Source organism: Eschrichtius robustus, chromosome 5 (genome assembly GCF_028021215.1).
Source record: "Eschrichtius robustus isolate mEscRob2 chromosome 5, mEscRob2.pri, whole genome shotgun sequence".
In the NCBI taxonomy this organism is placed as follows: Eukaryota; Metazoa; Chordata; class Mammalia; order Artiodactyla; family Eschrichtiidae; genus Eschrichtius; species Eschrichtius robustus.
In genome coordinates, this window is record NC_090828.1 from 2,837,495 (window position 1) to 2,891,234 (window position 53,740).

The following is a 53,740-nucleotide window of genomic DNA, read 5'->3' on the forward strand; positions in this document are numbered from 1 at the left end:
TGAATGAAAGATATCTGCGGGGGGCGCGCCTCTGGCCGGTTGGTCGAGGTGACAGCCTCTGGGGGCCTGGGCTTCAGCGGGGGTTCGGCTGCCCGGCGGGCCGGCGCGGGTGCACAGGAGCCCCCGTCCCGCGCCCAACTCCCCCCGCCCCGCGGTGGTAGGCGCCACTCCGCACTCCCTGAGCCGGCGGACCCGAGCTGTCTTGAATGGAAGGCGCCGAGGCCGGAAGTGGAAGGGCCCACTCGTGAGGACAAGGAGGGGGGCACGAGCGCGCCGCGTCTTCATTGAGGAACCGAATCTGTGAACATGGAATTCCATGTGCGTCTTATGTAAAGAGAGCGACGGGCGTCGCAGCCAATGGACGCGCGGCACTTGCAGGCCCGGCCCCCCTGGTATGCAGATGAGGCGGCACCCCGGCCAATGGCGGGCGCCGGGGGCGGGCGCGGCGAGCGGTCACGTTTTCCACTATGTGACAGCGGCGAGTCCCCAGCGGCGGCGGAGGCGGGCGGCCCTGCGGGCTCAGTGCAGCTTTTGGCGGCGGCGGCGGGCGACTAGCAGACGGTCTTGCGGACAGGCGAGGACGCGGTTCCGGTGAGTGCGCGGCGCGGCGGGAAGGGCTAGCCAGCCTGGGCGCCGACCGGCGTCCGGCCGCCCGGCTCGCTGGTTACGTAACCGCCTCCAGGCCAGCCCCGGCCCCGGCCTCGGGCTGGCGGTCTGGGGTCTCGGCGGGCAGGCTGCGGGAGGCGGCAGAGGATCCTCTAGCCCACGGAGGCGCGAGCCGAGGGTTTCCTGGGCCCTTTTACTCCTCGTCTTGAAACCAGCCTCCTCGTTTTGAAACCAGCCTCCTCGTTTTGAAACCGGCCTGGGGTGGGGACTGTTATTCCCATTTTGCAGATCAAGAAACTGAGGTCCAGAATGGTTAGGCCCATGTCTGAGGTCACAGAGCTACTGAGTGGCTATATGTCGGACTGTCCTTCTCTAGACGATTTTCTTTTATGAACCCCTCCTCTTCTCCCTCCCTGACCCCCTCCCTCCCCCCCACCACCCCCGTGGGAGAAGGCTGAGAAAGGCCAAGGCAACTGAGGGTCAGTGCGACAGTCCCTGGGAACATGGAGGGACCCTTGGGGAGCCGGCTTCCTGCTCTGAGGCCACAGAGTCAAGTCTCTGGCTGGGGAAGGGCCACTGCTGGGCACTAGTCTAGGAGCCCTACCTGGACAGCCCATGGGTCCCCTAGAGTGGGTGAGCAGAGAGACAAGACAGTTCCTGGGCCAAGCCAGGCCTGAGCACCTGATGTTCATCCCCTTTGCCCACCCTGGACCTCTCTGTATTTATTCTCTCTCCCCAGGTTGGGTGGAAGAAGGGGGAGGGTTGTACTTTGTGATGCAGCAATCGCATTATCCTTCTGGGGGGTACTTTAGCTGCCAAGTCCTGGACAGGAACCAGGGGGTGGGTGGTGGCCTGCTTATCCCTCCAGGAAGGCCAGGATAAGGGATGACAACTCGGTTACCAGGGTTTCTGATATACAGAAGAAACCAATTTGGAAAGCTGATTCATACTCACAGAAAAACGGAGCCAGAAGGTACCCTGGAAATCACCCAGGGTAACCCCTTAGCTTGACAGATGAGGAAACTGAGGCCCAGATGCCTGCTGGGCACACATCACGGCAGGGCCAGGCCCAGGCTCAGGGTGCCAGCAGGGTCTTTCCATCATCCCGAAGGTCTTGATCTGGCTCAGGATGAGCTTCAGAAGTTCCATGAAGGCCTGAAATTGGCTGCTGCTGCATCTTGAACGAGCTGGAGTTTAGGGAGAGGGGCCTCAGGCCCCCCAAACGTTATGAACCCTAGCACCATGGCAGAAGCCCCTCCATGAATACCTCTCCCCTCCCACGTCCAGTGCAGCAAGGCCACTGGCCTTCTCTCTACCTGCCAAGGGGAGATGCCCATCCCCTGTCCCCAGCCGGGGTTTCTGGTCCTGGGCTGGTTTGGCTGAGGAGGGAACAACACTCTACCTGAAGGCTTTCACTGGAAATTGAGTTTTTAAATACAAGGCTAATCACTTTTTATAAGGCGTCTGAGTAAAATGAGGAAAGGGACTCCTTTTTCTTAAGTGGAAGCTACGTGATATGCCAACAGGGATGGTACCGTGGGTGTTCGCAGTTATCTGTCACTGTCATCTTGGTGTGATTCACTGGTACAGAACCAGCACAGCCCTGGCTTTCTGTGGAGGCTGGGGCGCTGGTGAGGAGGGGGTGGCCTGTCACCAGCCAGCGGGCTGCTGCTGGCTGACTCAGCTCCACCCTGGGGCTGGTCTGTACAGCGGGGCTCAGGGTAGGCGATCTTTGAGGTCTGTTTCCATCCCTAGCTTTTTGGATTCCTGTTACTCCACAGGTGATTTCCTTAGGCACCTACACAGGAGACACAAGTTTCTGACTCTGGGGCACATAATGTTACCCTGTGAGGCTTAGAAGGAAACGGGAAAAATTCCTGTCATTTGTACTATTTCTCAATCACATTTAACTTTCAGAAAAATGCTGGTGGGCACGCCTCTGTTTTTAAATGATGATGTAACCTGACGGGGCCTCAGCAAATCACAGGCTCTGGCGGGTCACTGAGTCTCTGGCGGGACCTCTCAGCATTCAGTCCAAAGAGAGAGTGGCGCAGAAAACTACCGTATTCGGCAAAACTAACTAGAAACACATAACCTGGCGTCTCTGCAGACGCTCTGCACCCCTGCCCAGTGACAAGCTGGCCCACCTGCCAACTCACAGAGAACCAGAAAGTCTGGACAGGGCCTCTGATGGGCCTGCCCCGAAGCTTTCCTGTGAAGCCCTCCTTTCAGCTCTGCGCTCTTTGTAGGCACCTCTGTAACAAGTTTGTTACTGTATTTCTGAGTCTAGAGCAAATCAGAAGCAGTAAGTGAGCATCCCAGCAGTGCGGGTCAGGGCGAGGCCAAGGCCACTGTGTCATCAGAGGCGAGCAGTTCTGAAGGTGGTGGGGCTCCGGGCTGAGTGCTGGACCCTCCCCAGGCCCCGAAGGCTTTGAGAATCCTAGCATTCTCCCTGGGGTGACAGAAGAATCAGAACAGCTGGGCTATTCCTAGGCACCCCGACGCTGAAGCCAGGAAGCTGACGCCTTTGCATTATTGTTGTTTTAAATTTTGTGCGTTTCTGTATGTGAGGTTTTAAAGGCCGAGCTGAGAGCGCTTGAAGGGGTCTTAGTGAGGCGGAGACAAGCCTCTCCCCAGCCATCTTCCCTTCCATATTTGGACAGCTGCAGTCACATTTTCCTCGGTTACCAACCGTTTCCATGGAGAGTGCGGGTGTTTATTCAGCAGGACAAACATTTTCTCCGGATTACAGCAGGCTGGCCTCAGGGAATTGGCTCCTACCAGGAAGGAGCAACCGTGTTATAATATTTGGGGTTGTAAAGTAGCGAGGGTTTGCAGAGACAAAGTGCAGGCTGTGAGATCCCTGTTACATAAAGTTCGGAAACAGGCAGAATGAACCAGGCTGCGAGAATTCAGGCTCACGGGGCCCTGGGGTGGGAGGGGCAGGGGTGGGGGGACCACCCGGGGCCCCTGGGGGCTGGCAGCATTCTGCCTCTGGGGCTGGGGGCTCAGTTTGTGGACATAGAGCAAGGCCTTACCATCTCAAGTATCTTATCTTCTATTTCAAATCATTGATCGTCTTAAGTGATTGCACCTACACCGCTTTCCGCTTTCCACAGAGAAATGCACTTTCCCCCTTAGACTCAGGGGTACTGAGTGCGGGGAGCCTTTACCAGTCCTGGCAGTGGCAGTGGAAGGTGGCCCTGGGGCCCAGGCTGTGTTTTTGTTCTCCATTTTTTTTTTTTTTTTTTTTACTATTTATTATGGAAACTATGAGTACATGTGCAAGTAGAGAGGACAGGGTAATGAACCCATAAGCCAGCTTCGCTCTTGGCCCTTCTCCTTCTGTATCCCTGCCCATTTCCTTCCCGTCCCGAATACTGTGAAGCCATCCCAGACGAAGATCTCATCATGGACGGCACTTTCTAAGTGTTCCTCTGTCCAGCGAGGGCAGCCCTCGCTGCTGAAGGTGTGGTCAGGGGCCCGGAGTCAGGGGTGCGAGCTCAGCTCCTTTCCTCCGGTCTGACTGTTTTCCAGGGCAGAACCCGTGTGTGGACGACTGAGAAGCGGCTGTGATGGGCCTCTAGCATTAGGCACTCGAGCTCATGCCCGGCGGCACACCCGGCTTCTCCGCAGCCCCTTTGCAGCAGGGCTGTCCTTTCCTTCGCGGGGCCCCAGGGCTCACGAGGACCCCCTACTGCCCTGGTGGAGACACAGGTTTCCCGGGGCTTCCTCGGGGCCCTGGCAGTGCTGGCGCAAGCGGACGCTCAGTGGACGTTGGTGGAAGGCAGGAGGCAAAGTCTGCTTTGACGGGCACGTTGGTTTTGCCGACGTGGCAAGATGAGGTCGGTCAGTTAGAGCTGTCGGTGCTGAGCGACGCGTTTTTCTGGAATAATGAAGCTCAGGTGGTTTGGTTTGTTGTTTCCCGTTTCTGCCACGCTTGCCCTACCCTCTTAGCAAAAAGATTTACCTTCCGCCGAAGGTCATCTTGTGACCCCTGCTCGATGAATCCTACTCAGACAGGCTCCCAGGGGTGGGACCGGTGAAAGCCAGGAGGCCCTCCGAGGAGCCGAGCGGCAAGCCTGGGCGAGCGTGGAAGCAAAGCGCGTGATGTGTCCGCCAAGGGTCATCCTCATTGCCTGGGGCGGCCAGAAACAGCGCTCGTGACAATGAAATTCAACTTTTTTTTTTTTTTTAATTTGCTTTTTGTTACCCTGTCTCTTTTCCTCTAGTGATTGGCAGTGATGGTAAAATCCAGCCTTTGCTGGACACTTACTGCATTCCAGACACTGCACTGCTGTCCTTTAACCCTCCGAGCAACCAGTAGGAGGCAGGTGCTGCTGTAGCCCCATCTCACAGATGAGGAAGCAAGGCACCAGGACGTGTAGGAACTTGCCCAAGGTAACGGTCAGGAAGAGGAGGAACCCGCCAAAGCCCCCGCCGTCCAGGGTCTGCTCACTTAGCCCTCTGCTGCTGCCCTGTCACCTTCATAACTTACTCAGCAGAAAGGACCGGCCCTGCTGCTTCTCTGGGGAGGGCTGTGGGATGGGACAGGTGGTGTCCAGGGAGTGGAGGGGACAGAGTGAATGTCCTCTGCACCTTGGGCGGCCCAGAGCCCCCTAAGAGGTGTCCTGGCTTCCACCTTGCCTCTACCCTGTGGCCCTGCTAACAACGTGAGTCATACCTTGTTGCACAGGATTCTACAGCAGTTCCCACCTCACTCAGAAAAATCCAGGGCCCTGGCTCTGCCTTGCGAGGTGCCACATGACCTGGCTCTGACCTCACGTCAACCCCTACCTTCTGCCTTGCCCTTTCTGCTCCAGACTCGTCCATTGTCCTCAGACCCATCTGCCTCAGGACCTTTGCATGTGCTGGCCTCCTGCCTAGAATACTCTCCTTCCAGCACCCTCCTGGCCCGTTCTGTCACTCTCTTCAGTCTGTCTTAGTTTGGGTTCTCTTAAAAGCAGAGTGCGGGCCGAGGCTTAAATGCTAGTGCTTCCGGCAATCAAAGAAGAAAAAGAAATAAAAGGAATACAAATTGGAAAAGAAGTAAAACTGTCACTGTTTGCAGATGACATGATACTATACATAGAGAATCCTAAAGATGCCACCAGAAAACTACTAGAGCTAATCAATGAATTTGGTAAAGTTGCAGGATACAAAATTAATGCACAGAAATCTCTTGCATTCCTATACACTAATGTTGAAAAATCTGAAAGAGAAATTAGGGAAACACTCCCATTTACCATTGCAACAAAAAGGATAAAATACCTAGGAATAAACCTACCTAGGGAGACAAAAGACCTGTATGCAGAAAACTATAAGACTGTTGAAAGAAATTAAAGATGATACCAACAGATGGAGAGATATACCATGTTCTTGGATTGGAAGAATCAATATTGTGAAAATGACCATACTACCCAAAGCAATCTACAGACTCAATGCAATCCCTATCAAATTACCAATGGCATTTTTTACAGAACTAGAACAAAAAATCTTAAAATTTGTATGGAGACACAAAAGACCCCGAATAGCCAAAGCAGTCTTGAGGGGAAAAAGCGGAGCTGGAGTAATCAGACTCCCTGACTTCAGACTACGAAGCTACAGTAATCAAGACAATATGGTACTGGCACAAAAACAGAAATATAGATCAATGGAACAGGATAGAAAGCCCAGAGATAAACCCACGCACCTATGGCCAACTAATCTATGACAAAGGACGCAAGGATATACAATGGAGAAAAGACAGTCTCTTCAATAAGTGGTGCTGGGAAAACTGGACAGCTACATGGAAAGAATGAAATTAGAACACTCCCTAACACCATACACAAAAATAAACTCAAAATGGATTCGAGACCTAAATGTAAGACCGGACACTATAAAACTCTTAGAGGAAAACGTAGGAAGAACACTCTGACATAAATCACAGCAAGATCTTTTTTGATCCACCTCCTAGAGTAATGGAAATAAAAACAAAAATAAACAAATGGGACTTATTGAAACTTAAAAGCTTTTGCAAAGCAAAGGAAACTACAAACAAGACGAAAAGACAACCCTCAGAATGGGAAAAAATATTTGCAAACCAATCAATGGACAAAGGATTAATCTCCAAAATATATAAACAGCTCATGCAGCTCAATATTAAAAAAACAAACAACCCAATCAAAAAATGGGCAGAAGACCTAAATAGACATTTCTCCAAAGAGGACATACAGATGGCCATAAAGCACATGAAAAGCTGCTCAACATCACTAATTATTAGAGAAATGCAAATCAAAACTACAATGAGGTACCACCTCACACCAGTTAGAATGGGCATCATCAGAAAATCTACAAACAACAAACGCTGGAGAGGGTCTGGAGAAAAGGGAACCCTCTTGCACTGTTGGTGGGAATGTAAATTGATACAGCCACTATGGAGAACAGTATGGAGGTTCCTTAAAAAACTAAAAATAGAATTACCATACGACCCAGCAATCCCACTACTGGGCATATACCCAGAGAAAACCATAATTCAAAAAGACACATGCGGGGCTTCCCTGGTGGCGCAGTGGTTGAGAATCTGCCTGCCAATGCAGGGGACACGGGTTCGAGCCCTGGTCTGGGAAGATCCCACATGCCGCGGAGCAACTAGGCCCATGAGCCACAACTACTGAGCCTGCGCGACTGGAGCCTGTGCTCCGCAACAAGAGAGGCCGCGATAGTGAGAGGCCCGCGCACCGCGATGAAGAGTGGCCCCCGCTTGCCACAACTAGAGAAAGCCCTCGCACAGAAACGAAGACCCAACACAGCCAAAAATAAATAAATTAAAAAAAAAAAAAAGACACATGCACCCCAATGTTCATTGCAGCACTGTTTACAATAGCCAGGTCATGGAAGCAACCTGAATGCCCATCGACAGAAGAATGGGTAAAGAAGATGTGGTACATATATACAATGGAATATTATTACTCAGCCATAAAAAGGAACAAAACTGGGTCATTTGTAGAGAAGTGGATGAATCTAGAGACTGTCATACAGAGTGAAGTAAGTCAGAAAGAGAAAAACAAATATCGCATATTAACGCATATATGTGGAACCTAGAAAAATGGTACAGATGAACCGGTTTGCAGGGCAGAAATTGAGACACAGATGTAGAGAACAAACGTATGGACACCAAGGGGGGAAAGCAGTGGCAGGTGGGGGTGGTGGGATGAATTGGGAGATTGGGATTGACATGTATACACTGATGGGTATAAAATGAATGACTAATAAGAACCTGCTGTATAAAAAAATAAAAAAATAAATAAAATTCAAAATTCAGGTGCAATCCCAGGACAGCTGGAGTGAGGGAGAGGGGAGTGCGGAAGAGAAGGCTGTGACACACACACACACACACACAATCACACACACAGGCACGCACACACACGCACACATGCGTTGATACCCTGCTTCACAGACACTCAGCTGGCCGCTCAGCCCCTTGGGGCCTCATCCAAAAAACTATCAAAAAAAAAAGGAAGGAAGGAAGGAAGGAAGGACACAAAGAAAAGCTCCAGGATAGTCTATTTGAGGGAGGGGTGGAGAGGGACCTCCACCTCCTCCCTCTGGGTGCTGTGGTCAGAGGTCGCCCAGGGAGTACACTCTCCCTTGGGTCCAGCTGCCTCACCAGGCCCTTCGGCAGCAGTGGGGGAAGCAGGGCGCACCCCGTGGTGTGGCGCTTCATCCAAGGTCACACGTGTCCGGCAGAGCCAGAGGCTCCTGACGGCCTCAGGTGTGGATCAGGTGTGGAGCCAGGAGGGCTGCATGGGTGTGTGCCTAGCGGTGGCCGGGGGGGGAGTGAGGGGCTGCAGGCCATGGGGAGAGGGAGGCCAAGGGGCTCTGAATCACCACCACGTGGGGGTACAAGGTCAAACATCACTTATCCATGGGCCTTCCCTGGCCACCCTTCCTAATTCACGCCGGCTGCTCCCACACGCCTCCCGGACTCCTGCTCTGCTTCTTTCTCTTAGCACTTACCCTTAATCTGCTCTACACGCCGTTCCCTCTTGATGGTCTGTTTTCCCCGCTAGAATGTAAGCTCCATGAGGGCAGGAAAGGTGGCTGTCCCGTTCTCTGCCACCACGGTGGCCCTCAGTGCTGTGCGCAGTCAGAGCAAGTTAATCAGCAGAAACAGCCCTGGAGCAGTGCTGGCACACGCCGAGCCCTGCAAGGTGCTGCCTGTCATTTTTACTGTCACGCCTCGCTGTTCTGTGGCTTGTCCGTTTACGCCCCAGCGTCTTCCCACGTCAGTGTGTCTGGTCTCCGTCTTTTTGATGGAGTGCATAGTATTCCACAGGGCAGATGTGCCAGGGTTTATGCCTTCACACCACGCGCCAGGCCCTGGGGTACAGCCGTCAGCAAAAGCACCCACGCATCAGTGTGCAGTCGGGCAGTGTCGGTGCCACGGGAGAGAAAGCCGAGAAGGGGATGCGGGGCTGGCAGGGCCAGGGAGAAGGCAGTGCTGTTTGTGCAGGACGGTCAGGCCATCTGCCGGACAAGTGCTGCGGGCACCAGGGAGCAGCAAATGCAAGGTCCCCGAGGTCGGAGCACAGTGCCTGGGCCAAGGGGGTGGCTGCACGGGAGATCCCAGGAAGCAGCTGGAGGCCTCGCTGAGCTGTTGACCCCTGTGCAGAGCAGGGCTGAGCTCTGCGCCCAGGGGAGAGAGGAGCTCACGTGCCCCGTGTGGACCGCAGTGGGGTCAGGTGAGGCAGGGGGCCCAGTTTGGAAGTTGCCCTGGACAGGATGCGGGTAGACTCCTTGCTGGTGGTTCTTTCCAGGTTTTTCTTCCTCCAGACCGCGTGCTCACACGTCTCTGGGCATGGACGAGCGTTCCCACAGAGCAGCTTCCTAGGAGTGGGGGGGGGCTGGGGTGTCAGCATTGCTAGACACGCCCAGAGGCCCCCCAGGAAGACGTCATTAGTCCAACACAGTGCACAGGAGTCCTCCTCCTGGCCAACCCAGGATGCTGTCGGTCCTGTTAGATTTTGGAAACCTCATGCTTTGCGTTTTCCTCATGTCTAACTAGGTTGGGCATCCTTCCAGGTTTATAGCTCTTACCTGGTGTTTCTCTTTGTGGGAACAGTCTGTTCTTAGTCTTTGGTCTCTCTCTTCCCAGATGTTAGCGCCTTTCATTCTTTCATCGAATTAGCTAGAACTTCCCTGAAATGTTGAAGACCGAGCAGTAGACTTGCTTGTTTTGTTCCTGACTTTCACTGCAGAGAGCTGGCGTTTGAGGGTCTCTGTGATTCGGGACCAATAAACAGCTTCCGTCTAAAGCCATAGCGAGACCCTCTAACTGAGACTTCCTCCCTGTGGCCGCGACCATCTCCTCTCAGAGTGTATAGACTTTATCTTCTGAAAATTTAACATTACAGCAGAGGTGTCCAAGACTAGCAGGACTTAGCATCCTTCGCAGGTAACCTGTTTGTTTTTCCTGTTGGGATGCGGGTAGAATTTTCTTTTTTCTTGAAAACATCATTTTCATCAAGACATAGATGGGCTTTGACACTTCTCGCATAATTTTGCCTGGTCCTCAGGGAGTCACACAGATGCAAATCTGCCTTCGGGATGGTTTCCTTCACGTGTATTTTTCACTGTAGTTTCTGTTTCATTGCTATGACGTTATCTGCCGGTAAAAATGTGCCTTTAATATCGGCCCTTTCCCTGGGCGTGTTTAAAAAGTTTCTCACTCTCATCCTCCCCATCACTGAGTCTGAACTTTAGCTTTCTAATTGTCTGTTGTAATGTGACATTTTCACTTCAGTCTGCAGCTTTAGCTCATCCTTCATTACGTGTTTCATCGAATCCGTTGTTTCTTGATTTTTGTTTATGATACAGAGTTGGTGCTGTCCTAAATTTGCCTGTTTCCTCGTGCCATGGAGGGTGTGTGCATCTTGTCTTCATTGCACTTCTTTTCAGAAGCTGCACGTTGGCTCTTTTCTGTTTATCTGGTTCATGAGCAAGACAGGGTCTGATCAGACCTGCTGTTTTCCAAAGAGTAATGTGGTTGGATTCTGCGCGGGTCCCCATCTTCGGCGGGTGGGGGAGCCTGAATCCAGCACTGTCTCCTGCTGTGTGTGGCCCTGGGCAAGTCACCGGCCTGTTTTCTCATCCCTAGAAGGGAATCCTGGTGCGCCGTGGCTGGTGATCATGAGGGTTACGTGAGCCAGCACGTGTCACATCCTCAGCACAGTGTCCACAGAGCCCTCCCTGCGGCCTCTGGTCCAGGTGCCTGAGCACAGGAAAGCTGCAGGGGCACATTCTGCTTTCTGGGGACCCCCCTCGGTGAAGGCACCGCTGCCTGAGCCCTCCAGATCTTCCCCCACTGCTCGGTGACCTGGGCTAGCCTTTGGGGACTGTGTCAGTGGGTCCCTCTGCCTTCTGGCTTCCTGACCTCCGAGCTCAGGAGGTTTATGCCCCCCACAGGTCGCAGGTTGTCTGGGTGCCTCTGGTTTCAGTAGCCCTCCTCCTCCTGCCCCTCCGGGCCCAGAGAAGACGACAGCTCCCTCCCCCTAACTGGTTGCCCCCGAGTTGCACATCATTTGTAGTTTCCTTAACCCGGACCACACCCTTTCGTGCCGGGCCTTCCTCGACCTCTCCACTGGGGTGCATGAGTGCCTGCTTCCTCCCGGGACCTCGCAGGGATCACCATCCCAGGTCCTGCTTTTACCCTGTGACCTCTCAGTCTCCCATCCTTAGGCTTCTGGTCGACCCCTCCTGCCCTGGCTACTCACTGTCTTTACTCATCCCAGCCTGTGACCAGTCAGTCTCTTGTTTCAGCCCCGCTCCATCCACCTACCCCCAAAGCACCAAAGCTAAACTTCTGTCCAAACGCGAGCGAAGTTACAGGAGTGTACTGCCTCCGGCGCTTCAGCGGCCCCTCGCCAATCCCAGGTAACTCCGCGCTGGCCTGTACTGGCCCCTCCGCCTCCCCGCCCCACTCGCACACACCTTAGCCCTCACCTCAGCCAGCCGAGCGCCCGGACCCCCTGCTGCTGCTGCTGCTGCAAGGGCCCCCGCCGCTCCGCCCTCCTCACGCAGTAACGCCTGCTCCCCGCAACATCATTTCTCCCGGAAGTGTCCCTGGCCCGCAGCCTGGTTTCAGGCTCTCCCCCTGCCCGCGGCCCGGTTTCAGGCTCTCCCCCTGCCCGCGGCCCGGTTTCAGGCTCTCCCCCTGCCCGCGGCCTGGTTTCAGGCTCTCCCCCTGGCCCGCAGCCTGGTTTCAGGCTCTCCCCCTGCCCGCGGCCTGGTTTCAGGCTCTCCCCCTGGCCCGCAGCCTGGTTTCAGGCTCTCCCCCTGCCTGCGGCCTGGTTCAAGGGCCCCCTGTAACTTGTGACGGCCAAGATTTCTGAACCCCGCTGCCCCCTCACATCACCTGGGGAGGCCATCGGCAACTTGGTGTCTGGGGCTGCGGCCACCTGATTCATCCGCCTTCGCGGTTCACGGCAGGTGGGAGCCCTGGGGGTACGAGCGCAGAAGACCCACGGTTGACCGCACCTCCTGCTGGCTCCTCCGGCGAAACGCGGAGAAAGATTCCCACGGGACACTTCACCTGATGGCTGCGCGACCCCCTGCCCCCTGAACCCGTGACCTTCTCTCGTTTGCCAGCGTCACTCAGGAGCCAGCATGAACGGATGCGCTGACTACGCCCCCAGCCCCGGTGACCCTTCCAGGGAGGCTGCGGAGCCCTGGCCCGGCCAAGCCCCCCTCCAGGAGGACGTGGACGTGAGCGATGGCGCAGGCGGGAATGAAACCAACGAGAACGGCGTGACGGGGCGGGACTCACGGGGCAGCAACGGTGACGGCAGCGGCCGGGAGCTGGGGATGCCGCGGGGGCCGCCCGGCACCTGCCAGGGGTGGGTGTGTCCGAGGCCCCCACAGCGAGGCCGGGCATTTGTTTTCTCAGTGTCTCATTCCGGGCTATTGCGATTGCTTTTGCAGTCTTTAAATCATGATGACCAAGTTTTTTAAGATTTTTGAAAATCTTATTGACTCAGAGTAACTAAAATTTGCTAGGGTCTGTCCTTCCTTATGACGGTGATTTTGTGTGTCAGACCGCCAGTAGCTAGACACGTAGCATGGTGACCAGATCTTGGGAGGCGGAAGAGTCAGGGAACCCCTCGAGCAGCTACTGAACCGACGCCCCGTGGTTTACAGAAAACAAACTTCTCCTCTAGTCTTGGGTTTATATCCCCCAGTACTTAGTTTTTCCGGTATCCAGAGGTTTCTTGTTCTTTTTCTCTTAAGCTCATATTTTTTCCTAATTGACTTACTGTGGTGTAATCCAGCCCGTCATCGCTGGGTGGATGGGGGGAGAAGTGGATGGATACACTCTTCTGAGTTTGGCCTTTATTTTTTGTTCTTTTAGTCCAGGTACATTTAGCCTGATGATGGCAAAGTCTGAACACCACCCGTCCACAAGTGGCTGCAGGTAAGACCAATTAGAACTCCCTCAATTTAGAGCCTTTAGAGAGATGGAAAGATTTGTCATGAGATAAGGTTTAGGGGGTAATGTGACTTTTTTCAGGCTTCTGCTGGAACCTGTTAGTCTGAGCAGCTGTCCCCCTTGTGAACCCAGCCACGCCCTTTCAGACGACTGTCCCCACGGGCTGCTCACAGCCCCTGAGGTTGCCCCAGACCTGTAGCTGCTCCAGCTCTCACTAAGCAGACCTTGTCTGCGTCTTAGACATGTATCTGGAACACTCACTTTTTTTTACGTGTTTGTAACAAACGTGTCCTTAATTTCATATTGACAGACGCTTTCACATCACCACTGGAGCAAAATCCAGATCTCTGTCCTGGGCATATGGGGCCTTTGCCGTCACCCCAGAGGCCCGAGCCCATCACTCTCTCGGTACCCTCTGTCTAAACAGGCCCATCTCCCTCAGCAAGTGCCCCCTGCCCTGCCTCCTACCCCTTCCATGTCCTTGAGTTTGAAATCCTCCTTATAAACTTCCTTTCCTCTCCGAGGCCTTCACACATCATTTATGTCCTCGCCCCAGGACGCCACTGTGCTGCCCTCTGGGGTCTCCGTCACTGTCTCCCTCTCTGTCTGAGATGGGGGTGGGCAGAGCTCAGCAGTGGGGCCGCTGGCCGGGCTGCGGCTGGACCAGCAGGTGGGAGGGCACCCTCCAGCATTCACCTGGGTCAGAGCACTGGTTCTCCCGGGCAGTTCCTCTCCCCGCGAGAGACACGAGGCGATGTCTGCAGACATTTGTGGCTGTCACAGCTGCTGGGGGCTGCTGCATCCTGCATGCCCACCAGGAACATGTGGACCGTGGTGTCCTCGCGCCCGAGTGGAGAAACTGGACCAGAGGCCTGTTTCTTCCGAAAAGGGCACTTAGGGTACTGACATCTTTCTTTAACTCCGTAGCAGTGAGCAGTCCACCAAAGTGGACGCCCACAAAGAGCTGATCAAAACGCTGAAGGAGCTGAAGGTCCACCTCCCTGCAGACAAGAGGGCCAAGGGGAAGGCCAGCACCTTGTTGACCCTCAAGTACGCCCTGAGGAGCGTGAAGCAGGTGAAAGGTACGTCCGCCTCACGCGTTTGTTCCAACCTGTAGAAGTAAGTTTCCCGTCTCCCCAGATTAGAGCTTCAGTTGTGTTGATTTTCTAAAATTCAGTCCTGAAGTAGCAGAAGGAAGTTGGGGAAGTCTGATGAAATCTCAGCTGGTTGGAAATCTCAGTTCATCGGAAGTTTTCTATTGTACTTGACTTTTGAGGGAAAAAAAGCAGATAAAAGAAACCTATTTACAACATGAAGCTTTCGTGCCCAGGGCTGGGGTCAGGTCACATTCAGGAGTGTCCAGCACCTTCCAGGCTCTGGCTGGGGAGTTGTGACGTGTGTGTACGCTGGCGACGTGAATAGCCCCCAGCATTTAGCTGAGGGCTTGCCCCTCCTTTAAAAAATAATGTGAGGGAAAAAAAGGAAACAAACAACAACAGAAAAAGGAGAAGATATAAGGAGGGTATTGCCTGATCTTATCCTTAAAGGACAGTACTTTCGAGCTGCTCCAGGTTCAAGACCTTGGGCAGTTCATTTCTCGTTTCTCTAAAAATATGTGAATTTCCATCGTGGTGGTGTTTGCACCAGGAAGGCGGGCAGGCGGGACCAGGAACCCCCTTTCCGTCACGGGCACACAGTGACAGGACCCACGTGATCCAGGTCCTGCTTCCCTCTGGGGGTACGTTCGGGTTTTCCTGTTAGGTGGAAGAACTCGTAAGAGCTTTCAGAGCCGGTCAGTGGAATCGACTGAGGCTTTTACCTGAGATGTGTGTGCAGAACTTTTCGCAGATGCAGTGCAGGAATCCACCAACAAGCACTGCAGATTCCAAAGGACTTGTGTCATCAAGCTCAGACCCTTTACGTTGCAATAAATTCCAGGTCCCTGCCATAACTTCCAATAGCGTGTAGTCTTCCTTCAGTTGCTCGTGTGGCTGGCCCTTCCACTGAGCTGGGGCCCCTTCCCTGGGTGTCAGGTAAACGCAGGTGCCTCTGTCTCCGGGGCAGGTAAGGAACTCACTGCCGTGGAGGGAGCGCCGGCATCTCCAGCGCACTGTTCTGCCGACAGCCCATCCCCAGAGACCAGGCCCAGGTCACCCACGCTGGGGGTCACCTCAGCGCGGTTTAGCTGTTGAAGTCGGGCATCCTGGGTTCCACTCGCCTGAGGGCTCCCCTCTGGGTGGAGATAGCTTTGTCACCCTGTACGGGGTGTCCCGGGATGAGCGGGCCTCGTCTTCAGTTCTGTTCTGAACAGTTCGTTCTGAAACAGGGTTGTTTCTCATGCCCGGTGCTTCTAAGAGTCGATTCTGTCCGGATGGGAGCGTCTGACCCCCGAGGGGGCAGATGCAGGGGCTGCCACAGCTGTCCTGCGCGGAAACATAGATGCTGTGTCACGGTTACAGGCCTTTGGGGAAAGTGAGGCTTAGGTAGAACCGTGTGGCCGTGCTGTTGAAATAATGTGTCTTTATCGTTTTGAAAATAATGTGTCTTTATCGTTTTAAAAATTTCTGTAATCAAAGTCCTTCTGATTTTTCAGGGAAAAAAATCCCGGATTTCTGTTTGTCTAGCCTTCCCATTTCTCTGTGTTCTGTGCCCACTTTCTCATGAGAAAGGTAGAGCCCCCAGCCATGAGTTAGGGCCGCCCTCAGCCCTCCCCTTGGTCTCGCCTACAGCCAATGAGGAGTACTACCAGCTGCTGATGTCCAGCGAGAACCACCCCTGCAGCGCCCACGTGCCCTCCTACACGGTGGAAGAAATCGAGAGCGTCACCTCCGAGTTCATCGTGAAGAACGTGGTAAGTGTCTTAACGAGCGAAGTCTTCACCCAGGAGGCTCAGCTCAGGTGGCCGAGGTCTTCACCCAGGGGAGCTGGCTGAACCTCGGTTTCATAGCAGCAGGGTTGGGAGTTTCAGGAAATGAGTTCCTTCCTTAAAAGAATGTAAGTCAGGGATTCCGAAGTGGCGGCCGTGTTGCCGACTTGTGCTGTTCTGAGGCTGTCCTCTTGCGCTGTCCACCCCACACCCCGCGTGTGTGTGAGTGAGCCCCCCTTGACCAAGGGCGGGGCCCGCACGGGGGGAGGGACACACTAGGTGACTGTCAGTTCACTCGCGGGGCGGGCGCTTCTTGAGACTCCACAAGCCCATGCATTTTTAAGCAACCCATAAAGGTGAGGCCTCCCTGGAGGTCTGGGGAAGGGGGGGGGGAGTTACCCCCAGTTCTCAATTAATGAGAGGAAACCAGAGGGCAGGTGGGGACCCAGAGGTGCGGAATCGCAGCAGTGATGGCCTGCAGAATGGGACTCCCTGGCCCTTCCCGTCTCTTTCCTCCCGTGCCCTCCCTGCAGCTTAACCCGCAGGGAGCCCCACCCCGAGCTCAGAGGGCCAGCCAGCGTGGGGAGAGCCCGTGGTGGGCCAGGGGGCCTGAGGCCTCCAGCCCCCCAGGCAGCCCTGAGCCCCGGGAGAGAGAGGAAGAGGCCCCCTTCCCCTTCCCGAATCACCCAGGCTGGACGCCAGGGAGCTCCATGCCTGGAAGACGGAGCAGGTGACAGCTGCAGGGAATCAGCACAGCTGGGGTTCCTTTTGGCGGTGGAACCCTGATGTGTTTTTTCAGATAATATCCCCCTGGGACCCCAATATATGTAGGAGGGGAAGCAGAGTTATCCTGGTCAGGGCTGAGGAGAGGGGCCTAGAGGCTTCCCCTGACCCTTCACGCGTCCTGCTGCCGTCCCATCTGTCGGCCCCGATTCTCTGCCCCTCAGGGGAGGGTGACCTGTCCAGTCCCCTCCAGCCCGGCCTCACCAGAGTCATGTTCTCCATTCCAGGACATGTTTGCTGTGGCCGTGTCCCTGGTGACCGGGAAAATCCTGTACATCTCTGACCAAGTGGTCTCCATCTTCCACTGTAAGCGGGGCACCTTCCATGACACCAAGTTCGTGGAGTTCCTGGCGCCCCACGACGTGGGCGTGTTCCACAGCTGCACCACGCCGTGCAAGCTGCCGCCCTGGAGTGTCCGCCGCCGAGCAGGTGAGGGCCCCGCGGCCTGGGCTGCCTTGTCCTTCTCCACAGGCACCGTGGGGAGGGGGCCGGGCGGGGCCGCCCCCGACGTGGGGCTGCTGCCCACCTCCCCTCCGCTGGAGGCCTGCAGTAGGCCCCCGTGAAGGGGCCTGAGGCTGCCTTGTCTGTCCCAGGTGCAAGATTAAAGGTGGTTTGCTCAGAATACATTTAGAGAGAGAAAAAAGTCTTTTCATAAATTTCAGAAAGGGAAAAGTGCTTCAGAAGATTTTAAGACATGTCAGGCATTTTAGAAAGGAAGTGGATCGGAGCTGGAGTCTGGACATGAGGCTGCAGGGTCGGGGGAAGGACGGAGGCGCATCTGGAAGGCTCCCTGCAGGTGGTACAATGATGTCAGCATAGCGGGGGGCTCTTCACCTCCGCCAGAGGCCGCACCATCCTCCCGGGCTCAGACCCCGGCCTTCCAGGCGCTTCAGGCTCTAGTCTGCGCCCAGGTGGCTGCTTCCTCGGACCTCGGGCCCCCCGCCCCCGCCACGTTCCTGGCCACAGGGCTCTCACGAGGTCGAGTGTTGTGTGTCCTTCTCCTCCTGCAACGTGGTTGGGGAGACTTGCGTCTGGAAGGCATGGAAGCTCTCTCTTGACCAGCACGGGCCTTCACATGAGTGGGTGCAGGAGGGGACCGGTTGGCCAGACACGTCTCAGCAGAAACATGGCACGGGGTCCTGGCAGAAGGTACTGGAGAGGAGAGGGTCCCCACCAGCTCAGGCCTTTCAGTGACCAGGTGGCCGACGGCGTAAGTCCGGCAGCATCTGTCCACCAGCACCTAGACTGTCATTAGCCCCTCGCTGGGCTCTGATTGCTCAGAGCTGAGATGGACCCAAAGAGGAGAAGCCAAGAGAGACGAGCAGGAAACGGACGGGGCCGGGAGTCACCCCAGAAAAGCTGGGCCTCAGTCATGATCTTAACCAAGAGCCAGCCCTGGCCGCGTCACCCAAAGCTGACTCCCATTTCGTCCTTGGCTCCTGGGTCAGCATCTCTGCTCACGTCGAAACGCTCCTCAGCCCACTGTCACCACCTCTTGGATCTTGGGTCCCTCCACGCCATGGTGCTCCCCGCGTCCCCCTGCTCCCAGGCAGCCGGCAGCAGGGCCGTGACTGTCACAGCCACCTTTCAGCAGCTGTTCCTCCCTGACAACAGACAACCCGGGGCCAGAAGCGCAGTTTGCTTTAGGGTTGACTCATTAAAGGAGGAGACACTCGCTTCGTGTTTCAGAGGTAGCGCTGTCTGCTTTCTCCCAAAGTCCCAGCCCAAGGACTGTGCAGTCAGATCACTAAAGTTTGTGGTGCACGTTACTAGGACCTGTCAATGCTGGGTCACTGCACGGAGGGAGGGAGGCAGCTCTGCGTGTGGATTCACAGCACGAAAAGGCCGGCGCCATCTCCCCAGGATGCTTGCCACTGAATTTTTGTCTGGATAGAAAAGAAGGACCAGGTGACTTCTTGAAGGCCTTTCCAGGCTGGAAATTTTTTATCATTTTCCCCAACCAGCAATCATCTACTTTTCCTCATTTCTTTTGAGTAGAGGAAGCTTTACGTGAAAGACCAAAGTCTAAGATTTCTTTTTCTAAAATGCGTTTATTGTGGAAACACCATTCCGTCATCTCTGATGAGGTCACCCAGTCGAACTCATGTTTTTACTAGACATTTTAAATTTTAAAGTAAGTTAATATTTAGGAAAAGGATTGATGTAAGCTGTGAAATGCCCTGAGTTGCTTCTATTAGAATTGACTATCCCCCAACATATGTAGGTTGAAATGTCCAGGGCTTTATATGCAAAAATTCTGCACGTCCGTCAGTACGTCTTCCACAGTTAAATTGGCCATTAGTTAGTGTGTGTGTAGCAGCGCTTTTAGCACGGCGTAATTTGGTGAGTGCACGCTTGTGAAATAGACTTCTCCTTAGTCAGCACTGCGGTACAAGGTCTCTAACCTAAGGGCTGTGCTCAGTGCCAGGTAAATCTGCATCACACCTTGGCTCTCGATTCTCCTGCTTCTGCCTGGTCTGTGGGAAATAAAATCACTGTCCCTGGTCAGTGGTGTAACTGGGACCTTTTCTTTTAGACTCTTTGACTCAAGAATGCACGGAGGAGAAATCTTTCTTTTGCCGTGTCAGGTAAGCCCAGGTTTTCCTGAATTTCATTGCACAGACGTTTCATCCTGAGGGCCTCTCGTGAAGGTGGAGGAGGTGCGGGGGTGCCCTCCACATGCCGCCAGCCGGGGCCACAAGCCTGCCCGGGCCCCGTCCTTTGGGGCTGAGGTGCTGCAGGAGCATCTCTGCCACACGGCATGCGTGTTCCTGAGAAGTCCACGTGCAAACACATTTCCATAAGCGGAGTTATTTGTTTTGTTTTGTTTGGGGAGGGGGGGGCGCCACTCGGCTCGTGGCATCTTAGTTCCCTGACTCGGGATTGAACCCAGTCCCCGGCAGTGAAAGCGCCGAGACCTAACCACTGGACCGCCAGGGAATTCCCGAGCCATGTTTTCAATGTGCACGAGATATGAAGACAGCCTGGTCAACGATGGAGCGGTTTGCCTGCTCCTCGGGGGGAATGTCGGCCTGGGGAGCCCGGACTTGCCGTCCGTCACCCAGGAAGCTGGCCGGCGGCCCCCACCTGGGAAGGCATGAACCCCAGGGTCCGCGCGGACCCCGGAAGCATGTGTGGCCTTTGGTTCGAGTGTACGTTTTTTCAGGGAGAGCCCCATAGCTTTCCCAACAGGTTTTTGGCCCCAAATCGAGTGACCAGTTGAGCGTCCAGCTGCGGGACCAGGAGTGACCCTGGCCAGACACTGGCACCCCCAGAGGCTGGGGCTGGGACCCCACTGTTGCAGCAGCGTCCCCTCCCCAGTGGAAATGCGAACTACTCCGGAGAAGGGCCCCTGCAGCCCCCGTGGCTCAGGCCGGTGACTCTCCAGTTGACCCCTCACTGTCAGCGGACGTCTGAGGGTGAGGACAGAGGAGCAGGGTTGGGGGTTCCAGACCCTCGGGCGGGACAGAGGCACAGACCACAGACCGAGGGAGCACGTCCGGCTTGGCCTGGGTCCCCAGGTGAGGGGCTTGGCTCTGCTCTGCAGGCGTCCATGCAATAAATGAAAGGATTGCTGAGACATAACAGCTGCTGCTGGGGGAGAGGTAACCAGCAATAAAGGATGATTCCTGCGGTCGTAATCCCAAACCTCTCATCGTGCCCTCCTCTGCAGTGTCGGCAAAAACCACGAGAGCGAAATCCGCTACCACCCGTTCCGCATGACGCCCTACCTGGCCCAGGTGCGTGACCAGCAGGGCACCGAGAGCCAGCTGTGCTGCGTGCTGCTGGCAGAGAGGGTGCACTCGGGCTACGAAGGTAACAGCTGGCCCAGGCCGCTCCCTCACTTCCTCCCGTGGTTCAGATACATGTGTCTGGGGTGGGCTGCCAGCCCCTGCCTCTCCCCCAGCCTCGGGCAGAGCTTCCATCTCCCTCAAGACTCGGCACCCAGCTTTGTCACCTGGCCCTCCCTGTAGTCCCATCCACACCACCTTCCCCTTGTCGGCTAAAGGCTCCGGGCCCTGGCGTCTCTCACCTGGGTCCAGCCCGTCGCTGGACTGCGGGTGCCTTCCCCTTTCCCTGGCCACAGCCTTCCGTCCACGTAGCCTTGATGGGTCCAGGGCCCACGTCCCTTCTGTCCTCGCACCCCCCGGCCTCTGAGGTGTGGAACCCCAAAGCAGCCACCGCCTAAGAAGTAAGTGCTGGGCATTCCTCCCTGCTCACCTGGGCCCGTCCCACCTCCTGCCGATGTCCCGCCCTCTGGTATGGCCTGGCTTGTGCAGACCAGCTGTGGAGCCTCCAGAGGCCAGCGTTACCCTGACCCCCAGTCTCTGTCCTGCTGTTTCCTCCCCAGGGCTCCTCCCCTCCACCTCTGCCTGTAGAAACACAGTCATCGCAGCCGGCTTACCTCACCAGGGGTCCTTTTCTGGACCTGCTGGCTCTTCAGGCCACCCCCTCCCAAAGGACCCAAGGCACTCTGCCACGCTGCTTGTATCCTTCCAGCAGCCCCTCCTCATAGACTTTCTTGTGGCACGGCCTCGCACTGGCCACAAGACCTGGCCAGGAACCTAGGTCCTCACCATGGCGACTCAGCAAGTCACGTGATTTCAAAATTCTCTGAAAGCAGGGCCATCTGTAACTCCTGAACCACAGGGATCCAGTTTAGTCCAGGTTTAATTGTATTGATAATTGTCTCTCAGTGGTTAATGATGTCTTTTTTTCTTTAAAGTGGTAGAAATGTTTTAGGTGTATGAGTTTCTTTCAGATGTTTGATGGATTCCCACATGTAGAACATTCTCTTCTAAATATTCAGGAAAGATTTAGAGGGGTTACTCAGATCTCAGCAAGTTATTCCCCAAAATGATGAGAGTCTCCTTCAAGAATGAAGAATTTTGGAATTTTGAATGTTTAGTCCATGAATTTGGTAGTTGAGGAAAATTCTGCATATGTGACTTCCTTTATGAAAATTACTCTTATCACCTCTGCCCACCTTAGAAACTGTGAAGTCCCAATACAGTGACGTTTGCTGAGAATTTTGAATCCAAATACTTCACTCCTTTAAAAAAAATAATTTGTTCAGTTCACTCTTGTTGGATCTTAAACATCATGAAGAGGGCCTTCTAGCGTGATTTTGCCGAAAGAAACCTAACCTCACCACGTGGTTCTGCTAACATGGCAATTCCTGGCTTTCTAGACTAAAACTGGTCCACAAAGAAGTTGAGAAGTCTGGCTGGTGGTCACCAAGCATAGGGTCTGTTCTTCACCCTTCAGGACGTGCTCTGTTATTCAGAGTCCACTTTTTTTTTTTTTTTTAAATTTTTATTTATTTATTTATTTATTTATGGCTGTGTTGGGTCTTCGTTTCTGTGCAAGGGCTTTCTCCAGTTGCGGCAAGTGAGGGCCACTCTTCATCGTGGTGCGCGGGCCTCTCACTATCGCAGCCTCTCTTGTTGTGGAGCACAGGCTCCAGACGCGCAGGCTCAGTAATTGTGGCTCACGGGCCTAGCTGCTCCGCGGCATGTGGGATCTTCCCAGACCAGGGATCGAACCCGTGTCCCCGCATTGGCAGGCAGACTCTCAACCACTGCGCCACCAGGGAAGCCCCAGAGTCCACTTTTAATTTTTTCTCTAGCTCCCCATCATTCTGAATCTATCAACACATGGTGTTTTCCAGTAGTTGTAGTATAACTACATAAAGTACGTATGTCTTAGAATCAGAAATCTGTGCAAAATTCTTTTCTTTCAGCCCCTAGAATCCCTCCTGAAAAGAGAATTTTTACGACCACACATTCGCCAAATTGTTTGTTCCAGGACGTGGACGAAAGGTAAGCAATGCAGTGCCGTCCCCCTGCCAGCGCTCGCCTCTCCCGCGCTCCTGGCCTTGAAGTCAGTATCGCATCCTTCATGTCAGCAGTTCGCCCCCTCTCCCTAGATATTTTGTGTCTCAGCATTACCTTGGTAGTTAACTTAATAACTAAATAAAGCTCAATCAATTTTCATGTTTTTGACGCTGAAGCTGTTTAGCTAAAGCTAAGGCTGCATGTTATGTGTAATGATCAACTAAAACATTTAATTATACGTAGACAATGAGATAATTATGGAATTACACTAAAAACCTCCTAAGGTATGGACGCTGTGTAGATGGGGCATTCTAGGGAGCTGGTCATCGTTCTGACTGAGCCTGTCTTTATTACTTTGTTTAAACCCGTTTCAAAAATTGGGCACATGAGTAAAGGCTGGTACGACCGGGGACTGTGTGCCTGGGACAGTGTTAGGACACCCTTGGCAGGATCCCAGCACAAGTGCATCTTCCAGCCTGCGTGCCACAGGCTGCTACAGGGAGGGGGCCACCTCGTACCTCTGACCAGAGCCCACTCGGACTCCCCTTCTGCGTCTCCCACCCAGGGTGCCGTAGCTGGTGCCCATGGCTCCGCTGGAGTCGGGAGCACTGACCATTCTGAGAGGGCTCTGGGTTCTCTGGCATCGGGTCAAGGGCCCTGTGTGACTTCCCCGGCTCCTGGGCAGACACACAAAGACGCAGAGAATGCGGCGGCTGCCGGCAGTGATCGGGGAGAAGTCTCCTCGAAAGACACATGGGAAACGCACTGGGCTTCATGCAGTGGCATCCGTGGAGGGTCAGGACCTCCTCACTGCCCGCACCTGGTCTGGGGACACGAGGTGCCCCCTCGGATGCAGGCCACGGGACCTGCTGGACAAGTTCTGCTCTTGGGCAGCCAGGGCCCATCAGCCTCCACCAGCCCCTGACTGCTCAGGTGTGCACTGCCGGCCACCTGCAGCAGAATCTCCGGAGGGACAACGTCGAGGTGCAGGCTCCCAGGCCCCACCCAGCCCTGCCCAACAAGATGTTGGAGGTGGGGGACCGGGAGCTGCATTTGGTAGCAATCCCAGGATAATTCTTATTCCTCCAAAAGACTAAGAACTCCTGTCTGCAGCTACCGCAGGTGTCCACTCATTTGTGTGCAGGAGGGCTGGTGAGCAGGTCGTTACGGGCCAACAGGCTGCAGAGCCTTCCTCAGCAGAGCCCAGGGGGGCAGCCCAGCCCACGGGCCCAGGCTGGCCGGGGCTCCCCCCGTCTCCTCCCTCTCCTCCTCCGGCCGGGCCTTGACCAGGGACATTCTGTACATCCTGTCCAAAGGAAGACACGAGGCCCAGAGAGCATGCTTCAGACAAGGAGGAGGGAATCCAAGAATGGCGCCGGGCCCAGGAGGAACTTCTACCCCGCACAGAACAGGGAGCCTTCACTCTAACGACGCAGGAGGACGTCCTCCACCAGGGCAGAAGGGTTTGGGAAAACAGCTGTTGGGATGAAAGAAGACGGGCCTGAGGACGGGAAGGCCGAGCTGCAGCTCAGAAGAGGGGACGGCAGCTGAGCTGGCAGAGGGTGCTGGACACACAGAGGGGACAGGACACGACAGAGAGAAGGGGGACTACAGAAGTTCAGTGCAAGACATTGCCCAGAAAGCAAAGCAACAGCTCCCAGGGAAGAGCTGATGGGCACAGAGCGAAGGTCCCCAGCCAGTGGTGGCGACTCCTGGGGAGCCGCGGTCAATTGGACCGGACACAGTGACCACACTTAGAACAGAAGGAGAACACCTCGAGCTGGAAAAGACGCACGTGGGCGGGGTTTTCCTGGTCCCGGCAAACTCGTTAAAAAAAAAGTCCATGTCAGGCCACATCTAGCCAAACTTAACGAATGACACAAAACAAGAAAAAGGTCTTAGGAGAAGAAAACAACATTGTCATGATTGATTCTTTCAGGAAATCAGACACAGAGCTAAAGCACTGAGCCTGTAACGGGCAGGGACTTGTAGGGCCTTATTTCCTATCACAGACCCTCGGCTATGCTGCCATCTTTCCTTTGCTAATTAGTTAGAAGACTGACTGTTTCTTTGTTAGCACGATACCCAAATTTTGGTCTTTGGGGAATTTGGAGTCAGACTTGTTCCTGGAGGTGGTCGGCTGCCCCGCTTGGAGGCTGTGTTCTGGCTCGTGTCCTGAAGCGCAGCCCTGACCCTGTGTGCGCTTGCTTTGCAGGGCGGTCCCCCTCCTGGGCCACCTGCCCCAGGACCTGATCAAGACCCCTGTGCTCGTGCAGCTGCACCCCAGCGACAGGCCCCTGATGCTCGCCATCCACAAAAAGAGTAGGTCCCCTTCTCACGGTCCCTCCTGGGGGCATGGGCAAAGCTAGAGCACTCCGGGAGTGTCGCCCCGAGGTCAGCACCCACCGGGAGGGGTCCAGTGGGCTGCGGGCAAGGGGTGCCCCGCCTCCTGCCTGAGTCCTGGCCTGTCAGTTGGTTGAGAGTCACCCTCGACCTCTCATCTTTTACCATTGGCTTCGCCAGCAGGGGGGAGGAGGAGAGACAGGATCAGCTGCCGTGGGGGGTTGGGGGGTGGTCTGCCCAGGCCAGGGGGTGGACGACACATGTCCCCACCAAGCCCAGGCCTCACCGACACAGGTGACACTGAGCGTCCCGCTGGCAGCAGACCTGTGAGGCTCGCAGGGAAGTGTGTCCTGAAACATGTAAGGACACTGCTGCAAACAGTCCCCGGTCGCACTTTAAAGCAAGACGGGGGATTGACGGTGGTGGCTTTGAAGAGGTATTGGCATCTCCTAAGTTTTCAGATGATTCCAGAATCAAGTGCACCTCCACGTGTCTTTTCTTGTACCGCGAACACCGGTTGAATCTCTTCGCGCCCTGAACTCTGTTTTCGCTCTCCTAGTCGTGCAGTCCGGTGGGCAGCCTTTCGACTATTCCCCCATCCGGTTCCGTGCCCGGAACGGGGAGTACATCACGCTGGACACCAGCTGGTCCAGCTTCATCAACCCGTGGAGCAGGAAGATCTCCTTCATCATCGGGAGACACAGAGTCAGGGTGTGAGTGCTCCCACTTCCCCGGGGGGCTGGGAGACCAGGACCCAGGTCACCTCCCACCACGTACCTGTGCTGACCTGCCCCCTGCCCCCTGGGGGGGCTGGGCCTCGTTCCGGCAGAGCAGTGAGCGGGGGAGGGGGGGTGGGGAGGAAGGTGGTGCACAGGCAGGTGGCAGGCCGGGGGTCTGCAGAGAGGAGGCGGGGCCCCGACTCACAGAGACAAACGAAAACCACGCAGGGGGCCTTTGAATGAGGACGTGTTCTCAGCTGAGCCGTGCGTGGAGGAGAAGGCCCTGCAGCCCAGCACCCAGGAGCTCACGGAGCAGATCCACCGGCTGCTGCTGCAGGTGGGTGGGCCGCCTGCACGCCCTCCCTGCTGCCCTGAGGCCTGGGGTGCCCCTCCCCGTTCTCAGGCCCTCTCCTCCTTCCAGCTCTGCCCTGCGCCCTGCTGCCGGTGGTGGTGGTCTATGTCCCACCCGCGTGGGCCTTGCCCGCCTGGGGGCTGCCCCCACCTCGCACATTCAGGGTGTCTGTGTCTGAACCACAGCTCTGGGCAAGTGGCTGAAGGGCGCACCCCAGCCCAGTCCCCACGTCCCAGGCGCCAGCCCACACTTGGCCCCCGTGGGTGGAAGGGGGTGGGGGCATCCCTCCAACGCAGGATGTCGCGCTGGCCCGAGGGGGAACTGAGGACGCCCCTCCCTGTCCCTGGGGACACAGCACTCAAGACAGATTCCTGCAAGCACGTGGGCCCCACGAGGAGTGGCCTCCTGCTTCTCGGCTCCCGGGGCTGTGGGAACTCTCAGGCACTTTGTTTTGTTTCCAGGCCGCGTGGCCTTGGACTCCCTGTTGGTGGAGTCTCCTGGGGATTGGGATCCGGGACCGGCCGCTTGGGTGGAGCCTGGGAGCCCACTGCAGCCTGACCCTGGGTCCAAGCCCGACCCCACCTGGTCCCCGCCGAGGGCCCCCGGGCAGGTCGCGGCCCGCCCTGAGAGCAGGTGGGTGCGCCCCGGCCCGTCCAGAGTCCTTCTGTTGCTGTCTCCCCAGCCTGTCCCGCACAGCAGCTCCAGCGGCTACGGGAGCCTGGGCAGCAGCGGGTCCCACGAACACCTCCTGAGCCAGACCTCCTCCAGCGAATGCACCGGCCAGGAGGACCCCTGCCGGAGGAGAGCCGTACGTGCCCCTCTGTCCCCCTCTGTCCCTCTCTGTCATCTGTGACTCAAATGACTGAGCACTTTAGAAACAGCCCTCGCCGGGGCTGAGCCTCTCCGACCTCACCTGCTTCTGGCTGCTCTGAACTTGGCTCACCTGGGACTTGCTGTGTAACCTCGAAAGGGTGGAGGCAGCCACAGACTGTGGCTAGAGGTCCGGGTGAAAATTATTTAACAGGCCAATCAAGCAAAAGTGAGGATTTAACTGTAGGGTTAGGGTTAGAAAGAAGAAAGTGTAACCTGCCATTGCCTTTACTTCTTATCCTTCAGCGTCGTAAAATCTGCTTTACCTAGTTCTGCCTCTCAGGTCTCATTCAGAACTTGCTTCTTTTGCCGGGATTAATTCTGCTTTTCTCTTTCCAGGGTGGGGCAAAGGCTGCGGGGTCTCCCAGGGTGAATGATGTGTTTTTCTTCCAGGAGATTTGTAAAAATGGTAACAAGGTCAAAAGCAAAAGTCCTTATCCGGATGAATCTGGAGAACAAAAGAACAAGTCTGCTGCAGGTAACAAATGATCCAGCATTTCCTTAGTGAGACTTCAGCGTGGTGAGGTGAGGAGACAGAAAGCTGTACGGCCGGCAATTACTGTTATAACTGTTACTCCCACCGAGTCATGTTTGAAAAGACCGACCCTCCCCAAGGCAGGGAGCGTCGATTGACCATAAGGCGCCTGTGATCTTACTGGCCCTGGAAGTTTCAGGAGTTCACGTTAAGAACTGACCTTTCCCACTGCTGAGTCCCTGACCCTGGGGACAGGCCAGACCGAGTGCCGCAGAGAGAGCACCCCCCAGGCCCCCCTGAGGACGGCACAGCGGTACTGGCCCAGCAGGGCTGCGTGAATACCAGGCTGTCACCGGGTCTCTGCGTCCGTGAAGCATATTCTGAGGCCCCAGCCTTATCTTTATTTATTTATTTTTTTAGATTTTTTTTTTAAATTTATTTTTTTTTATTTTTGGCTGTGTTGGGTCTTCGTTTCTGTGGGAGGGCTTTCTCTAGTTGCGGCAAGCAGGGGCCACTCTTCATCGCGGTGCGCGGGCCTCTCACTATCGCGGCCTCTCTTGTTGTGGAGCACAGGCTCCAGACGTGCAGGCTCAGTAGTTGTGGCTCACGGGCCTAGTCGCTCCGCGGCATGTGGGATCTTCCCAGACCAGGGCTCGAACCCGTGTCTCCTGCATTGGCAGGCAGATTCTCAACCACTGCGCCACCAGGGAAGCCCCCAGCCTTATCTATAGGTAGAATTAAAGTGCTTTGTAAGTATAGAGTACTCTGGGGGAAACGAGGATTAACTGAAAAAACAATGTTGTCGTTCCTCCAGAAATGCAAAGCAGTTCCCCAGCTCAGATGAAAGCAGTTCCAGCCATGGAAAAGGGCAGCTCCAAGGCCAGCCTGCCCGAGGCCAGCCTTCCTGAGGAGCTGGCCTTCAAGAACCCGCTCGCCGGCTCCTACCAGCAGATCAGTTGCCTGGACAGTGTCATCAGGTGCGGCCCTTCTGGCCTCCCTCTCCGCCCAGCTGCTCACACTGCGGGGTTCTCTGTTACATGAAGCCCTTTATCACCCGCCCGCAGGTACCTGGAGAGCTGCACTGAGGCCACCACCCTGAAGAGGAAGTGTGAGTTCCCGGCACACCTCCCCACAGCGAAGGCCGGCGACAAGCGCAAGGCCATCGCCGGCCCCAGGCCACATGCCGCAGGTACCTGGTTCGTTTGAGCTGTTAACTGCGGGGTAACTTAGACCCTCTCTGGTGGGATCAGGCGTCATTTGAGGTCCTGGAGCCCCTTCTCCCAGGTGGATTCTGAGTGGCTTCAGGGACACGGTATTGGGGTATAGGCTCTTTTTTAAATGACCAAAGTAGCTCAGAACTTTCTTACGAGCTGGAGATAAAGGTGGTTCTGGACTTTGAGGGCAGGATCCTGCGGGGCTGCTGGAGGCCGGGGCCTCTCGGGGTGTCATTCTTGGGCGTCTCAGAGGAGGACTGGCCTCTGAGGGTCAGTGACCCCATGGGTCAGATGAGACCTCAGGCCCTTCCAACGTGAGGGCACCACCAGGGTCAAAAGTAGGGTCTCCCATTGTTGACGGAAGCCCAGGCGACCGGACAGCCGTGCCCTGGTGGAGTCTGGCCCAGCCCGCAGGGAGGGAGCGCCACCTGCCTGCCTGCACTCAGCAGACGGGGTCCTGACTGCCGCGCGGCCCCCCCCCCCCCACCCGCAGGCCCACGGCAGAGGCCCTGACCCCGGGCGCCGCGGCCACCTGCCGCCTGCCTCCTCCCTCCTCCCAGAGGACTCGGGGGGTCAGGGCGGCGTCGTTCCCATTTCACAATCTCCTCTTCTCCGCCATCCCCTGTGAATAAACACCTGAGGACACAGCGTCAGTGTCACCTGCCAGGATGTGTGCAGACTTGCAGCTGCCCCCGCCCCCGCCCCCGGTACTGGGGCACCACCTAGGCCTCCACGCGGCCTATCCCGACAGTTCGTTTTTATCACATCTTTGTGTCTTGCTTCCATTTTCCCTTACAAAGAGGCCGCGTCACCCTCCGAGGTGAACAGCCCCGCGGACGTCAGCACGCACTTGCCCTCGCTGACGCTGCCCAGCAAGGCGCAGAGCCTGCTGTCCCTCACCAGCCAGTGCAGCTACAGCAGCACCATCGTCCACGTGGGCGACAAGAAGCCCCAGCCTGAGCTCGGTACGCTTGCTGCCCCTTGGGTGATGTCGGGAGAAACCGGACTTGAACCGTAGAGATGAGAAGTTTGGACTGGCGTCCTCAGATTCTCTTTAAGTTTATCCAAGTGCGGAGGAAGCTACACAGCCCAGTAACAGGGGTGCAGGAAATCCGTGCAATGCCGGGCGGGGGCGGCCACGCCTGCCCTGCCCCCGCTGCTCTCTGGCTCCACCTGTGACAGGTGGCTGCTCAGGTGTCGAACGGAGGGGCCTCCCAGGACTGAGCAGGGGTCCCAGGGCTCCCCCTTCGTTGGTGCCGAGAGAAGCCTGGGGACGAGCCCCCCCCCCCCACCATCCCGCTTCCTTGGATGGGATTACAAGCCTTGCCCTCCCCGTCTGAGGACAGGAGCCAGTACGGGTCGTAATAGTGGGACAACCAAGGGTCACGCTGAGCTGTCCTTCCGACACCGCAAGTAAAACGAATCCTGAATTCGTTCTTTGCTTGGAAGAGGGGCGCGATGTGGGCAAAAGTACACGTCAGAGAGTCAGTGGCCAGCCCCTTTCAGGATGGTCCGTGGTCCCACCTGCCCCATCCTGTCTGCACCCGCAGCTCCACGGGCCACACTGTCAAGCCCGTGGTCCTGAGCCAGGATGCGGCCGTGCACCAGCCTTAGCCTCTTGTGCTCTGAAGGCACAAGACAGCCTGGAGTGTCTTCAGCGCCAGAGGCTGAGAAACCCCCGAGGTGCCCCAATTTAGAGGACTGATCCCGGAGCCCCCGGGTAATGGGGCTTCCTACCCCTGCTTTTTGCCTTTTGTCATTAACTTTCTCAGAAAACTAAACAAATCCATTATGAATTTCACCCCCATGCTGTGGGCATCGTGAAGGAATCTTATGTGCGAATGATTTCTATTCTTCGTAGGTGCAGTATGCGTTTTTTCAGTTGTTTTAAAATAGAAGGGCCCTTGCAGATGAGAGCTCTGCGTCTTCTGTTACAGAGACGGTGGGAGATGCTGCCAGTGGGCCCGAGTCTCTGGACTGCCTGGCGGGCTCCGTGCTGCCCTGCAGCCTCGGCCAGGAGCAGGAGCCCTTCCGGAAGCTGGGCCTCACCAAGGAACTGCTGGCCGCCCACACCCAGAAGGAGGAGCAGAGCTTCCTGCTAAAGTTCAGAGAAATAAGAAAGTTCAATGTTTTCCAGTCTCGCTGCCATTATTACTTACAAGACAGATCCAAGGGGCAGTCGAGCGAAAGAGGTAAGTGGTAGTACCTGAACTAAAAGTGGGTTTATTTTTTAACTTTATTTTTAATGCTGCTGAGTCTAGTGCTGCCTTCAGAAGGCGAAATGTCCCCAGTTTGAGACACGTGGGTTTGTAAGAAGCTGTTGGAACTTGACCAGTTATGCTCTCAAGGATGTCACTTTGTGTTCCCAAGGGAGCAGTGCTGTAAATAGTGGTGACAGTCCCAGCCCGGCCCCCTGTGGAATGCAGGGCGGGCAGCTGCAATGCTGCCGTGTCAGACATTTCTTGCCTGGGTGACTTTGAGGAGCAAGAGACCCTACCCCACCTTCCCACCCAGACAGGACCCTCAGAGGACCAGCCGGGCCAATGCACCGCCCAGAGAAGGAGCACGGCACTGACGGCTCCTGAGGGAGGAGGGAGCCCCGGACGACACCGTAGGAGGGAACGGCGCCCTTCTCCCCAGAGCACGTACGCTCCTGGCGGATTGGCCTCAGGGCCAGGCTGCAGACTCCAAGCCCGACAGAGCCCAGGGGTGCATGAAGCTGCCCTTTAGGCTGAGAGCCATCAGGTGGTCAACGGGCAAGGGATGAAGTGGAACAGACGAGCTTCCCTGCCCCTTTTCTGGTCCAGGCGCCTGGCTCCCAACCCCCAGCCACCTTCCCAGGCCCCACGGACAAGGCCGAGCTAGCTGATCAGAGATGCCACCTCTTCCCTGGGCTCCCAGGCCGTGACACAGGGATCAGAGCTGAGAGCTAGTGAGCCCAGGGGACACACACCACGAGGACCCAACTCCCCCTGGTCTCTGGGCAGACACACCGAAACAAATGTCCCAGAAGTGAGAGGCTGACAGGCTCCTTAAGGAGTTTATCTTTTCTCCTCTCCTCCTTTCCCCCTTCCTCCCCAGACCCAGGGTTACTGCCAGCGCATCGGGAACCTCTGTGGAAATCAGGAAACGGTGCCCACACCACCGTAGCCCTGGCTTGGTGCAGAATTCCAGCCCCCTCTTGCCCCCTTGGCCACGCATTGTTTGCAGCGCACAGACCGCACAACTGTCCACAGCAGCCCTGCCCAGACCCTGGCGTGGCATCCCAGGAGCCCAGTGCTGTAGCTCTGGGTCCCAGTAGGGGACAGATTTCCTGTAGGAAGAACACCAGGCAGAGAGGCTGAATGGCAAAACCTCCACCCGCTTAGCAGTCTGCTTTGGGCTGGCCCATTTGCCTTTAGCATGTGGCACGGCCGGCAGGGGATGTCCTCACACACCTGCTGCAGGAGCCCGGAGTTACCCTCTGTGACAGGAGAGGAAAAGCTGAGGTTCCTGGGACCCGTCCCATTGCCCACCCCGCCCTCCACCCCCGCTCAGTGTGAGCCCCGAGCCCACAGTACTCCCAGCGCCAGCCGGTGCCCAGGGGAGGTGGGGGGGACATGCCCAGGGTCCCTTATGTCACTGGGTGGAGCCCCTCCAGCCTCCTGAGAAAGGCCCTCTCAGCAACACTCATCATCAGAGAGGAAGACCTTGGTTCCAAGGGCGAGCGTTCCTTCGGCCCTTTGACTTCACTGGGCTGGAATCACAAGCTTTCTAAGCAGGAAACATCTCTTTTTAAGGAACAGCAATGATAAAGCTCGTAAAATTGACAAATAAGGTTAGATGAGATCAGTGGTTCTGCCTTTAAGATTTCACAAACCACCATTGGGGAATAGCATTGACTTGCCAGCTTTCCTACTGTTTTGGACCAATAAAACCTTCTTAATACCACTTACCACTATTACTTCATGAAAGAAACGCATTTTAATATGAGAAGAAAGCAAGGAATGTGATCTTGCAACAAAGGGTGGTCCTTTAAATGGATTGACTCTAGTTTTATGAGAAGAAAGCAAGGAATGTGATCTTGCAACAAGGGGTGGTCCTTTAAATGGATTGAATCTAGTTTTATGAAAACCTAACGTTTTGCCCTGATTTGTCTCACTTTACTGAGGATCTGGGAAGACCGGATGGTGGCCCCATGATCCCCAGGCTGGCGATGGGGAGGGTGGGACTGACTGCTGAACTGGGAGGTGCCTTCCGGTTTCTGAGGTTCTACAAACCTCTGAGAATTGACGTAATGGGAAACATAACATAATTTTTACATTTTAACTCTTGTTGTTTTCCCATTATTTTAGCTGCTCCCGGACTAAGAAATACCTCTGGAATAGATTCATCTTGGAAAAAAACCGGGAAGAACAGAAAACTTAAGTCCAGACGGGTCAAGCGTCGAGACTCCTCGGGCAGCACTGGGTCCGGGGGGCCCCCGCCCCAGCGGCTGCCGCTGGTGGGCCTGAATGCCACAGCCTGGTCACCATCGGACACGTCCCAGTCCAGCTGCCCCGCGATGCCCTTCCCCGCCCCGGTGCCCGCCTACTCCCTGCCCCTGTTTCCAGCCCCAAGGGTAGTGCCAGCTCCAGGGACCGTGGCAGCGGCGCCCGGAGCTCCCCACTCCGGCCTGGCACTGCCCGTGGACACGCAGCGCGAGTTCGCGGTCCAGCCCCCATCGTTTGCTGGCCCCTTGGCCCCGGTCGTGGCCTTGGTCTTACCCAGCTGTTCCTTCTCTCCGGTGACCCCGAGCCTGCCCCCCGCTTTCTTCCCTGGCCAGCCGAACTTGCCGTCCCAGGTGATTCCTGCCTCGCAGCCCGAGTTCCCTGGTGGGACCTCATCCCCCAAACAGCCGCACGCGTGTCTGCCGGCAGAGCGTGGGCCGCCCGTGTCGCGTGTGGCCGCCCAGGCCGCCCCGCCCTCAGCCGCGGGGCCCGCAGGCAGGACCTCGCCGCCCCTCTTCCAGTCCCGCGGGAGCTCGCCCCTGCAGCTCAACCTGCTGCAGCTGGAGGAGGCCCCCGAGGGTGACTCTGCGGCCGCAGGGACCACGGGGCCCGACTGCAAGCCTGGCTCAGCCTGGGACCGGCGGCCCGAGGCACCGCCGACCGTAAGGATCTCCCGATGCCCTTTGTCTAACTAAGGCAGGTGGCGAACGCGGGCGCCGCGGGCGGGTCACGGACACCCTCACCTCAGGTGGTCCCTGCACGGAGGTTACTACCAAAGCATTTCAATTCCAACATAAACACATGTGCTAGGAAGTAACATTTTCCAGGTAAAGGACCCTATCAGAGTAGACCGGTTTTTATTGTCTTGGGATCTGAAGGGAAAAAGGGAGATGGATTGTCTGATGGTGGATGCAGGCTCCAAATAGCCACAGGTGATTTCGTGACTCGTCGTCATGGGCCTCCAAGCTTTCAATGAATACTTCGAGGATAAAGCACAGGCAGGCTAAAGGTCAGAACGGAGGCTCCTTGGAGGGCAGCTGGCAGCAGAGGGGCTCACGGTGAGGGAGCAGGGCCAGGAGGGAGCTGGAAACCAGAGCCGTGGGTGCCCATCCTCCCAAGTCTTGAGGGACGTTGGCGTGTGATCCGTGGGCCCTCCGAGGAAGGAGCTGCGCGGGGCTCCCCTGCCCGTGCTCCTGGGAGAGCGAGTGGGAGCAGGGTGGCTGTCCCAGCACGGCTGCTGCCCTCGTGCCTCCCGGGCCTGCAGTCTGGGTTCCAGGATTGGAGGGTTGGGGTGCTCCCAGGCCAGGCCCCCCTCATGCCCAAGCCCGTCCCCACTCTGGGGGTGCGGGAGCCGGGAAGCCAGAACCCTGCCACTGTGAGGAGCAGCTTTGGGGTGCTGTCGGAGACACTTGCCCGCTGTGGCGGAGGAACAAGCGTAAGGCTTCCCCCGCAGGGATCCAAGAGCTGCCGTCTTTAGTGGGACTCTCCCCAAATTAAATTTAATTAGATGGCATCCATCCCACCACCAAGAGTCCCGCTGTGGTCCCAGTAACCACGGGGTCTGTGCATGTGGCACGTGAAGGAAGGGCCAGCGGTCCAAGGAAGGGCGCACCCGCTGTGTCCCTGAGAGTCTGGTGCAGACAAGACACCTGACTTGGTGTCTCCTCCCTGTTCCCAAAGTGCGACAAGCCCAAGGACGCCCAGAGCAGCGACGCCCTGTCCGCGTCCAGTGGCCTGCTCCGCCTCCTGCTGCACGAGGACCTCTGCTCGGCCTCGGGCTCAGCCCCGTCTGGGAGCGGGGCCTCCGCCACCTCCTGCTCCCTGGGCTCCGGCTCGCTGGGCTGCGACGCATCCAGAAGCGGGGCAGGTATGTAGGTGGTGCTGGGAGCACCTGGGAGTCGGGGCGGGGTGGGAGGTGTTAGGTGTGTTTGGAAGAGTCTCACGTGGTACACCTGGGTGTCCTTGACTCTCCGCACCCCAGGGAGCCAGTCACCCCAAAGCTGCAGGCTGACTTGGGCAGGGCCCCACATCAGGTGCAGCCTGGGTCCCAACGTCCAGGCATCCAGCTGCACCCCGAGCGGCTCCTCGGAGCCCACGGCAGTTCAGACAGGCCCCTGGGCTCCTCCTACCCCGCTCCACCTGTGCGGACGGCGGCCCCGGCCCATCCCAGTTTCCTCTGTTACCCGTCACTCTCGACCTCAGCGGCACTGCAGGCCCCCACCCCAGCTGGCCCTGGGTGGACTGTCCCTGGGGCTCCCCGGGTGTGCCAGGAGGGCTGGCTGGCAGTGGCTCGCCTTCCTGAGTTAGGTCCCCTGGTGAGAACCTAGCGTGTGGACCCACCAGGGTCGTTCAGGTGTGATCTGGAACCGCCCCACGGGAAGAGCACACGCTCTCCCCAGACTGTAAGACCCCCGCTTCCCTGAAGTGAGCAGGCCCCTCCCCCTGCGGGAGGCCTGCCGGGAAGCGCTCCGGGACAGCCACCTGCCACTCACAGGGGCAGCTTCTCTGTGGCCTGGCTTAGTCCGGAGGTAGCGAGCCTGGGAGAGAAGAGCACGGCTTCTAAGATACAGCCCCACCTGGACTCCTCGGGGCCTCCCCAGGAGAGAACCACCTCCATGGTACCAGCTGATGTCCCGTTTTTAAATTATCCAGACAATTCGAGAATTGGAAAGAGAAGGGAAGATCCACCAACCCAGGCACCAGTTAGCAAATAAAACTCTTCCGCTCCCTAATATTGCCGTTCCTTTACACGAACACAGTGTGCAAGGTCAGTGCAATAGTCAAGGTTTTGACCTGCCACGCTTTGTGTTTTTAAAGGCAGCAGCAACACAAGTCACACCAGCAAGTATTTTGGAAGCGTCGACTCCTCAGAGAATAACCACAAAGCAAAAGCGAAGGTGGACGTGGAAGAGAGTGAGCGCCTCAAGTACGTCCTCCAGGACCCCGTCTGGCTGCTCGTGGCCGACACGGACGACAGCGTCATGATGGCGTACCAGATGCCTTCGCGGTAACCGTTCACCGCCTGCTCGGGACGGTGGCGGGCTGGGTTCAGGATTCCCCGGAACCACAAGGCCAGAGGCCTTCCCTCGGGAGCCTTATCTCAGATTGAGCTGAGTGCACAGATAGAAGCAGGGCCCCTCTAGGTGGTGCCGCTGGCCGCACAGAGCCCGCAGAGTGACCTGCTACAGGCCTCCAGGATGACGGGCTCTGGGGACCCGCCACGGTGTCACAAGACGTTTACAAAGCATTCGTGCCAACCTCGTCTCTTTTGCTCTGTTGCCAGCAACCCTATGTGGTCAGTGGTGGGTGTGTGTGTGTGTGTGTGTGTGTGTGTGTCTGTCTGTCTGTCTGTCTGTCTGTCTGTCTGTCTGTCTGTCTGTCTGTCTTAGAGATTCAGAAACCAAGAGTCAAGGTGGGTGACCAGCCCAAGGCTGCTGGCTGCTCTGTAGGGACCTGGGTCTGTGCCTCAGCTCTGACCACTCCAGGGAACCTGGAAGCCATCAGGGTCCCTATCCCTGCACAGTGCCCCCTTGGTGGAGGGAGATGGGGGGGAGGAAGGACGGATTAACCCTGCGGCTCAGAGCAGCCAGGCCTCTGGGCCAGGGGAGCCCAGGACACCGTCTCCAGGACTGCTGCGGGGCAGGCCAGTGTCGGCAGGTGGCAGGGGAGGGCTTGTCTACCTACCACCTCGCTGGTGAGAACCTCCCGGGCACAGAACCAAGTGTCTGCACATACCCGGCTCCCACGGCTGCGCTAAAGTGAAATGAAAATCAGAACTCGGTGTATCATCTTCACAGAAAAACTACAGATTATCTACTAGAGAGATGAAGTTACCTTAAATAGGGTAATTTATTTTAAATGGAAAGGAAATTTAAACAAAATCATCTAAAGTTACATGATCAATACTGGAAGTGTTGGTAGAAAACGAGCATATTCTTTAAAAAAAAACAAAGCGCTTGAGACGTTCTAAAGCTTCCCTATTTCTCAATATCTCATGAAGAAATCCAGAAACGGTCCTGCAGGAGGACAGGGAGAAGCTGAAGGTGCTGCAGAGGCTCCAGCCCAGGTTCACGGACAGGCAGAAGCGGGAGCTGCAGGACGTGCACCCGTGGATGCGCTCGGGCGGCCTGCCCGCGGCCCTCAACGCGGCGGTGAGCTCTGGGACGGCTGTCCTGACTTTGCGTTAAGAGGCACTGTGATGAGAACGCTCTGTGCTGTCTTTGTGACCGTCCTGTACATTTAAAACTTCGAAGATCAAAAGTGCATTAAAAAAAAAATACCACGACACTGTTAGGTTTCCTTCAAAGAACTGTCTCCCAATGGCTTTTCAACACTGTTTCCAAAAGGGTCTCCTAAATATCTCGTCTCAGTCACATGCTGAAATTTGAATTTTTTTTCTTTCAATTCTGTTTCCAATGAAAACACACACACACACTTCCTCTGTCATAAACCCTCAACATCCACGTAGACCATTAAGTAACAGGGGGACAGCAGGTCCCCACCACCCTCCCTCCCACTCTCGCCAGGCTGCCCCTCCTGTCTCTGTTCCTTCTCGAGGGTCCCAAAGGTGTCTCCGTACCCCAGCTCCTCTCCCCCGCTCCCCCCAGAGCACCCCCATACCAGCACTGCCCGGGAAGCTGCTCTCATCAAGGCCTCCACGTCCAGCAGCTGAATCCACTGACGTCTCCGCCCTCACCCTAACCGACCCACTAGCGGCATTCCGCCACGGCCGGCCCCTCCTCTGAGAGCGCCCCTCCCTTGGCCCCGGCCCCTTGGCCCCTCGTGCTTGTCCCCGTCAGTGTGGAGGCGCCCAGGCTCGGGGTTTGCACCTTCCTCTTCTGTCTACACCTTCTCTGGCACTGTCAGCTCTCTCCTCCTGACCGAGAGTGGCGTCTCCGTGCCGAGACTCCCTAGCGTCCACCTCTGTCGAACTTCATCTGCCGTCCTGGTTATGCTCAGAGAGAACCAGCCCACCCACTCTCTTCCCACCCACTCGAGGGCGACTCCGTCACCCCTCTTGCTCGGGCCACAGACCTCTGGACTCTCTTCCTCTCGTGCCTCATCCAGTCCATTAGCAGGTCCTACTGACCTGACCTTCAGGGTGGCTGGAAACCAGCCCCTTCCCATCCCCTCCAGCATCACCACCCCGGTGCACGCCACAGTGCTGCTTCACCTGATTGTCACAGTATCCCCCCCCCGCCGCTGCACTCTGTTCCCCCTTGTCCCCTACAGTGAGATCACGTCACCCCTCAGCTCTGAGCCCTTCCAGCGGTGCCCCTTCTCAATCAGAATAAATTGCCGCAAAGCCATTAAAATATGACACCCCCTCCCCACAGCTCCCATCTCCCCTCACTCCCTCCTCTCCAGTTGTTCCCTGAAATCATCGGGCAGGCTTCTGCCTCAGGACCTTTGCACCTGCCCTTCCCTCTGCTTGGAATCCTCTTTCCTCAGACAGACACATGGCTCACTCCGGCTTCCTTCAAGTCTTTTTTTCACATGCTGCTGTGTTATTTATCTAATACTACCTAGCAAATAACTGCAGAACTTAGCAGCTTAAAATAATAATCATTTATTATCTCCCACTGTTTGTTTGGGTTGGGAATTTAAGAGCAACTTAGCTGGGTGGTTCTGGCTCAGGGTCTCTCCTGAGGTCGAAGGTGAGATACTGGCCGGGGCTCGTGCCATCTGAAGACAGGATGGTGGCTGGAAGATCCCCTTCCAAGGAGGCTCCCTCACGTGCCTGCACGTTGGTGCTGGCTGTTGGCAGGAGGCTTCAGTTCCTTGCCGTGTGGATCTGTCCATCGGGCTGCTTGTGTGTCCTCATGACATGATCCTGGCCTCCCCAGAGAGAACCGAGGGGCTGCAGTGCCTGTTACAACCCACATGTCACCTGCATCACCTCGTCTTTGTTAGTGGCAGGTCACTGAGTCCAGGCCTCCACCTTCTGAGGAAGGGGTGTCAAAGGATTTGTGGGCATATTTTAAAACCACCACAGTCACTCTCTCAGTGGAACGTCAGTAAAATTACAGACGTCCTCACATGCCTCATTCCATGTCAGCCCCGCACTTCCCATCTTTTAATACACTGTGGAGCATTTCTCATTCAGCTACTAGGAGATCACCTCCACTGGGACACAGATTTTCCTCTTTGTTCACTGCTGACTCCCAGTGCTTAGAACGTGCCTGGAACACGACAGGTGCTTAACAGATAGTTGGGAAATGAACAAATGAGACAGTACGTTGTTGCTATCCCATTCTACAGATTAGAAAACTGAGGTTAGAGAAGGTAGATAGCAACTCCATGTCCCACAGGCAGAAAGAGGAGGAGCTGGCACTAGAGCCTCTGGTTGATGCTGTCCCCTCGCTATGCACAGCCACCTCTCAGACAAGGGAGGGGCCTGGGGAGCTGGGAGCGGGGACCCCTTGGGAAGAGCTCTGGCTCCTTGGAGAGCAGGCAGGGGTCCCACGCCCAGTGGCACCTGCTCGCCCTCCAGCAGCCTCACGGCTGACACCTGATCACCTGCACCTCTCTCAGCTTGAACTACTTTTTCGTACTAAAGATCTCATTTTTATTACTGATTTACATTTTTTCTTTTAAGGAATGCGTTTGCTGTGAAGACAAGGGAAAAGACAACATTTGCGTGCGGTATGAGGAAGCTACCCCTACTCTGGGACTCAGCGGAACGACCGACACCACCGAAGAGGAAAACGGCCCCTCCCTGAGTCACAGAAACGAAGGGCAGACGTAACCCCCGCAGCGGGACAGCCAGTGGCGTACATTAGATGGTGCTCTGAGGAGAGGGAGGGTCTTCACCTGTGTGTCTAATGAAATGGACGGATATACTTACATGGCTTTTTTTGTTTTAGAAAAAAAAAACCCATCGTTTTCCGAAGGGGTGATTTAAAACCATGGAGGGTAGGAGAAGTTTGGGAAGAAATAGTTTTCTGTATTTAGAATATAAATATGGAGTTTTCGGGGACAGGGGAGGAGATTTTCATCATTGTTTAACTTGAGAAAGGCTGCTTCCCTCCTTGTGTCGGGGAAGCGGCCGAGTGCTCTCAGCCAGAGCACCGGTGTCTGCTGGCTCCCCGTGGGCGGTCCCGAGGCATCGCACCGGGCTGTGACCAACAGCTGGGATAACACAGGTGACTCCAAGCTGAGGGGCCGGCCTTTCAGAGCTTCCCCAGGGTGTGTTTGGGTCAGATCAAATTATGTCCTCTCTGGGGGGCTGCTTTTTATCTAAATTATTTAGTCAGACTAGATGTTTTTAAAACATACCAAGTGGAGATCACAGCCTCTGCTAATTTTCTTTCAAAATGTTTTGCTTTAAATGGCGTGAAGCGTAGTTTGGCAGACCAGCAGCTTCAGCTTCAAGTGTGGTAGCAGCAAACATTTCATCTGACGGAGCTTAAGTTCGGGGTGAACGAAGTTGAAATGCTCGCTCTGGACTAAAGAAGCCTAGTGGTTTGTGTGACCAACTCCATCACAGGAATACACGTCCTCAGAAATACACAGACCCTTCTGTATATTTGACATCATTCTCGTATCCTTTTCAGACCGGGGTAGCCAATATGTAGATAAAAAACACATTGTCGGTCATCCCCTTATTGTGGTTTCCCTCTGCAAACCAGGCTTTGATCGCCACACTTGGGACCCACGCGTATTTATTCTTTGATTGGCACTTCCCAGACATCAGCTCTGGCCCAGCCAAGACAGCATTTTTCTCCTGACTTAGCTAGTGGCTGCATCTGTGTTTTCCAGGGTGCCGTGAGCTAACTGCTCCCACCACACCTGGGCTGGAACCCTGACCCTCATTCTTTTCATGAACCTGACCTCATTGGTGCGACTTCCGGTCTCTGTGGTGATGTCCACTGGTGTCGCTGGCACTTTCAGGTGAATGGGACACTTGGGGAAAAGTGAGACCAGACGGCCCAACTTTTTGCAAAACCTCGTATTGCATCGTCTATCCCAAAGATTGTCTGGAAAAATGTTACATTGGTCCCTAGGGTGAATGAGAAGCTGCCAGTGATGAAACAACTGACTTACAATTGGATTACGTCTGTAGAAAGTTAAAAGGGGGCAGCTTCCCTTGTTCTTTGATGGAGAAGCAGCTACTAGAACAGGTAAAGTCTCCTTGTAATCCAGTTGGTTTTCATAGTAAAACCACTTTATGCCTGAATATAAATCCTATTTTTCATAAACTCGAACACAGAAAGTTTAATTTTTTTTTTTTAATTTACAAAGCAACATCACCTGCAGATACCCAAGACAAGGTGTAGTCTATGCATTTGTGTGCAGACTAGATGCTACAAACTGCTTCCTGCCACTAAAGTCAGATCATTAAGGGATTAGATGGGAGTCAAAGTTGCATTGACTTTCCCTAAACACAAGACTGCCAACACGTTCTCTCCTGTTAAGAATGTTTACCGTCAGCATTATCTTACCATTTACGTATATTCATTGATAACTGCTGCGTAGCTTTGACGTGTGCTGAGAAGTTGACAGCAGGAGCATTTTGTGAAATTGTTTACACGGTGCCACGCATCGGGTCTTACATTTTCGTTAGTATGTGTGCTTACACAGGTGTTATAAAAAACTTCTTCTCGATTTTAAACTGAGCCTTCTTTTTAATATATTCCTAAAAAGATATGTAAATAAGCTCTCAGAGTCTGTGTAATGACGTGTTAAGCCTTGCTGGACAAGTGGTTTGTTTATGCGCAAACCAGACTTTCTTCACCCAGTGCAATATGTTTGTTGGACTGCTTGTGTCTTTTTATGACTTTTTGCCTTTTAGAAAATTGGTAAATAAAGCAAGTATATTTTTATTTTTATTTGTGTGTATTTTTAATGTAGCACAGAGGAACAGGAACCTGAATAGAGATCAAAGATTATCAAAATCTTTTGTTAAAAAAAAGAACCCTAAAAATCTGGGTTAGGAACTCTTCTGTCACAAAGGCCCCCCTCACCTCTTCCCCTGCACAGGGTGCCTCTCGCTGGTCCCTTCCTGTCTCTGTGTGTCTCTCTGACATGCAGCCCTACCCCAGTGAACTCCCAACGATTTAGATCTAATCCTGGAGTCCCGTTCCCCCATGGTTTTTCACTCACAGATGGGGAGTAGGGCGACTCAGCTCAGCCCCTGGTGCCCCGTCCACTCTGCGGTGACCCCAGGCACCTGCTCCATTCTCTTCCTGCCTCCTCCAGGGTAGTCTGTCTCACCTGGGCTGGCTGCCTGTGTGCTGGCCACGGGGCTGAAGGCAGAGTGGTCTAAAGGACCTCACGTCTCCATCAGAGGTGATACAGGCAGCGCGGCAGTCTCCTCCCACCCCACCCCCCAGTCCCGCCTTCCACAGCGATGAAGTCGTGCGGGGCCTGGTCAAAACAGTGGAGGCCTGCTCCCCCCGCCACACCCCACTTTTCACACCAGGACCGTATTGTGGTGTCGGAGCAGGGAGATGAATGGATCCTGGCCCTGGTGGCCAGCCTTCCAGAAGCTCCCTGAGCAGGAGGGAGGCCTCGACGCCGCTTCCTGTCCTGGCTGCCTAAATCCAAGTGGTGATTGGGGGCTGGGGAGGCAAAGTCCTCCCAGTGAGCATGGAGGGCTCTGCAAACCCGCTAAGTGGCCAGATACGGCTGTTTCACTGAACGTCTTGAGTGCCTCCGGGGGCTCTGAACTGCATTTTTATCTACCATATATCCCCAAGGGCATGCCCTCCCCTTATTTCTAAACCAAAAGGAGCTTCTCCAAGCCCCTGGGCTGATTGCCCACAAGGGGCCTGGACATCCATAGGCTGGCCACTGTCTTTGTTCCCTGCGGATTTATGGCTCGCCACCCCTGCCGCTAACTGGTCCCCCTGTGGCCACTGCAGCCCTGCCCAGCCTCTGTTGGCCTCTGTTTTTGGATATGAGGGGATCAAAGAGCCCAAATGCTCAGGAAGTCTGTGCTCAGGCAACCTTTGAAGGGGGGATCAGTCCAAGGGGCAAATGGCAGGAATTGTGTCTGCTAGGGGAGGCCATGCAAAGGAGAAAGAAAGGGTGTGGTGGTCCTGAGATGGAGTAGCCAGGCTTCTGGGAGGAAAAGGCCAAGCCAGCCAGCCAATGGGCGCACTCAAGGAAATGGAGGCTGACTTCGAAGATGAGGCCTTGGGCAACTTCCAGTCTAACCAAGAAGGATTTTGCTGACTCACACTCCCTGCTCTTTCCCTATACTTTCTTCCCCAAGGGTACTTGGTCAGACTGAGGCATATCCCAGCACTTAATTTCTCCATCCTTAACTCTAGACAGCATTCCTCAATCCCCCCACCCCATGTAAGACAAGGGTTATGAGGTCCCTAGCCCATGCTTCAGCCTCCTCCCTTCTCCTGACAACTGTCATCTGTCCTTTTGTTTTTACAAAGCAACTTTATATCCTGTAACCATAATTAAGCCTTCCTTGCCTTTTCTATAGATCGACTCTAAAATGTTGAAACCCTATGAACAGTGTTACGCTGTTCTGACTGTGAAAGAATTGGCTACTGGGCCAAGTAAGCGCTAAGATTACACTTCTCTTCTTCAGCAGCTTTTTGTTTTTCCCGGAGTTCCTAGTTGCCTTTCATTTTTTGCTTGCACCATTTGCCTTTATCATTCTTCCTCCACCTCCCACATTCAGTTCCCCATCCAATCAGGAAAAGATTAATAGTCTTTTCCCAGAGGCCTTCCCCAGAGCCCTGATCATCCTGTTCCAATACAGACTGCCTTTCAGGGAGAGCATTCTAAAATACTTGTTTGATCTTATTCAAACAATATAATCAATAACGGGAGGGGTATGAATCAGAGTACAAGAAATATCACTGAGTTTATTTTTCCATATCTGAGTTCCCCAGAGTAGTAGAAACTTAATTGTAGTTTCTTGGGGTGGGGGTGGGGTCTCCTTCCCTGGGGTGACGTCTAAATGGTGAGGAAAAGTAAAGTTATAGGCCAGCTATCGGCTCTCTTGGGGTTCACTACTCAAGCCCCTCCCCCACTCTGTCAGTCCCTCCACTAGGAGTACAGGGGGAAGGGTAGTCAGGTCTCTGACCAGGCAGGGGAGGATGGGAGGAAGAGAGCTAAGCTTTCTGGCTTGTGGGGGAGACTGAGGACAACACAGGGTGATGGAAGGAAAGGAGTAGGTTCATACCTGGGTGAACAGTGCAGGGCTGGGGAAGTCTCCGGGCCCTGCTCACAGAAAAGCAAAGAGACAGCCAGGTGAGAATCAGCAGAAGGGGTTCCCAGGTACTTATAGAGGTCAGTGAGGTGACTTTGGGAACCATCAAGCCACTCACCAAACTTGCCCTACCTATGGAGGTCCCACTGGCGGGGAGCTGAAGTGAAACAGTCACCTGAAGGGCTGCCAGATCCATCTTCAGATGGCTGGGGGCACAGGTGGGTGGCTATGGCCTAGGCCTACCACCCCACCACACTGCAGTCCCTGGATTTTTCTTTCCCCTGCTGCCTTCCAGCCAGGCTTGGGACACTCTCTCAATTTCCCTACCTACCCAGCGCTTCTGCTAGGCCAGGCTCTGTGCTGGGGGTAGATAACGGGTCCTAGGTCAGACTGTACCCCCAGGGATGCTTGGAACCTGGAGGGGCACAGACCAGACCCTGACAATCCCAGTCCCGGGAGGGAAGCAGAGGACTGGGTAAAGGTGCAGTGCTACTCTAGAGCAGGTCCACTCCCGCTGGGTGGATGGATAGGGAAGCTGAGACCTGAACAGAGAGGAAACAGCCACTGAAGGGAGATCCCAGCATGTTCCAGGTGTAAGGCGCTGTGTGGGCAAAGGCTTCACGGTCTGAAGGCAAATTGGTATTCTGGCTGTGCCAGGAGACGCCGTGGACCTAGGCCGGTGGGGCTGCGGCCAGGCTGGGGTCCCCAGGGAGCTGCCCCACCGCCCACGCACCCCACCCTCAAGGAGGCTGGGCCAGCAGATGGGCAGCCAGCCGTGGGGGTGGCGGTCGTCTGGCGGACACAGGCGCACCCACCGCCCGCTCCCTCCCGAGTGACAAAGCGGCAGAGACAAAGGCGCGGCCAACACCTGTCGCTCTTGGCTAGGCTGCCGCTTTTCTCCGCCCGAAGCGGCTGCAGCTGCCAACTGTCACGGGCATCAAGTTACGGGGACCAGACGGCGGCCTCCGCCAGCCGGGCGGGGAGTGGGGGGAGGGCTGGGGGGGGGAAAGGGAGCCGAGGGGGGACGGGGAGGGGGACGAGGGGGACAGGAGGCGGGGAGGGGAGCCGGGGCGAACGAACAAGGGTGCGCGGAAGGGTGGCTGGCAGGGAGGGCGGGGATCAGGGAAGGGCGAGCTCGGGTTGGGGATCAGGGAAGGGCGGGCGGGGGTGGGAATCAGAGAACGTGGGTTGGGGGGGCGGGCGGGCAGGGAAGGGAGGGCGGCGGTGGGTGCTGAGGGGGGAAAGGGAAGTGAAAGAGGGGTCGGGGAGCAAAGGGGACGAGAAGGAGATGAGGGGAACTCCAGTGCTGAGGGCGATGATGACCAGGAGAGAACAGACGGCCTGTGGGGACAGAGGATGACCCGAGAAGGAGAGCCTAGAGATGGAGAGGTGCGAGCGGGCCTGCGGACCCCGCCCCACTAGGATCCCTGAGCGGGCTGAAGGCGGTGTCGATGTTCGGATGTCAGGATCCACAAGTCCGCAAGAAATGCGCTGGGGCCAAGGGCCCGCTCCCACCCCCGCTGCCCTAGGGGCCCTCACCTCCCTGGGGCTCTGCAGCCACCCCAGCCCGGACCTGTAGCTCCCTCCAGGCCCGGAGACCGCGGCCTTTGCTGTGGCTCTGGCCGCCAGGACCCCGGCACTCGCGCAGGAGCGTTCCTCTCCTGTTGCACCTTCGGTGAACGAAGTCAAGCGTGAATGAATGAATGGGCAGATGGATGCGCCCCTGCTAGCACGCACCGCAGACCTGGGCGCCTTGCTCGGGGTAGGAAGGGAAACAAGCGCACCCAGGGCCACAGCTCTCCGGGTCATCGCCCCCTCCGGTGCCCCACAATGCGGGGGTGGCGCGGAGGCGCGGCTGGACCCCCCGAGTCCCCGGCCGCAGGCCACGCCCCGCCAGCTGCCGGCCGACCCCGGCGGCGGAGCCAGACAAAGCACGCCTCTGCCATTGGCTCTCACGAGCAATCGGCGCCTTGAGATGCAAATAAGGCGCTATAAAAGGGGCGGGCGCCGCTGCAGGCGTGAGGACGCGGCGTAAGACGCCAGGGGGCGAGGGCGGCGGCGGCTGAGGGCCGCTGTGCTGCTAGGGGCGCGGGCGCGCTGCGCTCCGGGCGGTGGAGGTCATGGCTCCGCTCCTGGCGCCCGGCCGGGACCGTGCGGCCCGGGAGTATGAGGACGGCTGCGAGGCGCGGGGGGACCGCAAGGTGCTGGCTGTAGCCGCGGATGGGCGGGCGGGGGGCCGCGCAGCGCCGGGGCTCAGTTGCTCGCTTCCCGCAGGCCCGGAAGCCCCTAGTGGAGAAGAAGAGGCGCGCGCGGATCAACGAGAGCTTGCAGGAGCTGCGGCTGCTGCTGGCGGGCGCCGAGGTGAGGCCGGCGGGCGGGCGCCCAGGGGCTGCGGGCGAGCGGGCGGGCGGGGGTCGCCGTCCGGCCTCGCCTTACCGACCCTCCCCACCGGGCGCTCCCGCCGGCGCAGGTGCAGGCCAAGCTGGAGAACGCCGAGGTGCTGGAGCTCACAGTGCGGCGCGTGCAGGGCGCGCTGCGGGGCCGGGCGCGCGGTGAGTGGCGGCGGGGCGCGCGGGCGGGGACGCGGGGCGCGTTCGCCTGGCCTGCCCCTGCCCGGGACCGAGGACTTCCCCTCCTGGAGCAGGGCGCGCCCCCCGCGTCTCCTGGGTGAGCCTTGCCCCCGCGGGCCGGGCGGGCCAGGCCACAGCAATCAGTTGCTGCTCACCGAACCGGGCGCGGCCGTCTCCCCTCCCACCCCTGAACACAGAACGCGGGCAGCTGCAGGCGGAAGCAAGCGAGCGCTTCGCCGCCGGCTACATCCAGTGCATGCACGAGGTGCACACGTTCGTGTCTACGTGCCAGGCAATCGACGCCACCGTCGCCGCCGAGCTCCTGAACCACCTGCTAGAGTCCATGCCGCTGCGCGAGGGCAGCAGCTTCCGGGATCTGCTGGGGGACGCCCTGTCCGGGCCACCGGGAGCCCATGGGCGGAGCAACTGGCCAGTAGGAGGCGCCCTGGGGTCCCCACTGCCCAGCCCCCGGGGCTCCGGGGACGACCAGTCCTCCGACCTGGAGGAGGTCCCCGAGGCTGAACTGAGCCGGGCGCCTGCTGAGGGGCCGGACTTGGTGCCCGCAGCCCTGGGCAGCCTGACCGCCGCCCGCATAGCCCAGAGTGTCTGGAGACCTTGGTGACCATCGGCAGCCTGGGGCCTAAGGGGTGGGCCCTGCCTTCCCATGCTCTATTCCCTCCTCCCTGGGGTCCAGATATCTGGACAGGGGCAGGGTCCTGGATATCTCCCAGTTCTGCTGCCCTCCTCCAGTGGATGCCTGCAGGGCAGTCCCCGATAACCAGCCCAGCCAGGCCCCTGTTTCTTAAGGCAGTAACGTTTATGGACCATCCCACCCCCACCCTCTGCCCCTCTAGCCCTCTGGTGGGTGGAGGGAAGGAGCTACAGGCAGGAGGAAGTATCTTGCAGGGCTACCAGGTCTCTCACCTGCCCCAGACTTCTCAGGCACTGTGTGGGTCTGGGGGCCAGAGGTGACAGAGTGGAGCTCAGCCTCTCCTGAGTGCTGGGCACTAGTGCCCTGGCAGAAGGAGACCTCAGGCCATGGCAGCCCTGGCCATTCAGCCAGGACACAGGGGAGGCATTCTGCAGCACTGCCCAGAGCTGCCAAAGAGAAGCATGGCTCTCTGTATGTCTTGCGTTTAGCACACTCGAGTTTGTGTATTAGGTTGCCATCAGTTGTTCCAATTCTGTTAAGTAAAGGGTTTTGGAGAGTTAGTTACCCTTCTGAAGTATTGCTGAATGCTGTGGTGTCATTAAGGTGTCAAATGCATAAAGACTAAACCAAGCACATTTTTTTCCCATATCTAATGCTGTGAGTGGTTTTAAAACTTCTGACCCTTTGTCAGCAAAGTAAGTAGTGTAATGGCAGTGGAGATGGGACACCCCGTGTCATGTCTCACGTTGGACGGTGCTTCTACCTCCCTACTGCCAGGCCATTCCAGATCGGTTTCCCCTTCAGGCCCCTGGGCCTGGCCCGCGCTCCCTGGGAATTGTGTGCATCCTGGCGATGGAAACCACTGCATGTAGTTTGTCTCCAGAGTAACTAAGCAAGAGGGAAACGGCCTGTCCCTGGACCATTCTCTTGTTTGTGAGCTTCCAGGAATAAAACGAATGCCTGATTACTAGCCATGTGGTTTGGAAGTTTCTTTCAAAAGTCTGTTTTAAGGTCCATGAGTTTGATGCAGACGTCGGTCTACTTAGGTGGCCACTTTTCTTGACTGAAGAGGGAGCTTCCCCATTGCCAGTGACCTCGGGGGCATGGAGACCCACCCAGTTCACGGCCCAGGCAGTTTGGACTTAAGGCCAAATTGAGCCCAGGAGGTCAGAACCCTTGGAAGGAGGGTGACGGGATGGGCAGCTGGGGTGTAGGGAGATGGCCCTCTTGGCCCAGGTCTGCAGACAGCATGCGGTGAGCGGATAGCAGTCACTGCCACAGGTATCCCGGCCCCTGCATCTCCTGCTCCAGGACCCCAAAGCAGCTTGTTCTTGTTCTTACTTGGGGTTGGCAGTGCCCAGGCCGGGTCAAGGCCGGGTCAAGGTGTGACAATTTAGGATTGACACCTGGGTCTCCTCTCCAGTGTGTGCCTTTGCTTGAAAAACATCTCTCCCAAGAACCCTTTTACAAAAGCCCCCTAGCAGATCCTGGCCACCAGGGGTGTTTCACTGTGGCTCCCCGGTGATTCAGTCTTAGACCTCGGCCACCAGGCTATAACCAGATGCAGCCTAATTTTAGCCACTGGGGATGAGTTATTGAGGGGTTGGGGTGGGGAGGCAGGTCCATAAAAGAGAGCTCAAGAGAGATGGAGACTTTTTCCTGGGATTATCTTAATCGCCCCAGTCAGATTGATGTAGGATGTGTCCACAGGGACACGAGAGCAGGTCCACCTGTAAGACCTCTGTCCCGTGTAGCTCCCAGCAGTACCCAAAGGCCACTGTGATGAGCTCTGATGCCATTTGGGGAGCATCAGCCAGCGACTGTTTAGGAGGAACCACTCTTTCCTCTCATACCCACACTTGTCACATCCTCCCAAGGGGTCCTGGAAGGGGGCCCAGGGGAGCCCAAGACACGAGATTCGAGGTGCAGGAGGCTGACGTGGGGGGAAAGATGTTGCTGGGACCAGGACCCCCCTAAGGTCAGACGCCACTAACCCAGAACTCTGGCCCTGGGCTCCCTCCCACCTATGAGTCAGCTTCTCAGGACCCCCTCAAGAGCGGTGTCTTTTCTTTTTCTTTTTTTTTTTTTTTTAAATTAATTAATTTATTTATTTATGGCTGTGTTGGGTCTTCGTTTCTGTGCGAGGGCTTTCTCTAGTTGTAGCAAGCGGGGGCCACTCTTCACTGCGGTGCACGCGCCGCGCCTCTCACTATCGCGGCCTCTCTTGTTGCGGAGCACAGGCTCTAGATGCGCAGGCTCAGTAATTGTGGCTCACGGGCCCAGTTGCTCCGCGGCATGTGGGATCTTCCCAGACCAGGGCTCAAACCCGTGTCCCCTGCATTGGCAGGCAGATTCTCAACCACTGCGCCACCAGGGAAGCCCATGAAAACCCATTGAAAAATGAAAGTAGATATATTAAAACTCAAAATATTTTAAGTTTAAATATTTTATTTATGCAAAAACCAATTGATAATTTTGCTTTCCTGGATTTAGTGGAAACAAATTCAATATTTTCAAAGTCTACTACTTATCCTTTTTTCTTTTTTTAACTTTTATTTTTTGGCCGCGCTGCGCAGCATGTGGAATCTTAGTTCCCCAACTAGGGATCGAACCCGCGCCCCCTGCATTAGAAGCATGGAGTCTTAACCACTGGACTGCCAGGGAAGTCCCTACTTATCTTGTTTTTAATGGAGAGAATTGCCACGCTAATTTCTTTTGACCAAGTGATCTTAAATAATTTTTCATTAACTGCTACTCACTGAAATGTCTTACATGATGCCATGGTGACTGGGAGTGCTAACAGCCTTCTCAAGGCCATGTCCAAATTGGAAGGGATTGCACTAAGCAAATCTGTGAATCAGTCTTCGAAGATCCAAACACAGTGTTAATTTTATATTATAAATTACTGACATTGCATGCTGCTTAAAACTATATCTGATGAAATCCCTATAGGACTTAAATCAGAATATTCGCGTCAAATAAGTGGCTGCTTTGTGTAAATCAGATGTATCCATAGAAAATAACTTTTCTCCAGTTAAAAATTCAAAATGTAAAGACACTTTAATTTTTCATATCTTCGTATCAAATGTGAAATTAGAGCATCTATAATCTCCTTTCCATTTGATATGCAGGTTTCTCATAACTGACACTCATCCAGTGATTCATTTCCAATTTCTGTACTTTTATTTTAAAGCTGAAGTGCAGCATTTGTGGTATAGTGGTGAGCATAGCTGCCTTCCATAAAATTGAAGCAGTATACCCATATCTTTTGCTAAAATTTTACATTCATCAAACATTCTTTCAAAGTTACTGTTATTTATTGTAAGCAAAGGGACAGGCCTTCTGTTAGGCATGCAACTTTATGTACAGTCATTCTTTTTTTATTGTATAGCCTTAATAACTTTTCCACTTGGTTTAGAATATCATCCCACACAGATAGATTGCATAAAATTATGCAATTATTTACACCAAGATGCTTTTGATGTTAGCATAATGTATTTTTCATTTGATATATATATGTTTCAATATTTATGTCTTTGTGTGTGAAGTGCCTTGATTGCATTTAATCTTGATCCTCATGGGGTATCTAGATGTGTTTTTAATGTAGGTTTTAGAACAGACATAAGAATATCCCATCTGCTCATCCATTTTTAAAAATTCACACACAAAATATATATGTATGTATATATATATCTTTTGTACAATGCTTAAGAAGTTATCAAATTTGACTTCCCAGAAGCAGCATTTTTGCATATTAAGGTTATGAGCTGAGGAAGGCACAAATCTGGCATAATCACATTTGGGGAAAATAATGTCTTATACTCTCTTGTATAACCTGCCGTATTTTCTCCATTAGCATATACCTGGCCACAAGCATTTTTCATGTCAATATCTTTTTCCAACCTCTAATTTCATAAGCTAGACTTAGAAAGTTTCTTCTTTCATTCCAATAAAGTCAATGCAACATATTTTATTGTTATGACATTGTTCTCAATATGAGCAGACATCATAGTCTGACACACTTGTTCACAACAGGCTACTTCTGGTGGAAAATCAAAAAGTAAAAAGTACTTGTTCCCGGGCTTCCCTGGTGGCGCAGTGGTTGAGAATCTGCCTGCCAATGCAGGGGACACGGGTTCGAGCCCTGGTCTGGGAAGATCCCACATGCCGTGAAGCAACTAATCCTGTGTGCCACAATTACTGAGCCTGCGCGCCTGGAGCCTGTGCTCCGCAACAAGAGAGGCCACAACAGTGAGAGGCCCGCGCACCGCGATGAAGAGTGGCCCCCGCTTGCCGCAACTAGAGAGAGCCCTCGCACAGAAACGAAGACCCAACACAGCCAAAAATAAAAAATAAATAAATAAATAAATAAATAAAAGTGAAATTCTTTAAAAAAAAAAAAAGTTATTGTTCCCTTCATTCTTGATAGTATTTCAGACCTCCTGTGATTTGCTTGTAGCATGATACATTTGTTTGAATTTCATTAGACAAGACACACGGACTTCCAATAATTTCCTGTGATTCTCTAAGATTGACATTATGTTTTCCTCAGAGCGTAACATCTAAAATCACTCAGCATATCGTCCATTTTGTTTCTTTGATTTTATCATCTTCTGCAAAACATCATCTATTAAACTGTCAGTTTGAATGTTTTTTATTATTTTTTTAATAGATCTTTATTGGAGTATAATTGCTCCACAATACTGTTAGTTTCTGTTGTACACCAAAGTGAATCAGCTGTATGCACACATATGTCCCCTTATCCCCTCCCCCTTGAGCCTCCCTCCCATCCTCCCTATCCCAACCATCTAGGTCATCGCAAAGCACCGAGCTGATCTCCCTCTGCTATGCTGCTGCTTCCCACTAGCTAGCTATTTTACCTTTGGTAGTGCATATATGTCGATGCTACTCTCACTTCACCTCAGCTTCCCCCTCCCACCCCGTGTCCTCAAGTCCATTCTCTATGTCTACATCTTTATTCCTGCCCTGCCATTAGGTTCATCAGTACCACTTTTTTTTTAGATTCCATATATTCTAGATTCCACATATATGCATTAATATACAATATTTGTTTTTCTCTTTCTGACTTACTTCACTCTGTATGACAGACTCTAGGTCCATCCACCTCACTACAAATAACTCAATTTCGTTTCTTTTTATGGCTGAGTAATATTCCATTGTATATATGTGCCACATCTTTATCCATTCATCTGTCAGTGGCCATTTAGGTTGGTTCCATGTCCTGGCTATTGTAAATAGTGCTGCAATGAACATTGAGGTACATGTCTCTTTTTGAATTATGGTTTTCTCAGGGTATATGCCCAGTAGTGGGATTGCTGGGTCATATGGTAGTTCTATTTTTAGTTTTTTAAGGAACCTCCATACTGTTCTCCATAGTGGCTGTATCAATTTACATTCCCACTAATAGTGCAGGAGGGTTCCCTTTTCACCGCACCCTTTCCAGCATTTATTGTTTCTAGATTTTTTGATAATGGCCATTCTCACTGGTGTGAGGTGATACCTCACTGTAGTTTTGATTTGCATTTCTCTAATAATTAGTGATGTTGAGCATCTTTTCCTGTGCCTCTTGGCCATCTGTACGTCTTCCTCGGCGAAATGTCTATTTAGGTCTTCCGCCCATTGTTTAGCTAGATTGCTTGTTTTTTTGATTTTGAGCTCCGTGGGCTGTTTGTATATTTTGGAGATTAATCCTTTGTCTCTTGTTTCCTTGCAAATATTTTCTCCCTGAATGTTTTTTAAAAACACTTCCATTTTAGAGAGCATCGCAATGAGATATCAAATTTTCAAGGTCACAGCTTCTGTTTAAATTTTTTTAATATTTGAAACCTTTTTGAGGGTTGCAAAAATTTGATTCTGTTGTATTATTGTGGGAAAATATGCATGAAAAATAAAGACACTTCTTTGGAATAAATGAGCCAGTCACAGTGAATTTACTTGCTATTACAATAGTTAAAAAAAGAAAAAAAAGATTTTGAATCTTTGGCCATCATGTGAAATAGCTTCTCTAAAACTACCCTTGTCCTTTGTTGGGTCCTTTGTTGAATTACAATCATTTTTATTTTATCACAAAGTAGCAGCCACAATGGAGAACTATTCAAATGTATTTCAAAATGGCATCTTCTTACTTTTACTCACACTCAAGAGTCACTAGTTTCTGAAATTTCTAATATTTCTCTTTATTTTCCAACTAAAAATCTTTAGCTCTGAATTTGATGGTAGCTCTGTTCTAATAATAGTGTTAAGGGACCCTCATTTTTAGTAGCTGGAATACTGTTTTTCTAGTCAAACTTGCAATTGTCCCCTATAATTTTGATCCAT

General features: G+C 54.8%; 2 protein-coding genes across 5 annotated transcripts; both read left to right on the plus strand.

Annotated features, from left to right (window-relative positions):
* The first annotated feature begins 487 nt into the window (after window positions 1-487).
* PER2 (period circadian regulator 2) lies at window positions 488-41,806 on the plus strand. 4 transcript variants are annotated; one of them, XM_068544125.1, is made up of 24 exons: window positions 488-591; window positions 4,839-5,007; window positions 12,235-12,482; window positions 12,995-13,057; window positions 14,000-14,154; window positions 15,802-15,923; window positions 16,949-17,150; window positions 19,258-19,309; window positions 20,395-20,537; window positions 22,465-22,543; window positions 24,774-24,880; window positions 25,461-25,614; window positions 25,849-25,957; window positions 26,655-26,780; window positions 27,236-27,320; window positions 28,132-28,294; window positions 28,382-28,506; window positions 29,332-29,496; window positions 30,469-30,723; window positions 32,866-33,662; window positions 34,681-34,867; window positions 35,818-36,007; window positions 37,001-37,151; window positions 39,599-41,806. In XM_068544125.1, the coding sequence occupies exons 2-24, from the start codon at window positions 4,966-4,968 to the stop codon at window positions 39,746-39,748; spliced, it is 3,870 nt and encodes a 1,289-aa protein (XP_068400226.1). In that variant the 5' UTR covers window positions 488-591; window positions 4,839-4,965; the 3' UTR covers window positions 39,749-41,806. The 4 variants fall into 4 exon arrangements, with proteins under 4 accessions (XP_068400226.1, XP_068400227.1, XP_068400229.1 ...); XM_068544126.1 differs by lacking the exon at window positions 4,839-5,007 and adding an exon at window positions 11,407-11,520; XM_068544127.1 differs by lacking the exon at window positions 488-591 and adding an exon at window positions 11,407-11,520 and having other exon boundaries at window positions 4,939-5,007.
* Window positions 41,807-46,236: 4,430 nt separating this feature from the next.
* HES6 (hes family bHLH transcription factor 6) lies at window positions 46,237-48,371 on the plus strand. Its single transcript, XM_068543703.1, has 4 exons — window positions 46,237-46,380; window positions 46,454-46,540; window positions 46,650-46,731; window positions 46,947-48,371. Exons 1-4 carry the CDS (start codon window positions 46,300-46,302, stop codon window positions 47,369-47,371), a joined length of 675 nt encoding a protein of 224 aa, XP_068399804.1. The 5' UTR covers window positions 46,237-46,299; the 3' UTR covers window positions 47,372-48,371.
* Window positions 48,372-53,740: the final 5,369 nt, after the last annotated feature.

Coding starts and splice junctions, on each gene's coding strand:
- HES6 (XM_068543703.1), top strand. CDS start 46,300: ATGGCTCCGCTCCTGGCGCCCGGCCGGGACCGTGCGGCCCGGGAGTAT. Junction 46,381..46,453: donor AGGCGCGGGGGGACCGCAAG/GTGCTGGCTGTA, acceptor CGCTTCCCGCAG/GCCCGGAAGCCCCTAGTGGA. Junction 46,732..46,946: donor GCTGCGGGGCCGGGCGCGCG/GTGAGTGGCGGC, acceptor CCCTGAACACAG/AACGCGGGCAGCTGCAGGCG.
- PER2 (XM_068544125.1), top strand. CDS start 4,966: ATGAGGAAGCAAGGCACCAGGACGTGTAGGAACTTGCCCAAG. Junction 15,924..16,948: donor AGTTCATCGTGAAGAACGTG/GTAAGTGTCTTA, acceptor TCTCCATTCCAG/GACATGTTTGCTGTGGCCGT. Junction 17,151..19,257: donor GAGTGTCCGCCGCCGAGCAG/GTGAGGGCCCCG, acceptor CTTTTCTTTTAG/ACTCTTTGACTCAAGAATGC.